This window comes from Ptychodera flava, chromosome 17 (genome assembly GCF_041260155.1).
Source record: "Ptychodera flava strain L36383 chromosome 17, AS_Pfla_20210202, whole genome shotgun sequence".
NCBI classification, from domain to species: Eukaryota; Metazoa; Hemichordata; class Enteropneusta; family Ptychoderidae; genus Ptychodera; species Ptychodera flava.
The window spans coordinates 28675305-28747393 of NC_091944.1; the positions used below are offsets into that span (position 1 = coordinate 28675305).

The 72089-nt window shown below is 37.1% G+C and overlaps 3 protein-coding genes and 2 long non-coding RNA genes across 5 annotated transcripts in view; 4 read left to right on the plus strand and 1 right to left on the minus strand.

Moving 5' to 3' along the window:
- The first annotated feature begins 2695 nt into the window (after positions 1 to 2695).
- LOC139115987 (uncharacterized) lies at positions 2696 to 7649 on the plus strand. Its single transcript, XR_011548211.1, has 4 exons — positions 2696 to 2777; positions 6213 to 6316; positions 6846 to 7000; positions 7447 to 7649. It is a non-coding gene; the product is annotated as an uncharacterized lncRNA (long non-coding RNA).
- Positions 7650 to 8985: 1336 nt separating this feature from the next.
- Positions 8986 to 9967, plus strand: LOC139116518 (uncharacterized). The gene is made up of 2 exons (XR_011548324.1): positions 8986 to 9174; positions 9705 to 9967. It is a non-coding gene; the product is annotated as an uncharacterized lncRNA (long non-coding RNA).
- An 8384-nt stretch (positions 9968 to 18351) lies between these two features.
- Positions 18352 to 28363, plus strand: LOC139115986 (beta-alanine transporter-like). The gene is made up of 10 exons (XM_070678466.1): positions 18352 to 18794; positions 20556 to 20659; positions 21736 to 21890; positions 22785 to 22956; positions 23277 to 23409; positions 25938 to 26035; positions 26320 to 26528; positions 27135 to 27243; positions 27392 to 27595; positions 28066 to 28363. The coding sequence occupies exons 1-10, from the start codon at positions 18393 to 18395 to the stop codon at positions 28145 to 28147; spliced, it is 1668 nt and encodes a 555-aa protein (XP_070534567.1). The 5' UTR covers positions 18352 to 18392; the 3' UTR covers positions 28148 to 28363.
- Positions 28364 to 38818: 10455 nt separating this feature from the next.
- Positions 38819 to 47175, plus strand: LOC139115988 (beta-alanine transporter-like). Its single transcript, XM_070678467.1, has 10 exons — positions 38819 to 39267; positions 40403 to 40506; positions 41049 to 41203; positions 41758 to 41929; positions 42472 to 42604; positions 43622 to 43713; positions 43998 to 44206; positions 45252 to 45360; positions 45493 to 45696; positions 47024 to 47175. Exons 1-10 carry the CDS (start codon positions 38866 to 38868, stop codon positions 47103 to 47105), a joined length of 1662 nt encoding a protein of 553 aa, XP_070534568.1. The 5' UTR covers positions 38819 to 38865; the 3' UTR covers positions 47106 to 47175.
- Positions 47176 to 61617: 14442 nt separating this feature from the next.
- The window catches only part of LOC139115990 (organic cation transporter protein-like), a 21916-nt gene continuing 11444 nt past the window's right edge, over positions 61618 to 72089 (minus strand). The window contains exons 6-10 of the mRNA XM_070678469.1: positions 67241 to 67338; positions 66724 to 66938; positions 63176 to 63284; positions 62859 to 63062; positions 61618 to 61788 (exon numbers count right to left, since the gene is read on the minus strand). Coding sequence (XP_070534570.1) covers positions 61707 to 61788; positions 62859 to 63062; positions 63176 to 63284; positions 66724 to 66938; positions 67241 to 67338 — 708 coding nt within the window. The 3' untranslated portion in view covers positions 61618 to 61706. The remainder of the gene's footprint in view (positions 61789 to 62858; positions 63063 to 63175; positions 63285 to 66723; positions 66939 to 67240; positions 67339 to 72089) is intronic.

Consider the following 72089-nt stretch of genomic DNA (forward strand, 5'->3'; position numbering starts at 1 on the left):
CTGCAAAGCTCCAGTCTCAAAGTTGTATCAGTCATTCGGATGAATGACCAGTCCTTTGGCTTGCAGGCTTGAAGTTGCACAAAGTTCACAGTATAAATCCAGCGTGGCAGTGAAGGTCTTGAAAAGTCTTGAAATTAATACTGCTTGAGTTTCCAAAGACTTGAAGTAACACGCAAGAGACACGTTCCCAAAACGTCTGACTGCAAGCTGTGCCGGTCCCATATTTATACTCAAGTGGTTATATAAGAGAATATATGAACAATCTAGAATTTCTATAGATGTGCTAATTACTACTCTAAAATTATCTCCCTTACACGACTAATGAAATTTCCAGAACATTCCAAACATGACTAATTGAATTCAAGGTCGTGAGTTCGTGAAGGACAGTGACCTTGAGAATGTTCTAGACTAATTACACTCAGCTAATGAGTAAGGGGCGAAATGACCTACATAACACCATCGACATCATCAAAATCCATGTACGGCACAGTGAACATCCAAATGGCAGCTTAGCTTCACTCACAGGGCCAATCTTTGATTTAGAATTTACCGTTAATAGATCGTGATCTTTAAGACGTGCGTTCGCTTGCTTTATCACTTCGCTGAGTTCTCTTTGCGCTTATTGTCCGATAGGTAGAGATCCTGAGTAACGAAGACAGCAGATTCCTCCAGGGCTTGTTTGGCTTTACGCAAAACTCGTGTTTTTCTGGTCACTTCATGAATTTTTCTATAAATGTGGCTCGGTTCACCTCCACTTCCTACTCTTTTGGTCGCTGTTGGCCATCTGGCGCGATTAGCATTCTCCAATACGCCGCTGCATCTTTCATTCTCAATTTCCGTGGATAACGTGGCAGTCGTACATTCTCCTCGGAAATTTCCTTAGTCTCGACCCCAGCATTATATCTATTGCCGTTTCAAGGTCTTCTATCCATTTCTCAGCCACCAAGTGGTTATTTCTCACATCTTCGATGCTTTTACAGAAGGCTTTACTACTTTTTTCAAAATCAGGCTACTTCTCATATATTTTGTTCCAATCCGTCTCTGAAGTGTCTTTGATCGCTAGGAGCATGATCATTTGTCTTCTCAATCCAGCCGAACGTGGCCTTTACCACCTCTTCTAATTCTTTGTTACCATAAATATTGTCCGCTGCTGGAGACTCTGTAACACTGTTACTGGCATTTTCTGGCTGTCGGTCACGTATGTTCCCATGGCTGCGTTTGCTTTTCAACTGAATGTGAGATTTGTTTTTGACTTTCTCGTTTCTTCCTTTCGATAGCATCTCTCGTTCTTGATCGGGTGAAGGATTTAAGCGCCTAATGAAAAAGCTTTCTTTCGAAAACCAGATCCTGAAAGAATTAACTTGCCTATTGGATACTGCAAAGTAACAACATAATAAATTTGAGTCTCCTATTCTTAGAACTGCTTCTGATTAGGGATCAAAATGCCAATCAGCTGTATTACCCTGAGAAAAGACCATTATCCAATCACACAAAAGCCTTTTAGTACCACCAACAAGTCAAACTTATCAGGAAGGTAGACATTTATCACTTGTAAAATGTAAGTACTTTTATGACATCTGGTAAATGTACATCCATATACAATGTTCAATGTATAGTGATACGAAAAACCTGACCTATCTATTATACATTCATCAAAAAACGATAAAAATGGTGTGTTACTCATACATTGATAAAAATAGATCTATGGCAAACGGAACAAACAAGTCTGTGCAGAGCCAATATCCTGTTTACTGTAACTGTATTTATTTCAGAATTCAAAGTTCTACGAAAGGGGTACATTTAATTTATCATAGTGCACTTATATTGTGCTGTTTTATGCACATTGGCGCCAATAATTCCTAAAGATTTCCTGACGCATAGTCGTTTACTTACGCATAAAAATATGAACGTCCTCTATGTTGTACTGTTGTTGCATAGAGAGAGGATTAGCCTGAGCTAGAGTAAACGTTGACGTTAAAGTATTGGAAGTACGAATGTGCTCGGACCATATTATCTTCTTACATGACGTTTTCTTTTTTCTCTTTTTGTAACTTGCCTTTGTTCCAATCTAAGCTAAGGAATGTAACTCGTCCTCACCATTCATCATGTCAAGGAAGATTGTGTTTGAAGTTAACGCCAAAATGATTAATGCTGATGCATTCCACAAGTCTTCGTCTACATCATATCTGTTATAATCATGTATATTTGACCTCAAAAAATTTCAGCCTTCGGTATTGATATACATATTTGTAATTAAGTAATGTTTTGCATACATGAATAATTGTTGTGCTTTAGCAATAACCATCACGCTACCGCTTCAGGTAATGACGGCAAGGAACTTGAAACATTCAGGGTACCGCATACGCCCCAGTAACAGTATTCTCTGCTATGTATTTCAGGGCAAACCTATTAAAATTGTAATTTATTACGAGGATTTAAACTAGTAATTCATGACGAAAACGCCCGTCTATAAAGCAAGTTATATATGCATTCCTTTTTGTTTATGTGAATAATTTATATGTGTTTGGAATTGGGCATCGAGAGTAAGATTTCATTTTTGTTTACATCAAGCAACGGACAATCTATATTTTGCATATGCAAGACCATAAAGCTATTTTAATGTCAGCAGCTTTCAATTCAGGTATGCCACTTATTACATGCCTCGACGTGAGTACAAATCATTGCATGGTTTGAATAGGAGCATCCGGGGAGCTTACAGGCCGTGTGAACTACCGGTTTCTAGAGTTACCGATCCGTTGGACGCCTTTGAAATCAAGGTAGACGCTTAACGCTAGATGTAAATTATCCATAGCTATTTTGAATTTCGTTAAAATCTTTTGAATTTGCCCTCCTGGCTTCGGGCAAACTGTCACCTGCACCAGGGCACATATAAACGCATGTATTCAGGCATTATCATATATTACGGCAGTTTGCTTTGATAAGCAAATCAATACCGTCGCATTTTTTGAAAGCATGAACTGGTAATAGTAAGGTAGTGTTTTGCTTCCCCTTCGCCGATCTTACATATAAGAAATACACATAGGGTAGAATTGGACCCATAGACAGATATTCCGTCTAGTCTTTTAAATACTTTTGGTCTACCACTTGCAGGGGCTGATTTTGAAGCTCCGAGATAAAAAAATACATTTTTACTGGCTTATTTTTGTGACTTGGAGCTAGTCAATAGAGGGATGGCGCAGCGGTTATTTTGAGTTTCAAATGTAGGTAAATTTAGGGTAATTTGATTATCTATTGTCAAGTTATGGTTGGCGAGTTTTTTTCTGTTTCTAGGGGCGAAATAACTGGCGATTAAACGTGCTGAAATTCATACAGCAACTTTTATTTTGTCTTCCTAACTCTTGTAGAGGATAAATTGTTTCATTACAGCACACATTAGACTTTACAGTTATATTGATAATCCGCTTTCCTATACAAGTGCATTGAAACGTCAAGGTAACACTTCTTAATCAGTTCCAATGATTGTTTTTAGAAAGGCAGTAAGGCTTAAAGCTTGTAAACAATGGCTCATATTTTTATAAGATTGAGATTTCGGCCGCAAACGTGCTGAGGGGAGTAGAAGAAGAAACTGCAGTCGATACACAGAACAAAACATACATGATTGGGCAAAAAGCACAGCTACCGTCCATTTTATATGTGAATATGTGATCGCCAAAAGGACAATAGCTGTAATGTGAACCTTAATTTATTGTTTGCTTGTAATTGCATAGAGAGCACCATTATCGTTTATCAAGAAACTTACTGCAGTAAAAAAGTCCATATTTAACAATATATATATATATATATATATATATATATATATATATATATATTTTATATATATATATATATATATATATATATATATATATATATATATATATATATATATATATATATATATACATATACATGCACTTGAAACCATCCCATTCTAATCAAGTACAATTATATCAATTATAAAAACATCTATAAATGCACAGATATTATCAATTTAATTTTGAAAAAAATATTGCCCATAGTTTCCTTATAGACTTTCATGTTTAGTGAATAAACATTATCAATGAAATCATTTTTGTATACACATGTACGTAAAGTACATTTATATGAATTATCATACATTGATGAATGTACAGGTGTAGCTTGTATATAAGGCGAAAATGTAAATAGTTTGCCAAACAGACTCCCATGTATATGATTTGACGTCTTTGAACGAAGCATTATATCTGCCTCATTTTGCTTTCTAATAAGTGCGCAAAAAGGGTAACCTTTTCAAATTGGCATTGTGAAATTTAATGACCCTTCAAGAATGCTTGCAGAAAAAAATGTGACCGGTCCGCAATTTCTGTCCAATCTCTTTGAGGGATTTCAAATATTAGCAAGTAGAAATGGGTGATTTGAACACTTTGAGAGTTTGACGTAGTCTCAGTATGTCTGTCGAGGATATACTACACACAATAGGCGATACTGGGAGGTACCAGCAACTCATGCTGGTCCTATTTAATTTTACCTTTGCATTTCAAATTTTGTTTGATCTAGTCTCAGTCTTCTTTTCCATGTCGAGCGACCATTACTGTCAGCTGTATTCAAACCAAACCTATGAGCTTGACTCGCCGTTAAAACGTGCCACCGTTCCCAGTACATATCATGAAAACCAGACCACATGGGATTCCTGTCACATGTACAAAGTGAATGAATCAATGATATTTGATAGTTATTTTGCCGATGGTACAGCATTTATTAGGTCGAGCTTGGCGGCCATGGATATTTGTCCGTGTGAACACGGCTGGGTTTTCGATAGATCATCAGTTTCGAACAGATTAGTGATTGAAGTAAGTTTATATATAATTAACCTGATCTCAATAGTATTCCAATCATTGTACCGATGAGCTACTGGCGTCAAACACCATCTTCCAAACAAATTTTTATGCACTAAATTGAACAACTAATTAAAGTTCAATTTAGTTCAATCAACAGTACTGTAAATATCGATCGTCAACAGTCAGTTATCGATACCGCATATTACCATGTGTCAACATTGATATTGTTGCGATAATGTGAGATATTTGACGAGAATATATCGCCTGTGGGAGAACCGGTGTCGCGAAAGATTGAAAACATGAACATTTTGGAAGACTGAACCTAGAAAAGTATTTTAAGTTGGTTTTTTTTGTTCTTGCCATTGCATGGGGTCACCTAACTTAATTGAGGGAGCCCACACAGTGGAATTGGTGCATGTACAGTTAAACAAGTGAGACAAAGTAATCGTGGAAGCTAAGTAGTAAACCAACTACCACTAGTATACGCGGAAATCTGTTGCAAACTGCAACAAAAGAATATGACCTAAGGCATTCCAGGAAGACAGTTGTTGATGCAAAATAGTAAACCGATTGCCTGCAGTGATAAGGATAATCTTTGAAGAAACTGCGGATAAGACGACTTTTTTCGATCTTTTTCAAGTGTTGATTCTTTTTCTGACGAGAGGCCATTCTGGGTTCACTTTCAAATCCACAGTAAAAAGGTTGAATTAGACAATCATGAATAAAAAAATCATTCACATTGATATTTGGCAATTTCCAATTTGAATATAAAGTATTAACTACTACAAAAATGGACTCTCCTTTACTAAGCAAATTAAATTGCACCGTGAGCCGGCGTTATAAGCCACGAGGTAAATAGCACGTCAGCTAAAGTTATGAAGATGAAGTGTAAACATGTGGTCAATAGTGTAAACATGTGATAACGCCGTCTACTTCACTATCCAAAAGTTTGTGTTGCAAAAGTGTTTGTTTCGTTTCTAATATGTGTAGAGAAAGTTTATGTGTAATATTTGTTGTTTTTTTGTGAGAAAGCTGATATATAGTCGGGCCTATAGTGTTTCAAAAGTTAAAAGGGTGGTTCTTTGTGGCTTCCGTTTTGAAACCAGCCGTGAAAAAACCTGGCAGGTTGAAAATCAAACCAAATAACACTGTTATGGCGGAATTGACTAATTTCTTTGATAAAAATGATAGTAGCAGCGTCCTTGTATAGGGGTTGCTTTTAAAGCAAACGCAGCTATTATGTCAATAATCTCTCAAACGGTTAAGAAGCTCACAGAGGAATTTGTGTGAGCAGGTACTTTAATTTACAAGAAAACTCTGCGAGAAATAATTATAAGATCATTAACTTCATGGTATCTTTACACTGCATTTTACACATATTTTGGATCTTTTCAGTTTCACTTAGTGTGCGACAGAGGTCGGTTACAACAGTTACCCCAGTCAACGTATGCATTCGCAGGCATTTTCGGGTCTTTACTTTTTGGTCCCCTCAGCGACGCGTAAGTATTTGCAACTATAATCTTGAAGCCCTTGTATCTGCAATGTTGTAATCAGAAAACAATGCACATTGAAACCATTTACTCAGGGAAAAAATGCTTAATATAACGAATAAGCCTGGAAAAATCTACGTTTAACTTTTTCATGCTGTACAAGCAAAATTCGGAGACTTGAAAAGACAAGATTAGCAAGTAATATGAAAATATAACATAGTTTCCTTTCCTTTGATAAAAACATCGACGGGCATTTTCTTGTTGACTTATCAAAATGATACAGACACTTCTGATCTATCGGTCCAGGACATTTAACATTGAGAAGGAAGAGCCAATGAGGTAGACATGATTTCCGTGTCTTTAATAGCTATTCTGACTGAATTCAACAGCCTGTCATCAATATTTAATAGAGCTAAAACATAGCTAAAGTTGAAGTAGATAACTCTATGGCGCCAATCTGTATAAAAACACACCGGTTCATTTGACCTTTCACTGATCTTGTAAACTTTGCCTGCATTTCTCTTTTCTTGTCTTGCAGATATGGTAGAAAACCAACGTATTATTTCACCTTAATTACCGCCTTGATCTTCAATCTATAAATGTATTTATCTACAAATATCACAATATTTCTCGTATGTCAGTTTATGGTTGGATTTATATCTCCAGCAATTTATAACATTGGTCATCTTATAGGTAGGATTAAAGTTTAGTTGGTGATTGCTATGCTCATGATATTTAATTCTTCGATTATGTAATTTACCCTTTGAAACGAGCTGAAACGTGGTCGACAAAATACGCATTATATCGTCGCCCACTGACTGCACATATGGAGAACTGAATATGCTGCCGTGTTATAAAGGATCACGCATTATTTCGATTTTCAACCAACTGTAGAAGTAGCCTCAGTAGCATCATTTTCCCATTTGATCAAAACTGATCCAAGATTGACATACATAATTTGAATATTGTGACATGAACAGATCCAAAAAAAATTATTATCCAATGGTTTAGAAATATGTAATACATCAATTTGAGTACATAACACGTTAATCCGTGTATAAACATGTCAGGTAGGTTTTATTGAATACAATAAAAGAACCAGGTGCGCGACTTCTCATGATTCTTGATCTCGCCAACAGGTTTTCAGTGGGAGTCTTCTACTATGGTATTGCCTACAACTTCAACTTTGTAACAGACAATGCCATTCTCACCCTTGGTTTAATCAGCATTGGTGACGTCATCGCTTACGTATTATGCTTGCCGATGCTGAAGTATCTCCCAAGGAGATGGCTTCTATTTTCATCCATGACGGTCAGCGCTCTATGTTTGATTGTTGCTGGAGTAGTAGGTGAGTTTGTGTCGCAGACTACTTAATCATGTAGTAATGAATTTTGAACCAATGTTATTTGCATTTTAGGGGGGTTTGGTTCTGATATACTCCAGTGTTGGATACGTCCTTCTCTAATTGTGTAATTTTAACAGTCACCGAATATGCAGTAACCATGTCTGTCATTATAGTCATCTTCTTCGATCGTCTGGCTCTCAACGATATGCCAGTGTTCCTTTATGATTTCGCTAAATCATTTTAAAGTCAACTCAATTTCGAGATACAAATATCATTTTATAAGAGAGATTTGCATATGTGATATTATAATTTCTGAACCTCATTAGAGACGCTTATTGTACCATGTTGTCCCTTAAATTGGCCGTTTTTTATTTTTTTAAAAGTAGCTCTGCCTTTCCGTGTTGCATTGTTCCCATTTTCCGGGACCTTTCAAATTTTACTTTGTGTCTTTTTCATTCTATGACATGAATCATTTATAATTTATCCGCAATAAGGATTGTAACAAAATATTGAAAAAAAAATACAATTTGACAATTATTTTTATCATTGCATATATGCAAAATACATAAGCTTCAATTATCATGTTATCGAAATACATGATATTGCCTTTGTTTTGTTTTTCTACTATGTTTAATTGTATCTTGCTTTTAGAGAGACAGAATTGGAAAGGAATAATGGAGGGATATAATGTCGTCACCCTTGAGGGACGGACCAATATTTAGAAAAAGTCGTTGATCAGATTAAAGATAGGGAACTCAATTCGATCATTTTTCTTATTGTTTCGTTATTTCATTCGTTTTATTATGTTATTTAATTTGTATTTTCACTTTAGACCATGAGAACATCTTGCATAAGGAGAAGGGGTTTAAGTTTTAACGATTTTCATTTACCTTAAAATGTCTTTTTTGACCAGCCCCTCAAAAGGTCTAACGTTTCAGAGCTTAGTTATCTGAACATGCTGAAGAGACTCTCTCCCTGAGGCAAGGTTCATTTTAGACTAAGCCTCAGGAACGGCAGAGAAAAAATAAAACCAAGCTAACGAGATTTGCATTTGTTTCAAACACGTGCAGATAACAAAGCTATGAAGCTTACACTTTGTATCGGAGCGAAGATGATCGCGTTGACTGTGTATGTTGCATTCTTTGGTTACACAGCAGAGCTGTTTCCGACTGAAGTAAGGTTCGTAGCATAGCTAAATCGGGATCTGTGCTTTCCCGACATTTGTAATGGAAACGTCAAAGTCTTATCGCCTTGCCATTACATCAAACCTTACAATTGAGAGACGCACTGTGTTTAAACTATTTCGACATTATTATTATCTTCCAGAAATGCTTCTATCGGGCTAGGTCAAACACTGACAAATATAGGGACGACGCTGGCACCGTATATATATTTTTATTGATGGACATCGACCCGCTTCTTCCTTTCATTATCCTAAGTTCCGTATTTGCATTTGCGTGCTCCTACTACCAGAGACGTTCAAGCGAGACCTGATGGACTCAATCGATGATATCACAGAGAGGTACTTATGTTAAATAATGAAAAAAACTGGTCTCAAATACTTAATTTAGGCTTCGCGCACAAATAGTAAGGAGGGGTCTGAGTACTTCACATGAATGACCAACTGATGTATTTTAAGCTCCTCTACCACATATTGAAATTTATTAGTATTATTCATAAGCGTTTCTGACTTCAGTAATTTCCATTCCTTAGTATTAACACAACTGTATGAATATGAAATGACTTGGTCCACTGAAACAAATTTTGACCAATCTAAAATGTTGTATTTTGTTGATACATAGTATACAGCAAGCATGATTGTGATAACACCATTAGGGCATAACTAAACAAAAAAGAAAATGCGCCTCTATTTTCTTTCTCCCTTTATTTTTAAGTGCAACCACATAATCATAGATATAACAACAAAGTATTAGAATTCTCTTGTGGATTGATTACATTTTTGTGGATAACTTTTGCACGAAATATGCAATTCAGACAACCTTGAAGTTTTCTGCCCTGGAAGACTGAGCTTATGATGTCTTCATTTCACAGGTCTGAACATAATTCAGCTTTGGAGAACAAAGGCACTGAGGTTAGCAGACTCATTCAAGGATGCCCACATTCGAATCAAGGAATTCAACGTTGAGCGACAGAGGATACCAAGCTATATCACCCTTGGATATTCTCTGAAATGGTCTACACAAGACGTTTGTTTCCTATGTAGTATGTGCAGCTAACTGTGCTCTTGTTTCGGAAAAATACATCATTTGCACGTTCTATACAGCACAATAAGGAATATATTTTGCTTTAATGAAGGTTTATATCGACTTTTCTCTGCCTAATTGTAAACTATTTGATTGCCGCAAAGATTTAGTGATATATATATATATATATATATATATATATATATATATATATATATATATATATATATATATATATATATATATATATATATATATGTTGATGTAGCAGCAATAATAAAACGTTATATGTTCAAAAAAGGAAGTTTTGAAAATGTGTATAATTCCAGTTACAATAAGGCAGCTTGCGTCCCAAACTCGTCCGTTTTAGTTAGAAAACGCTTCCATTCCTATGTTTTCTACAACACAGATTAGAGAGCAAGCATGTATAGAACGGGAAGCGCGATCTATTCGATGGTCTGAACGTTGATAAAATGTCAATTAAGTAATTACGGATATACCATGTTTCTATATTATCGTCGACCGCATCATCAAATCTTGGTCTTTTAGTTGTGCGTTGGCTTACTTCATCACTTCGCTGGGTTCACATGTGCGCTTATAATCCGATAGGTACAGATCCTTTGTTACGAAGACAACAAATCCAGCCAGGACTTGCTTTGCTTTGCGCAAAACTCGCCTGTCTCCGGTCGTTTAATGAATTTGACTATAAATATGACTCGGTTGACTTCCACCTCTTACTCTTTTGGTCGCACTAGCCCGTCTGGCGCGAAGTGCATTCTCCAATATGGCCACTGCATGCTCTATTCTCAAAATTTAGTTCCAGCAAATCTACCACAATCTGTGTACAAATCTTACCCTCGTCCTCTAGTAGTCTTAGGTGAAAGCTCCTTGAATGATGTAGCAGTCGAACATTCTACTGGAAAGTTTCCTTTTTGTCTCGACAGCATCATGTCTATTGCCTTCTCGAGGTCTTCTATTCATTTCTCAGCTGCCAAGTGTTTGTAAGTTCCAACGCAGCTCATGGTGCGGCAGGGTCTTATATATATAAACGTGTCGGTCTGTCCGTACATCCATCACAAGCGATTTCTCAATCATTTTGTGCAGCGAGGTTTGAAAAACTAAGCTTTTGTAGAGTAGCATATGGCCCCAGTGCAGACCACATGTAGTCACCAAAAATCAAATTTTGCCACCAAGGATCGACTATTTTTGGATATTTAGAGCCACATCCTCTGAATATGAATCCAAAATTAGGCTTAACAACTTGTCTGGTTTCAGGCTTGCATTCTCTGAATCCGAATCTGACATTTGTCCCAACATGAATGTGTAAAGACACTAGAATCATTTGTGACATTTAAATAAGTACCAACTCAAATTTGAGGACACTTGATACAGATGTTGATCTCAGTGTTTTAATACAATGCAATGGCATTTATCAACATCCTGTCTATTAATTGCTAATTGACTTATTTAAAACCCATCATAATTATGGTGGCATTTCAGATTGGCTGTGAATTTTCATCACCATGGTATTGACCCATTGTTTTGTGTACTAAAGTTGCGTCTCTAAACATGGAAAGAATGTTTCTAATTAGTGATCTATATCCTGAATTACTTATACACTACAAGATCCGAGGTGCAAACTTTTTATGGACTCCCCTTTCGTTACGGATCGAAGTGTTGCGAGTGTAGCGAAGGCTAGGAAGGGAAGTCTAATTACAGTGAAATATATCAATGCGCAGCGTGTTTAAGTTGGAACTATTTTCTAGCGCATTAAACTTTCTATTGTAGTGTTTATTTAGCTTCGCTTCACTTCGCAACACTTGTTCTCATTTGCATAGAATTTCGCACCTCAAAAATTGCAATAGATGGAATTACTGCTCTAAAGTCGATGACGCTTGCTGCAAATGTTTATCATACAAAGATTTCGCGGTCAAGAAAGGCACTTAGCAGTATCAATAGCTATTTTTTGTAAGTCTCCTCTGTAGTTAACAGAGGGGCATCATTGTTTCATAACTGGCGTTAATGTTTTTGAAGTTAAGAGCCATTAGTCAGACTTGCCTTTACCAGTTTCTTGCAGATTATTTGAATTTTGACATTTCAAGAACAGTATATTACATACTGTATTCTGTCCAGCTTTGTAATAGGACATAACCCTATGCCATTTATACTTATGTACGTGACTGTGTAACTTAAAAGGAAAAGCAGATGTTACGTTTGCAGATTATATAGACATTACTGCACCATCCAATAATCCTAAATTACTTCCGATCGTGTCATTTGTTCCAACCCGTCTCGGAAGCGTATCTGTTCACTGGCAGCCTGATCCATTGTCTTCTCCATCAGACTACAGAGTAACATAGACAGTGTAGCAACACTTGCATGCCTTTTGTTCCATGGTCGTCTCGGTAGACTATTGGCTTTTCATATTAAAATGAGCTCCAAAGGTGTTAAACTTTTTGGAGGCTTTGTTTGTGGTTGATGATTACACGAGATTATGCGAAAAATACGACGAGATGGCATCGTACTGCCAGTCGCGTAGCAACCATAGTTACTTTGTGAGCTCTCAGGCCAGAAACACTGCTTCACGCCAATCAAAACATAACACGCCAGCAGTTTCATAAACATGTCCTTCCTTGACGCACGTGTAAAAGAGGGTACGACTGACCGTAAACCATTGAGTAAAACCAGACAGTATCGATAAAAGACTTTAAAATTTGGTTCAAACACACTCATTATATATTCATAAAAATATGAGAGGAATTTTTAAAACGGTAAAACTCGTTTTTCTGAAGCTCAAAACACTCCCGTTTTCGCCAGCACGTCATGAATTTTGCGTAGGTCAGCGGAGCGGAAATTATTGCTCTGGCTCGCGAGAATGTTTGACTGTCGGTGACGTACGTTCCCATAGCTGCTTTTGAAGTGCCTCTCAGATTTATTTCTGACTTTCCCAATTTTTTCTTTCGATTGCATCCATCGTTCTTGTTTTGGTGGGGGTGTAAATGCCAAATGGAAAACACATTTTTTCGAAAACCCAGATTCTGAAAAGAATGACATACCTATTGGATACTAACTAACTAATAACAAATAAAATTTGAGTCTCTTTTTCTTTTTCTCGATTATGGATTGAAATGCCTATCAGCTGTCTTGCCCTAAGAAAATAGGCCTATCTAATCACACAAAAGTCTTTATCACCACAAGTGACATACTGATTTCAAGATTGTCAAAACTTGGCATTACAGGCATCCCATTACAGTGGTTCTCGTACCTACCTCAAGAACAGATATCAATCAATATACATACTTGGTAGCACTTCAGGACTTCAACACCTGAATTTTGGAGAACGGCAGGGCTCTGTGTTAGGACCACTGTTATTCTGCATCTATATTTCTCTAGGCTCATCAGACATCACAATCTGGAATTTCACCAATACGCCGATGACAACAGTGATACCAATTCTTCTCATGGGCCGACACATCATCAGCATTGAAGAAGATGGAAAAAGCCATAATTCAGGAAATTAAATCGTGGATGACTCAGAACAAACTTCAACTAAATGATGGTAAAACAGACGTCCTACTAATTCGATCACAATTTGCCCGAACACTTCATCCTATCGACTCTATCAACATAGGATCATCTGTCGTTCAGTGACTTTTGATGATCGACTCACCTTCAAGAAGCATATTGCCACCACATGCAAATCCATCTACTATAATCTCAGGAAAATTGGTCACATCCGTCAATATCTCACAAAAGAAACCTGTCAGATATTATGCATGCCGTTATCTCATCCAAATTAGACTACTGTAACGCTCTCCTGTTTGGACTACCTGCAAAGGACATCAAGCCACTCCAACATGCCCAAAACACCGTAGCTAGGATTGTGTCAAGGATAAGGAAATCTGACCACATCACCTCTACTCTTAAGGAACTTCATTGGTTACCTGTACAATACAGGATCTTCTGATTACATACGAGGCATTAAATGGCACTGCTCCTGTGTATTTATCAGATCTGCTTCACATCAAACCTTCACCTCGCTTACTTCGATCAAATGACAAAAGTCTTCTTCATGTGCCATGGTGTAACCTGCAAACGTATGGGAAATGCTCCTTCTCAAGATGTGCTCCTGATTTGTGGAACAGTCTTCCGTTGGAACTTCGCCAGTCGCCTACGTTGATCTTAAAAAGGGCTTGAAATCGCATCTCTTTGAGAGAGTTGAGAGAGCTTTTTGATTTTTGTGTTCTTGTTCAGCGCCTTAGAACATTAACTCGTAATGGATTTTGGCGCTATATAAATGCTTTTGATTGACTGATTGACTGATTGATTGATTGATTGATTGATTGATTGATTGAAGTGAAAACTTATCAGGAAAATAGTAATTTATCACTTCTAGAATTTAAATACTTCTATGAAATCTGGTTAATTATAGACTTAAATCTGCATCCACATACAATGTGCAATGTATAGCGATATAAATAAATCAGGCCTATATATCATACAATCATCGAAAAACGATAAAAATGGTGTGATACTCATACGTTAACAAAAACAAATCTACGGGTCGATGGAACAAACGCAAGTCTGTGAAGAGCCAACATCCTGTTTACAGTAGCTGTATGTATTTCAATATTCTTGGAAAGGGGTACATTATCATAGTGCATTTATATTGTTCTGTTTCATGTACAATAGCTCAAATAGCTCCTAAAGATTTCGCGGCGGATATTCTTTGAGTTCACGCAGTAAAACAGGATCGTCATCGATGTTGTACTGATGCTGTTTCTGAGCGATAATAAGCAATTTGACGTCAAGGTATTGAAATTACGAATTTTCTCAGATTATATCGTCTTTTTGCACAACATTTTCTTTTTTTCTTTTTTGCAACTTTCCTTTTGTTCAAATCTAAGATTTTGAGTCTTACATATTCGAATACCAGTATCATTAACTGATTAGACTGGCCTGGAATTGACTTACGGAAATAAGGACTGTAACTCTTCCTGACCATTCATAATGTCAAGGAACATTGTGTTTGAAGTTAACGCCAAAATAATTAATGCTGATATATTCAACAAGTCTTCGCCTACATCATGTCTGTTATAATCATATATATTTGACCTCGAAAAATTTCAGCCTTCGGTATTGATATACATATGTATGTAAATATGTAATGTTTTTGCTTACATCAATAATTGTTGTGCTTTAGCAATAACCATCACGCTGCCGCTTCAGGTAATGACGTCAAGGAACTTGAAACATACAGGGTACCGCATACGCCCCAGTAACAGTATTCTCTGCTATGTATTTCAGGTCAAACCTATTAAAATTGTAATTTATTACGAGGATTTGAACTAGCAATTATGACGAAAACGACCGCCTAAAAAAGTAAATTACATATAATACGATTGGAATTAATTTGTGATAATTGGATCTTTATATTTTTCAAATTTCTCAAAAGTGTTAGGTGATCTATAGCTTAATGTTGCAATAATACCAATTACTCATAAGAACAAGTGTGTAACTTAAAAAGAAAAGCAAGTGAGGTTATATTTGAAGATTAAATCAACATTACATCACCATCAAATTATCCCATATTGGTTCCAATCGTGTTATATGCATTCCTATTGTTTGTGTGAATAAGTTATATGTGTTTTGGAATTATTCGATATCCAAAGTAAGATTTCATTATCGTTTACATCGAACGACAAACAATCCATAGTTTGCATATGGAAGACCATGAAGCCATTTTAATGTCAGCAGCTTTCAATAACGGTAAGCATGCCACGACTTATTACATGCCTCGATGTGAGTACAACTCAATACACTTGTTTGAATAGGAACATCCGGGGAGCTTACGGGCCGTGTTAACGACTGGTTTCCATAGTTACCAATCCGTTGGACACCTTCACTATAGGAAAAAATTGCGAGACAGGAGCGAGAAAGTGACGCTTTGAAATTCTCGCAATTGGTGAGAATCTCTTGTCATTCACACTGCTGCTGGTGAGAATTCAAATATTCTCACCGGTGAGCAAGGAGAAATGCTTTCCTTGGTGAGATAATAGATTCTCACCGGCGAGAATGGAAATTCTCACCAAGCCCTGTGAGAATGGTAATTTTTACGGTGAGAATCAACCAGACTCATTGATCACTGGTGAGAATTAACCAGATTGATTCACACCAGTGAACAGCAAGTCTGGCTGATTCTCACCAATGAATGGTGAGTCTGGTTGATTCTCACCGTAAAAATCACCATTCTCACCGTGCTTGGCGAGAATTTCCATTCCCATCGGTAAGAATGTATTATCTCACTTAAGAGTTGATTTCTCACTGATCACCGGTGAGAATTCAAAAATTCTCACCAGTAGGAGTGAGAATGACAAGAGATTCTCACCAATTGCGAGAAAGCGTCACTTTCTCGCCCTAGTCTCGCAATTTTTCCCTATAGTGCTTTGACATCAAGGTAGACGCTTAACGCTGGATGTAAGTTATCCATGTAAATACCTATTTTGAATTTCGTTAAAATCTGTTGGAATTTGCCTTCCTGGCGTCAGGCAAATTGTCACCTGCGCTCGGGCACATAAACGCATGTTTTCAGGCAATAATCTATAATATATTACCATGCCCTGCCCGTCGCTTTTTGAGTGGTCGAGCTGAACTACGTGCCTGACCACAAATACACAGTAATGGTGTGTTTACATGAACGTGAATATGAATAATAAGTATCGTAACTTTACAGCTGAAACGTAAATTATGATCAATCATAAAATAAAGTGGAGCACTTGTGCACCAAGTTGAGATACCGTTTATGAAAACATCTTCGGCTTTGCCAAAATTTAACAGCGCGCGTGACAGCGCGTCGCGTATCGCTCAGCTCTTGGCCCAATTGTCGTTCGCAAATTTTGACGGTTTTCATGGGTTCGTTGATAATTTAATGGGAATAACAGACTCCGCCCTGACCATTAACGTCTATTTAAGGGCGCGGGCTCGAGTAAAGCCAAAATTAACGGGCTCGGCAAGCCTCGCCCGTTAATTTTTGTCTTTCCTCTCGCCCTTTCCAATAAATAAACGTCAATGGTCAGCGCGTCGCTCGTTATTTCTATGTGACTGCAGTGTGCTTTGATATGCAAAACAATACCGTCGCTTTTTTGAAGCATGAACTGGGAATACTAGGGTAGTGTTTTGCTGCCCCTTCGCTGATCTTACATATGAGTAATACGCATATAAGGTAGAATGGGCCCCATAGACAGACATTCGGACAAGTCTTTCAAATTGTAATTTGTCCAATCCCTTTGAGGGGATTTCAAAATTTTAGCATGTAGAAGGGGCAGATTTTAACTCACTGTGGGTTTGTTAGGGGAGCATTTCAAAACATCTGGGAACCCGTGCAGACGTTTTGGTGAATGCAGCCTCAGAGTCGATACATTCAAACATTCATAAATGTTACATAATGATTTATTTCACCAGAAAAAAAATGTGTCAACATTACTGGTGGGGACCAGGGAAGTAGTTCTAGTGGAACTAATCAAGTCCCTGGCCCTGAATTCATGCAATTATGATATCAAAGTAATATAGTTTGCTATCTTTTACAAGAAGTACATTTTAAATTTGAAGAGCGAGGTGACATTACATAAAAAACCCAAAAATACAGAGATTCTCTGTTCTGAGTTCAAAAGGAAATTTTTAAGTGAAGTGCTTTGCAATGGAATAATACATATTATTTTGAGTTAATCTTATATTTACCTTTGGCATAAAAAAATTGTTGCCTGTAGCTAAGCGTGTTTCATATGTATGTAAAATAACGATCTACTGAATGCCCATAATGACCAGTTTTTAAGTCGAAAGCAAATATACAGGTCTGAAATTTATAAACGTTTAGGAACATTGAGAATGCCACGTTGCTGAAACAATGGAGCACTGTGTGCAATGTGACTAGAAAAAGTTATCAGTCTGACCACTCTCTTTGGTAATCTCAAACTACGGTCTAGATATGTTTTATACGCATTTCCCCATATTTCAATACAATACATTTTATGAGGGAGAATAAGACAATTGTAAAATAACAATAAATTGATTTTGGAAGCTAATGACGTAAATATGATGCAAGAGAAGACCTACTTTTTGACTAACCTTTTTGGTAATTGTTTCAATGTGATATTTCCATGTTAAAGAAGAATCAAGAGTAACCCCAAGATAGATAGCAGAAAAATACATTTTGGATCACCAAATCACCAACAAATAAAGCACCCTGAAGGTTAAACTTTCTGTGAGCAGTTTTAAAGATAATGTAGTTTGTTTTGTCAACATTAACAGTGAGCTTGTGGGACTTGCACCAGGTATGTACTTTTGTTAACTCTGTATTTAAAATATCCAGGTCAATTCTATGTATGATAAATTATAATTTATAATCCATACAGTGATGTTTCATGCAAATTAGAGCCAATCAGATCGTTCCTAAAGGTTTCCTGTCGTACAATTGTTCACTACATCGCAACACTGGGTATACAGTGTGAAGTCAATACTATATTCACGTAGTTTCAGGATGTCTGTAGAGAATATACTACACACAATAGGCGATACTGGGAGGTACCAAAAACTCATGCTGGTCGTATTTAATTTTACTTTTGCTCTTCAAGTGTTGTTTGGTGTAGTCTCCGTCTTCTTTTCAATGTCAAGCGATCATTACTGTCGGGTGTATTCAAACCAAACCTATGAATCTGACTCTGCGTTAAAACGTGCAACCATTCCCAGAACGCATCATGAAAACCAGACCATCTGGGATTCCTGTCACATGTACAACGTGAACGAATCAATGATATTTGATAGTTATTTTGCCGATGGTACAACGTCTAATAGGTCGAGCTTCGCTGCGATGGATATTCGCCCATGTTATCACGGCTGGGTTTTCGATAGATCGTCAGTTTCGAACAGCTTGGTGATGGAAGTAAGTTGATATATCATTGATAAAATCATTGTATCGATACGCTGCTGTCGTCAAACACTATCTTCAAAGCAAACATATATGCACTAAATTTAAAACTACTAACCTTTCCTAAAATGGACCGGTACCAAAGTTCATTTTAGTTCAATCACCAGTACTGTAAATATCGATGACAAAGGAAAAAGGCAAAAAAATAGTCCACTGTCAGTTATCGATGCCGCATGATACCATGTGTCAGCATTGATATTGTTGCGATAATGTGAGATATTTGACATGAATGTATCACCTGAGGGAAACCTGATGGCGTGAAGGATGGAAAACAAATAATTGGGAAGACGGAACCTAGAAAATTATGTAGAATAGGTTTGTGTTGTTCCTGCCATTGCATGGGGTCACCTAACTTAATTGAGGGCGCCAACACAGTGGAATTGCTGCATGTAAAGTTAAACGAGTGAGACGATGTCATCGTGGAAGCAAAATAGTAAATCAATTACCACAACTACGTGGAATTCCATTGGACGAAAACTTCAACAAAGTGTCTGACGTAAGACATTCCAGGAAGACAGTTGTTGAGGGGAAAATAGTAAACTATTTGTCATCAGTGACAAGGGTAGTCTATGAGGGAACTGCGACTAAGATGAATATTTTTGATCTCTTTCAATCGTGGTTCTTTTTCTGACGAGTGGCCATTCTTGGTTCACTTTCAAATCCACAGTAAAAAGGTTTAATGAAACAATCATGAACAAACAAAAGAGTTTAAATTCATATTTTGCAATTTCCAATGTAAAATATCCACCAAAGTGAGATAACATCTCTGATGAAAATTCGCTGTGTTGCTCACGTGCTTTACTCTGGATTTAAAGTCATTTTCCTACAATCACTGTTTAAGGAAGGCTGATGAAATTTAAGTAGATACTGGACTTCTTCCCCCCCCAGAGATCGAGACGTGGCCAGATTTGACTAGCAGAGCCAAGAGTCACAACGTGGCCATGTCTACTGATATTTACAATTTTTACTTTACCTCTCTGATACCACACTAATGACACCCGAAAAGTCAAAGGTTGGCTTTTACATTATATTGGTAGCCCGAATACCTTTTAATTAACATTTGAAATCATTCTTAACTACAACAAAAATCGACCTTATAACTTACTAAGCAAATTAGATTGCATACTGAGCCGGTGTTTCAAGCAATGAGGTAAACAGAACGTCAGCAAAATTTATGACGATCAAGTTAAGCGTTACTGAAACTGAGAGCAATAGTGTAAAAAATGTGAAAGACGCCCCCACTTCACTTTCCAAAACTTAGTGCTGCAAAAGTGTTTGTTTCGTTCCCGGTATGTGTACAGAACCTTTAATGTGTAAGATTTGTGTTTTGTTTGTGTGAGAAAGCTTATGTTGAGATATAGTCGGACCTATAAGAGTTTCCAAAGTTAATAGGATGACCCTTTTTGCTTCCGTTTCGAAACCAGCCGTGGGGAAAACCCTTGCAAGTTGAAAATCAAAGCAAATAACAATGCTGTGGCGGAATTGACTAATTTCTTTGATATCAAAATAATAGTAGCAGAGTAATTGTATAGAGGTTTATTTTAAAGCAAACGCAGCTATTTTATCAATAATATCTCCAACAGGAAAGAAGCTCACAGAGAAATCTGTGTGCAGGAACTTTGGCTTACACCAAAACTCTGCGAGAAATAATTATCAGATCATTAATTTTATTGTATCGTTTCACTGCATTTTTATGTATGTTTCGAATCTTTTCAGTTTGACCTAGTGTGCGACAAAGGTTGGCTACAACAGTTACCAAAATCAACGTATGCATTGGCAGGCATTTTCGGGTCATTAGTTTTTGGTCCCCTCAGCGACGCGTAAGTATTTGCCACCATAACCTTGAAGCCCTTGTAACTACAATTCTTGACGCTTTCCTTTGTTTTCATAAAATAAATTAAAATTCTTACGGCATGTTGCAATAAGAAAATGCACATGGAAACCATTTAGACAGAAAAAAACAATGCTTAAAGCCCCAATAGCTGCAAATGTTAAATAAACCGATTTCAAAATATCCGTATAGTTTTCCAAGAGTTTTCTTCGAATAAGACCCATTAGAGACTGAAAAAGTGTATAACGCTGCCCTAAGTGTCAAAAGTGGCATGTAAATTCAAAGGTTTTAGATTTCCCGCCATTATCAAAAACTAATCATATGACAGAGAAAATAAAGATTACAAAATTAAATGTTGGCCATCCTGTGTTGTGCATTCAAGTAAATTGCATCATGCTTGTTTCTGGTATGGGGACGATGTGTACGTGCAGGAAATACTGTTTATTGTATTTTCCCGTGAGGGCGCCATTTTATGGGTGCGACCCCGTTTATTATAAATCCTGTTAACACGTGGAGGCATGGTCTAAATCAGCGAGCAGTGATACTTCAATACACGTCCTTCAGTTAGCACATTTACACGAACCAACTTTGGTTTGAAAATAAAATCATAAAAATAATGCATAAAATTAGCAGCTATTGGGGCTTTAATATATAGAATAAGCCTGGAAAAAACTACGTTTAACTTTATCATGCTCTACAAGCAAAATCCGGAGACTGTTGAAAAAGCAAGCTTAGCAAGTTATATGAAAATATTACATCGTTTGATAAAAACATCTACGGGCATTTTCTTGTTGACTTATCAAAATGATACAGACACTTCTGAGCTGTCGGTTCCAGGACATTTAACATTCAGAACGATGAGTCAATGAGTTAGACATAATTGTCGTGCTTCTAGTAGCTATTCTGACTACTGAATTCACCAGCTTGTCATCAAAATTAAATACAGCTATAAAAGAGCTAAGGGTGAGGCGGATAAACTGTACGGTGCCAACCTGTATAAAAACACACCAGTTCATTTGAAGATAATGTAAGCTTTGCCTGCATTTCCCTTTTCTTGTCTTGCAGATATGGTAGAAAACCAACGTATTATTTCACCTTAATTACCGCCTTCATCTTCAATCTATTAATGTATTTATCTTCAAATATCACTATATTTCTCGTATGTCAGTTTATGGTTGGATTTATATCTCCAGCAATTTATAACATTGGTCATCTCATAGGTAGGATTACAGTTTAGTGGGTGATTGCTATGCTCATAATATTTAATATATCGATTATGTAATTTACCCTTTGAAACGAGCTGAAACGTGGTCGACAAAATAAGCATTTGATCCTCGTTCAGTGACTGCACATATGGAGAACTGAATATGCTGCCGTTTTATAAAGGATCACGCGTTATTCCGCGTTATTTCGCTTTTTATCAAATGAAGAATTAGCCTCAGTAGCATCATTCTCTCATTTGATCAAAAATGATCCAAGATTGACATACATAATTTGAATATTGTGACAGGAAAAGATACAAAAAATATTTTAACCGAAAATGGAGACGACTGGCAAAAATGATATGCACATCCTGTCTTAATATTGACAAATCAGCATAAAATCACATAATTGTCACTCCCAGAAAAGAAAGTATATTTTGTGGAGTAACCATAGTAATCCGAAGTTACTTATTTCACAAATCCTAAGTAGCATGACAACTGCGTCTAGAGATAAAACTTTTTAAGGCAAGGCAAAATACTTTTCACCAAATGCCCTAATTTCACCACGTTTTCATCAGTACAGTCTTGATTCCTGCCATGGAAACAATGGTGTTGCATTTAAACTGCAATCTGTCGGTTAAGGGAATTGGCCAATAAACAAGATACACAACAAAGATGCCGAAGAGATAAAACTCCTCTCATCAATTCCAGCGCTACCATCTATTCATGTCCGTTATTCATTTATTTATTTATTTATTTATTTATTTATTTATTTATTATTTATTTATTTTCAAAACATTATCTTCGATATCCATGGTCTAAATTTATTGGCCTTACAGTGTTACATCTGAGCATTTTTGTCAGAGAATAAAATGTGGTGTTCAAAATTGAAATTCTACATCTTATTTTCAGTTGTAGAAATGGTAACCACGAACACCAGGCCAATGGTACTGGCAGTCTGTTCATTATCTCATCCGTTCTTTCAGCTCTTGCTAGCGGGTATAGCCTTTGCAGCCAGGAGTGATTGGAGAAAAATCCAGCTATTTGTCTTGTTAAGTTGTACCCTTTTCATTCCGTATTACTTGTAAGTACCTAAAAGACAATCGTAGTTTCAAAAGTCATGATTGATGTGTGCACGTTTATGTGTATTCTGATGATGAGTGTCTTTTGAACAGTCTTTTGTGTTATAGGCATTTTAGTTTTGATTCGTTCGCCATAGAGAATCAGAAACGGACATCAGTTTGATATTTGAAGACGACATATGCAAAACCTTGTGTATGAATTAACAGTACTGACATGTATTTTATCGCTTTTATGTACATCTTAGTCCAGTTTCTTTCATCATTTCGATGCTTCCTTATTTTGTTTTCCTTGTAAACTCTTACAACATTACATTTCTCATAGTATAATAGATGAGTCGCCAAGGTGGTTATTTCAACAAGGAAAGCTTGAAGCAACAGACAAACTGTTTGAGAAAATAGCGAAGTGGAATAAAACCACATATCTCAGACAAAGTCTAGAATCATCGAATACCGTGGTAAGTAAATCAAACATGTCGACATAACTTATCATGAAAAGTCGAACACTGACATATTAGTTCAATGACAAGATAATCCATGCAGTGATAAGGATTAATAAGAAACGTCTATCTGAGAGATTTTTGGCTTTTTTAGTCTAGCGTGTATTAAATATTTTGATTTTTTTCTGTGAAGTGTGAGTGGGTTTTTACACTAATTGACTCTAGGAAATGAATATAAAGACGATAAAGAATTCAGTGGTTCAGCAAAATTAAATATACAGATATGTGTACATACATGGCATGTGTATTATCACAGAAAAGTGCAATGAAAGCTGATGACAGAAAAATAAGAATAGACCGTATTTGAAAACACATTACACAGCTGAAAACAACTAATATAAGAACAAAAATGAAATCATCATACGTTGATCTGGTATGACTTTGAAAAAAGATTTATAGACAGATATGTGCGTCATTAGGTATTTTTGTGTGACTTTGTTCCAAACTGTTAAAGCTTAATCTTGTAACGTCTGTTTCATTTCTTTTTTACACTTACACTTCTAAGAATAATGTGTTATTATTTTATATTGCATTTTCCTGTTTTTAACCATAAATTTTCTTTGTTTATATTTTTTTTATCAGCAAAATATTTATTTTACTGTCTTTTTTCTATTCATGCACACTAATATATCTGATAATACTAGATTACTACCCGCATTCTATAAATTAAAGGCTATTTTTATTTATCACACGCACAAGCCAAGTTTGTCGTCTCCGAACAAAAAATACGGGATTTAATACGGGATTTATTCCCTGGTCGTTCTACGTCACGACAACCCGCGTCTGTGTCATCAATTTTGGTGCGTTCGGACCTTTTTTGCGTCGATCTTCGGTGTGTTCGTCGATGTAAACAAACAACATGGAGGTGGCGGCCGGTATTTTCCCACGATCAAAATGTGTCTGAAGTGAAAAATATCGTAAACATTAGTCATGATTATTAGAGTCTGATAAAATACATCAACTAGGCAAATTTTTGAGCCCTCGTATTTTAGTTTTGTCGCCAATATGTATGGGGGTTCGTATTCGTATAGACCCGCCGATGCCTGAACTTTCGACGCACTGTGTACTCTCATGCGGTATGTAGACATACGGTTTCCACTGCAACAAGGGGGTCAAGTGCGGTGTCCAGGCCTCCAAAAGTCATGTAATGAAATCGATATTTTCACATACTACGACAATAACAATCCGAACAATATAAATACAAGAGTGTACCGCCTGTATATTCCGAAGGAATTACTTGAATAAGTTGCGGAAACAACGAACTCGAAGCTGGTCGCGTTACCGTGAGTTCTGTAAGCATTGCAACCAGGGTCAGGAGCGATGTTTACAGTGTTCGTGTCGTCGAGATTCAGTCGATGTTTGTTCCCGAAAAATAGCATCTCTTCGTCTGAGGTAAATTTCTAGGCCTATGCTATCTTTGAAATATTGTATAACTTTGCGGTAGGTACGTGTAGACCGAGAGGTCGTCCATACACCAACGAACGTGAACGCCGTGTTCCTCGCTCAGGCGACGGACGACTGGAAATGATTGACAACTTGCGCACGGCGTATTGATATTATTCCTAAAGTAGTACAAAAGTTTGAACGCGGAATCGTCATGGAAAACTTCTTTTACTTAACAAAAAATAACAAATTCCTGGCTTGTGCATGTGATAAGTATATTATTCCCTAATATTTTTCTTCGATCAGCGAAGGAAAATACGATTGACGTTATGACCGTGTCACCACGAGTCGAAGACGAGTGGTGACACGGTCATTACGTCACTCGTATTTTCCTTCGCTGAACGACTCGTGGTGACACGGTCATTACGTCACTCGTATTTTCCTTCACTGGACGTAGAAACTATTAGGAAATAATATCTAATTATTTACATTTACAGCATGCGGCCAAATACTTGTTTCAAATACACGTATTCTGTGTGTTATTCAACCGATCTGTTTTATTTTGAAAAAAATAACTTACAGGCTATTTTTATATACAAATGATAAACATTTTCTAAAACCGTCCAAGCCCATACAACTGTCATAATGAATCCGCATAAAGTATATTTGACTTTTATTGAAACATAAAGAAAGAAGAAAGAAAGAGAAAAGGATAGATAGATAGATAGATAGATAGATAGATAGATAGATAGAGAGAGAGATAGATAGATAGATAGATAGATAGATAGATAGAGAGAGAGAGAGAGAGAGAGAGAGAGAGAGAGAGAGAGAGAGAGAGAGAGAGAGAGAGATAAATGAGCAGGCAGACAGGCAGGCAGGAGGGCAAGGAAAAATAAGGAGTGTAGGTACATGTATATAGGTAAGGTAATTGGTCGGTAGGTAGGTAGGTAGGTAAGTAGGTAGGTAGACAGGTAGTCGGGCAGGCAGGCAGGTAGGTAGCAAATTGTGTGAATGTTCGTATGTATCTGAGAGTCTATGAATGTACATGTAACTATGTGTATAGGGAGTATGTGGTTATTTATTTAAGCCTGTTTTCATTCAAGGAAGAATGTGATAAACGGGGTTCTGCTATTTCTGCTCTAACAAGCCTATTTGTACGAAAAGAACTAAGATATCGGACAATAAGTATATCTGTTGGTTGGTAAGTACTCCAATTAAAGTAAATATGGCAATTGTTACTATTTCAAACTGAACTGGACAAATTGTACAAAGTTTTACCGGAGAATGGCATTTTATCGAAACATTTTACGAATCGTCCACTGTATGTGATAGTGAAACTTCTGCCATCCCGATGGCCCTATAAAACCAGCTCCATGAATTGTACGTAGTACGTTAATCCGTGTATAAACATGTCGGGTAAGTTTTATTGAATACAATAAAAGAACCAGGTGCGCGCCTTCTCATGATTCTCGATCTCGCCAACAGGTTTTCAGTGGGAGTCTTCTACTATGGTATTGCCTACAACTTCAACTTTGTAACAGACAATGCCATTCTTACCCTTGGTTTAATCAGCATTGGTGACGTCATCGCTTACGTATTATGCTGGCCGATGCTGAAGTATCTCCCAAGGAGATGGCTTCTATTTTCATCCATGACGGTCAGCGGTGTATGTTTGATTGTTGCCGGAGTAGTAGGTGAGATTGTGTCGCAGTCTGCTAAACGTCATGTATAAAAATTTTGAATCAATGTTATTTACATTTTTGAGGGTTTGGTTCTGATATGCTCCAGTGTTGGATACGCCTTTCTCTAATTGTGTAATTTTAATAGTCACCGAATATGCAGTAGCCATATCTGCCATTATAGTCATCTTCTTTGATCGTCTGGTTCTAAATGATATGCTGGCGCTTCTTCATAATTTCGTTTATTCATTTTAAAGTGAACTCAATTTCGAAGGAAAGAATATCAACTGCAAATAAAAACAGACCTCAGCTACAAATATTCTGTTATAGGAGAGATTTGAATTGATTTCTGAACCCTATTGTCACTGGAGATGCTTATTGTAGCATATAGTCCCTTACACTAGCCGCAAAGGGGTGTAAGTTTTAAAAATTTTCGTTTACATTAAGATGTCATTTTTGACCAGCCCCCTCAAAAGGTCTAACGGTCCAGGCTTAGTTATCGGAACTTGCTGACGAACCTCTCTCCTGGAGACAAGGTTTATTTTAGGCTAAGCTCTAGGAATGACAGAGTAAAAACAAAACCAAACTAATGAAACTTGCATTTGTTTCCAACACGTGCAGATATAGAAGCTATGAAGCTTGTACTTTGCGTCGGAGCGAAGATGATCGCGTTGGCTGTGTATATCGCATTATTTGGTTACACAGCAGAGCTGTTTCCGACTGAAGTAAGGTGCGTAGCACAGTTAAATCAGGAACTGTACTTTTTCCAACATTTGTCATGGAAACGTCAAAATCCTATCGCCTTGCCAAGAGATCAAACCTTACAATTGAGGGACGCACTGTGTTTAAACTATTTCGACATTATTATTATCTCCCAGAAATGCTTCTATCGGGCTCGGTCAAACGCTGGCAAGTATAGGGATGACGCTGGCACCGTATATATTTTCATTGATGGACATCAACCCGCTTCTTCCTTTCATTATCCTAAGTTCCTTATTTGCATTCGGTGGTTTGATGGTGCTCCTACTTCCAGAGACTTTTAAGCGAGACCTGATGGACTCAATTGATGATATAACAGTGAGGTAATTATGTAATATAATGCCAAACCTGGTCGCATACAAGTAATTTAGGCATTGCTCACAAATAGTAAGGAGGGGTCTGAGCATTTCACATGACGGACAAACTGATGTATTTCAAGCTCCTCTGTCACACATTGGAATTATTTAGTATCAGTACTTCCATTCCTTAGTATAAACACCACTGCGTGAATATGAAATGACTTGGTCCAATGAAACAAGTTTTGGACCAATCTTAAATATTGTATTTTGTTGATGTATAATGTTCAAGCACTTGTGATATTGAGATACTGTAGAAAAGATGAATAACTCAAATATCTATCATGGAAAGAGCTAACTTCAAAAAAAGACGTAATCAATAATCACAAAATGTACAATAAGTGATCTCAACGAAGGTTGCTCTTGCAGTGTCTTTGGATTTTCTTGTATTTCCTTCTGCTCTCGGAGATTGAACTTGGGATATCTTTACGTTATAGATCTGAATATAATTCAACCGTAGAAAAGAAAGACTCTGAGGATAGAAGACTTATTGGAGGACGCCCACATTCAAATCAATAAATGAAACGTTTAGTGACAGAGTATACCCGGCTACAGCACCCTGGGATGTGCTTCGGAATGGTCTACAAAGATACGTAATTGTTTATCGTGAAAAAATCCACCTGCACATAGCACAAGCAAAAAATGCTTTAAAGTTTTTTTATCGACACAATCCTACCTGAGTGCAAACAGTATTTTATTGAGCGCTAGGATGCGGATGAAGGAATGTATTATTTATTTAAGGAATTATATATATATATATATATATATATATATATATATATATATATATATATATATATATATATATATATATATATATATATATATATATATATATATATATATTATATATATATAACCCTGGTTACGATTGTAAGCCATGTGATTAGATCTGCCGTATGTTGCAGAGTGTGATGACACATGTATGGAAGTTCATTGATAGCGTCTTCACCCACAATGCATTACAATGCTTTACTGATTTTCACTGCTGGAAGTGTCAGTTTCAGTATCTATTTAACAGGCAGGAAAATTTTCAAGACAACGTAGTTGGTCTTTTTACATGACTACATGTGCTTACAGGTGTGTGTATTTGAACGACTTTGGTATTTAGAGTAATGAACTTTTCAAAGTCTCAGAAGCCGAGACACACCCTCAAGTTTAAACGCGGGAGGACCATGTTTTTTCCCAATTGACGTGAAGAAGTTTCTAAGTGAGCCGTCATTATTTACGGAGTAGGGGTCGGAGGAATGTGAGGGGTCAGTAAAAATGGAAAACTTCGGGGTGCTCAATTTTTGAGCGAACTCCTAAATTGGAGCACCCCTCAGATTGCACCATTTCACACGTCAATTTCTCAACATTTTTTATGTGAGAGGTGGGACACCCCCTCTCGTGCTCTTTGGGGTGTTCTACAATTTTACTAGTAAGAAACAAAACAAAAGACACCTCTCAGATTGCACCAGACTTCACGATTGCACACATCAATTTTTTACAGGATCTAGGACAAAACTGAACTGATGTGAATTCTTCCTTTGGGCCTATTATCACACAAAACATATATTTTAATTGACTTTAGTTCAATGACCATTTTTACAATTATCCACACCGTATTCAGGCTTTCATTGAAAGCCGGTTGCTGTAGAAATGGCACGACTAGCGAAGTTGTAAACAAATAATGAATGGATTAAAAAATACTGACTCTGACTGATTGTCCTCTAACATTGTTTTGTAGAATTGTGAATTTTGAAAATGACACAAGAAGGCTGCAGATTTTTCATTTGGTCTTCAATCTCGGCAAACTGAGAACTCTTTTTTACAAAATGTACTGTCATCGTTTGGTTGTTGAATATTATGACTCAAACACTGATCATGCAAAAAATGTAACAAAATATCAGTGTTCAATGTCATTTTCAAACAGTTTTACGTTGTTCCTCTGGTGTTTTGCCTTTTCATCGTGACAACGTCCTCGGCTATAAGACATTTAAAGTAAGTGTAGATTATAAATGAGAAAATAAATTCTTTCTGTTGGAGAGAAGATATCAGGAAGCCAAAATTATAACTATGGAGGAGCCCCGTTTTTGTAAATAACGCCATCAAGCAAAACTCTGCAGGTGTGTTAGTCTTCAATTTCACAAAAAGTACGGTATCGTGGCACCTCCCATGGCTGGTGAAGACTACGTACGGTTGCTGTTGGAGCAATTCTTTAGTAAAACCAGTAATAAAACCCTCCAGCGAAGGTGAAGAGAGTTAAAACAATTTTATTGACTCGCTTTGGTAACTGTTGAGAACACTGAGTTTTCAGCCATTTCATTTTGTAAATAACGTCACGACAATTTCACTGTAGGCCTGGGCTATCACACCGAATAGCATCTACTTTTGGTTCCAAATACTCAGTAATTTTCTGCTCCAGTCAAAGTAATTGTATCGTTACCCCTCATTATCATTCTTGGTGGTAAAAAAAAGAAAGTAAAGTTTGTTATGTTGGTATCTAAACAAATTTGAAAGCCACTTTCTGTGCTACCTCAAAGCTTCGTTATGTTTCTAGTATTTCAAATACATTTTGAACAATAACCTTAAAACATTTCATTGTTATTCTCCACAATCAATAGGCTGCAAGGTAAAAAGTTCATGATGAGTGTTAAGTCATCGGTTTAGTGTCCGAAGTCAATGTCTCTGCCTGCTTCATGGCAGAATGTTTTCGTGAATCATATAATGTTACATTTAAATCCAATTATTGTGGCTTCTTCATTGTTTGTATAGCCGAAGCAGATATTTTGTTTCGACATTAAAATGTCAAAAGGTCACAATTTCGTTTAGCACACAGGAAATTGGGATTCAGCCGTTTTGAATTATGAAAAGTATAGTGTATGCTAACTTTTTTCGGAAAAACGCTTCCGGCGTTTTTATACGATTTGATTGATCTAATATAGGCCTATATAGTCATCAGAAACGATAAAAATGGTGTGTTACTCATATGTAAACAAAAGTAGACTTGTTGAAAATGGAACGAACGCAAGTCTGTACAAAACCAATATCCTGTTTACGGTAACTGTATTTAACTCAATATTCAAAGCTCTTAAAAGGGCTTCGACCCCGTGAACTTACGTTGTGACGTTTCATGCACATTAGCGCCAATCATTCCTGATTATTTCCCGATGCACAATCCTTTAATTACGCCGAAAAACAGGACATTCCTCGATTTTAAACTGTTGTTGTGAAAAATGATGATTTATTTACACTTGAACATTGGTTATGTGCAATAATAGGCAGTCTGTCAACATACTGACATTACGAACGTTCTTAGACCATATCGCCCTCTTACGTTTTCTTTTTCTCATTCTCTCATCTCCCTTCGTTCCAAGCTAGGTTGTGACTCTCAGACATTCGAATGCCACTTTATTTAACATTTCAGCATACAAGACTTGTTTTGAACCGTAGCAATAAGGTAACTAGCCCTCAGCACTTCAAAGAATTGTGTTTAATCCAAAACTTTTCCCGAACAATGATTAATGCTTGTGTATTCTATAACTCTTCACTCACATCATGTCTATTATTACTATAAGCATTATCTCGAATTAATTTCACTTTTCGGTTTTGATATACATATATATTTAAATAAGTAATGTTTTGCGAGCAAGAATAGTTTGTTGAGTCTCAGTCATGATACGCCAATATAGGGGCTATTATGGTCAAGACACGGTTTACCGTGTTCTGTCAAGATTATATTGACCTAGCATCATGATGTTTGTTAGTGATATACTACACACAATAGGCGATACTTAGAGGTACCAGCAACTCATACTGGTCTTACTCAGTTTAAACATTGTGCTTCAAACGCTGTTTGGTCTGGTCAACGTCTTCTTTACTACGACAAGTGACCCATTACTGTCGGGTGTACTTAAACCACACTTATGAACTCGACTCGTCCTTAAAACGGGCCACAATCCCCAAAACACATGATAACCAGACTTCCTGGGATTCCTGTCGCATGTACAACTTGAATGAATCCATGATATTTGAAAGTTATCTTGCCGACGGGACATCTTTTAAGAGATTGGCTTCACAGCCACAAGTGCTAACCCATGTGATCACGGCTTGGTTAAGTTTTCGATAGATCGTCAGATTCAAACACCTTGGTGATGGAGGTAAGTTGATATAATTTTCCATATTTTAATAGCATGCAGACAAGGTCACATCTCAAAACTGAGTGACCGTTATTTGGAATATATTTACGATACTCTATCGATATCAAACTTTTAACTTTTTAAGAAACTATAGACACCAATTTTATATATCTGTACAACAAAAAACTAAAATGCATGTGTACCAAATTTTATTACTTTTAGCGTGATCAGCAAAGATCTTGACATATCGACTTAAGAGAAAAAAAAGATTTTTGGCTGACTTGGTTTAACCATACCTACATGTAATGGTCCAAATCGTAGAATTTTTGTTCATAAAAGTTATAGTTAATTTAAATGTCTGGAACGTGCGCAGGGCTGAAGTTGTCGACCTTTTGCGCAGTCTGGTTAGGTTACCTGTCACCCGTTTCATCATGGGTCTTATGAACGCAGATGAACCTCCTTGCTACGTGATGGAAGTTCAGTTCAGCAGCAATTGGCTTTGTATCAACAGTCGCAAACGAAAGAACTGAGGGTAGCAGACTTCTTGAAGAGCGCCGCCAACCAAGTCAATAAATCCAGCATTGAATGTCAGGGGATATCCAGCACGATAGGTAGAGCTGAAAAGGGCGGCAAATCTTCGGAATGATTTTGAAAAAGACTTATGTTTTCTGTAAAGGGCGGGAAGCTGCAGACTTGTGCCATTAACAGCATGTGGAACTTATTTGAAGCTTATGTAAATAAAGCATATGTTATCATACGTTATACATATTCATTCTTCATCGAAACGAAGGCAATGTAAGTTTCTATGATAGACAAATATACATCGATCTAGCAAAAGAAGTAATGTATTATTTCGGGGAGTTTACTCAAGGCTGAGCGATACGTCGAGATCTTGGACAGAGTAGAGACTCATACAGTAGTTATGTCAATCAATGATGGTTTATTGCTGAAATGTAAAGTTTACACATCAGAGATGCCAAGCTGAATGCAATGAGTGATCATCCCCTTTTTGAAAGATATTGTAGCATCGTATGTAGATTAAATTAGTTATGTCTGCAATCACTAATCAACTAGTATTTCTTGATTGGCTAAACGTGATTAAAATATTCTTCCATTGGAAAATACCTTACTAAACTTCCTCTCATTTTGCATCGATGATATAGAATTGTACATAATCTGCATCTGTTAAATCATTTTTATATAATATTTTCCTTTATAATCATCCCAGGGTCCTATCTAGGATTTAGATGCTTATGATGCATATTCACTATATACTACCTTGACAGTTAGATGTAACTGACTCAAATTCCTTTGTATATCATTGAAGACGCATTTGATGTCCCTGACAACGAAGTTTTACCCAATGTGAACGAATATTCGTATCGTTCATTAACCTTTACACAGACTTGAAAGGTTCCGTCGTATCGTTCACTAACCTTTATACAAATTTCGAAATTACAAATTTGACAATATTAAAAATTCAAAGAAAATTTAGTCCTTACCAGAAGCAAATGTCGACATCTGCAACTAACATGACCTACCAAGTATCTATTGACGAGAACTGCACTAAGAGTTCATTCGTTGCAACTGCATCTGCGAGTGCTCCTCAGAAAAACTGCACACCGCTATCATCTGTCGTTTATCATCCTGTTTCCGATCAACAGCCCCAACTACTTATAAAGATTGATATCGTAAAACAGCTTATGGCTTTCTTTTCACAAGTGCTATGATCACCGGCGGAAATTTAATATCCCTTTGACACCAGCAGCAAATGCCGGAACGAGTACTCCTTTTGGATATTTAACAGCATTTTTCATATCGCAGATTCAAATGAAATTATTGAAATTTCATAACCGACAATATTTCAATTGAAATTATTTAATTTTCAAGTTGCTACTGTTCAAAGTATTTTCACAGCTGAAAAAAAGAGATTCGTAAAGTATTCCTGTGTGAGTTTTAAAGTTTTCGTAATTAACAGAAAAACAGTTCACTCATTTTTAGTTTTTCAAAACTTGTTCTTATATATTTTAGGCTATAGCATAAGAGAAAGAAAATATATGAATTACAGATTACGAATTATAGATTATTATGATTTAAACCATCCTTGATTTTTAATAATTTTTTGAATTAAATCATTAAAATTGTTAGTATTTATTTCATTAATTATTGAATTAAATATCGATTTTAGTACATTTGGGTTGTTTGACTGACTTATAATTTGCCAGCCCTCAGGCTGTTGCCCATGACCGTAATATTGATGCTGCTCGACCATAATTCTTTGGGCGGCCAACAAATTGTGATATTGCCCTCACTATCATGTGTTATTATTTAATTATTACACCTTACATCGTATCAAGTTATATTAGACTAACTAACGTGATAAAATCAAAAAGTTATAAAATATTGCCTTCGTGATGAAACCATGACGCGTACACTGATATAGCCCGCTAACGCGTCGCTGCAACCTCTATAAATGTAATAATCTCCATAAATGTAATATTAACCACAATTGTAATACAATCAACCATAAAGGTAATAAAACGGTCAACCTGCGATGTAACAACCCGGAACCATAAATGTAATGAAAAAATTAACCATAAATGTAATAAAACGCAACTATAAATGTACTAAACTTAAACTTAAAGGGACATTCACCAAGGATGATTTTTTCATATATGCTAGCTTTTTGGTCATTTACCCCGGAAAAGCTATTTTCGCCATTTGTAACTTGCGCGAGTTTTTACAAAAACCGATAAAAATAGTACAGGAAGTTGCCCAAGTAATTTGCATCATGTGAAAAAAGCTCCAGGCTTGGAGCTTGCATCATGTGATATGCAAGGGACCATCTTCGTACGGGTATGGCCCCGCATTGTCCACTCATAGCAACACAGTAGTAAAGAGCAACACAATATCTGACTGTGTACAGTTTATTATAAGTGATTCATTGTTTATGCAAGGATACTCAGTATTAACAAAAGTTATGTATATACGCACAGCCTGGTTTGAGCGTGGAAGAGAGGACAATGCCATGCCCACGGGTATGGCCCCATAAAGCCATCAATCTCTACCGGCGTGTTCGTCTTCAATTACACAAGTATTACGGTCCCGTGATACCTCTGGTAAGGACTGGACAACGTACGACTACTGTTCGCAATGGAGAGCTTGAGGCTATTCCCCAGTAAAACCCAGGGTGAAGCTGAACAGAGTTGCGACACTAGTAGGGGTAAAGGTGAACAGAGATCGTTAGTTGATTTTCTGCTATTTTTCTTTACTTAAATGCTACTTGGTATGTTAGACCCTGTCATGATCGAAGCATGGAGGTAGCCAACTCTACCTCCCTGATCCAACTAAATTTCTTTGCTTCCTTTTTTCGATATATTTATCATACCATAGTAACGATGGGCTAATTTCCAAATATGGACAGTTGTCGACGTCGTGGAAAGTTCGTTCTTGTCTTTGAGACGAAATGCTGACACGTATCGTTCTCGTCCCTATTACTCCTATTACTTCCTTCATTTGTGTCTGCATTGTTTTTAGTTGTTGTATGTCACGTTGATTTGTACTTATCTGATCAAATACATCTTTCATAAGACGCGTGTTGGATTTTAAACGTAGAAGGTCTTTCTGGCAACAATAATAATAATAATAATTTATTCATTTATAAAGCGACTAAATCCACACAAATAGTGTGATCAGAGACGCTGGGTAAAATACAATCAATTTTAAAAAGGTTACAAGAATTAAAAACAAAACAAAAACAAAAAAATACAATGAATGAGTTCAGTTAAAAGCAGAATTAAAAAGAAATGTTTTAAGACTTGATTTAAAACTTGTCAGGCTTGGGGAGCGACGAACCTCAATTGGAAGATTGTTCCATAAAAAGGGGGCGGCAATACTGAACGCACGATCCCCTATTTCTTTGTGCGCGACCTGCTTTGACACAGTTTAAATTGGTCAGCGGACCTTAGATTACGGGTTGGGACGTACAAATTAACCATGCTAGAAAGATAAGTTGGACCGAGTGAATGGATACATTTAAAGGTGAAGATAAGAATCTTAAAACAATACGTTGAGACACAGGCAGCCAATGCAACTGAAACAAAATCGGGGTGATATGCTCAGTGACTCTTGAGCGAGTTACAATTCTGGCAGCTACATTCTGGATACGTTGAAGGCGATCAATTGAATATTTCGGAAGACCATAAAGAAGCGAATTACATGAATCAATGCGTGATGTCACAAAAGCATGAATCAACTGTTCCGTGTCTGATCTAGAAAGATATTTGCGAATATTGCAATGCGTCGTAAGTGAAAAATAGCTGAGCGGCAGATATTGTTGACATGAGGGTACATTGTAAGACCAGAATCCAGGATAACTCCAAGACTTTTTGCCTGACTTTGAGCAGGAATCAGGGTGTCACCGACCCGTATCCCCTGTATTCTATCATCCGAAGCATTACTGGAAGATGCAGAGAAAGTTACAAATTCAGTTTTATCATCATTCAAACAAAGGAAATTAGCAGACATCCAGGACCTAACTTGTGAAATACAAAGTTCAAGATTGCTGGCTGTCGCAGAAGCTTCATTGATCTTAAAAGACATATATAATGATGAATCATCTGCATAAAAACTATACAGGCAACCATGACTTGCAACTAATTTCCCCAAGGAGATGTATATACATTAAATAGTATAGGGCCAAGAACGGACCCTTGTGGAACCCCGGTATCAATTTGACGGAAACATGATTTTGTGGAATCGATAATAACACACTGGCTACGGTTAGAAAGATATGAGCGGAACCAATTAAGCGCATTTCCTGAAACACCAAGAAGGTCTGACAGCCGACTTAATAAAATATTATGATTAACGGTATCGAACGCTGCAGAAAGATCAAGTAAAACCAAAAATACATCACGTTTTGCATCAAGTGCTAACAATATGTCATTAGTAACCTTTAAGAGAGCAGTCTCTGTGCTGTGACCAGCTTTGTACGCAGATTGTAACGGATCACTCAGGCAATGACTAGCAATATGATTGGTCAGCCTAGTAGCAACTATGCGTTCTAATACCTTTGATAGGAATGGTAGGTTAGAAACAGGCCGATAATTTTTGAGAATCTCATGATCAAGAGATGGTTTCTTGAGAAGAGGTTTAACAACAGCATGTTTAAAATCAGTGGGTACAATACCATCACGTAAAGAGTCATTGAAGAGTTCATTTATGTACGGTAGTAACACCTGTAGGATTTCTGGCTGCTTCAGGATCTTGGTAGGAATTGGATCTAGGCAACATGTGGACGAAGGAGATGACCGAATGGTACGCAAGACTTCCTCAGTGGTTGTTGGCATTAAAGATTCGAAGCGACACTCGGGTTTCAAATCGCAAATCGGTGACGAGCGTTGATGGTGAAGATCGTCGGATGACTGGCTCAAGTTCGAAACTAGAGACTTCACACGATGTAAAAAGAAATCTGCAAAGCGATTGGCGATTTTTTATGGGTTATCATACTTCGGAATATGAACAGATCTCGAGGTTGGCCGATTAACCGTTCAACGATATTAAACAACTGTTTCTGGTTGCCTTTGCTATTGTCAATCAAGTCTGAATAATAATGACGTTTGGCGTTTTCAACGAGGCGAACAACGTGAGTCCGCAACTCTCTGTAAATCTGTCGATGTACTTCTAGTTTAGATTTTCTCCAAATCCGTTCAGCTTTCATTCTTTGTGATCTTGCATTCGTAACAGACTTGGTGATCCATGGTGCAGGTTGTTGCGTGTTTAACCTTTTGTTGAGCATGAGCACGGAGGTATTTTTGCAACATCGCGTACCTGTTTCTCGTACATTACCTCCGGGACTGTGTAGCCCAATGAAAACGGCTTTTAGAATACGTTTGAACAATATAATTGAAAATTCAAGTTTTACTCTGTGTTCACTGAACTATTATTCATTTCCGCTATAAATCATCTGACCGCACCAATGCTGGTCGGCTAAAATATTTTTTCATGATCGTTTCGAAGTTTTCGTGACGCAATGGTCAGCTGAGATGGCGTTTCCCGAGAACAGATTCGACTTGCAGCCTTTCATTCAAGTCAACACTTTGTGCGAAATGTACTACCGCTTTGTTACCCGGAAATAAACCAGTTGGTCAATACCTTTTACACTTTTGATGGTCTTCCTGTGCTGTCAAAGGGTATCATTTTCACACGATCTCAAGATATTCTCCGATTATACGTAGCATAATTTTTCCCGTCGATGACTTTACCGCATTGTGAAGAAAAGTTACTTCCAAACTTTTTTTCGTTGGTAATTCTGACATCATGATTATCCGGATGAATTCCTAGATAACTGCTGTGATGTCAAAGGAAAGCGTGTTGTCTTCTTGGTCATAACATTTCTTAGGCTTTAATCCTTTATTGTAGATTGAAAATTTATTTCGTACACAAATAAATCAATTGAATCATGAAGTTTGAAGAAGAAATACGGGAATTTTCGGTCCATTTAAGTGTGGACGCAGTAACAAAGACATGTGCTGACCGGTAACAAACCACATGGACTTTTAAAAACGGCTGACCGCCACCTGTGAAGTATTGTCACTTTGCGCATTACAAGTCTATGGCTTTTGAGTGAAAGAGATTGAACTATGACCATTTGACTCCGATGACTGTACTTTTGGCCGTGAACGTTAACCCATTAGCAGACGGTCCTTCGCTAGCTCATTGCGTCACTTTTGCTATTTTGAAGGCCAAAATCCGCGCCCCAATGAGTGAAAGTGAAATAAAACACCAGTATTTCGCCTCATTTTCTACCACATTTTTTATTGGCTTCTCCTTACTTATAAGGTGTGTTCAACAAATTAACTAATGGTAAGTGTGAGAAACTGTGACACCGCTAAGTTCATTAATTATGTTCCCATTATCGCTTAACACAAACCGTTTCGATTCACCTATTATCCTGTGTATTAGGCCGTAAAAATTTCAATTATTGTTATTGATATGCGCGTGTACGAAAATAGGTATTTTCTGTTTATGACTAAGCTGTGAAAATGCGCCAGTGAAAGAGGCTATGACAGTTATGATAGGGCACATACATTATAGTATCGACTTGGTCTCAGGATGTCTGTAGAGGATATACTACACACAATAGGCGATACTGGGAGGTATCAGCAATTCATGCTAGTCTTAGCGAGTTTAACTTTTCTGCCTCAATCATGGTTTGGTCAAGTCACTACATTTTTTGCAATTTCGACCGACCATTACTGTCGGGTTTATTACAACCAAACCTATGAAGTTGACTCTTTACTAAAACGGGCCACCATTCCCAGAACACACCATGGAAACCAGACCACCTGGGATTCCTGTCACATGTACAACGTGAATGAGTCAATGATATTTGATAGTTATTTTGCCGATGGGACAGCGTCGAATAGGTCGAGCTTCTCGGCGATGAGTGTTCATCCATGTGATCATGGCTGGCTTTTCGATAGGTCGTCAGCTTCGAACACCTTGGTGATGGAGGTAAGTTGATACCTTTTCCCGATTTCAATAGATTTCGTTCTTGCCACACGTCAACGCCGTAACAGGCAAACGCAAAATTTAACAGTCTACTGACCGATTCAAACATGCATTTTAGCAATATCTATTTAAATGTATTCAATTGTTCCAAAATATCGATGACTGATGTAAAAACATAAAGGTCCCACACATGGGTACCTCTTATGATATCGTGTGTGCAAATTAATGTATTTAACGATAATAATATTATTTTGTTATGATAATACATCGCCTAAGATAAAACTCACCACCAGGAAGGAAGGAAGGGCATAAAACATGAACGCGGCAGCAGTAAACCAGATACTATAAGGAAGCCGGATTTTCTTGATAGGAAAACTTCCCCTTGGCAGCATATTTTAAATCCTCTGAATCATAAGTTATCTTCTTGTCGGAAACGTGTTACGAGGGAAATGATGAAAAGTGCGAATGAAGAGTGCGAATACAATATATAACAATTTTCGATAAAATATCAGAAAATTTTAGGTGTAATCGCCGGTCAAACGATAGAAGCAATACTCACAGTCTTAGTGTTGATTAAGAGCATTACTAGGAGTTCTTTGATCATGGAATGAGAAAACTTAGAAATTAATTTCAGAAGTGCATAATTCTTGAAGTAAGTTTTAGTAGTCTAGCGGCCTGAAGCAAAACCAGAAGAGAAGCCAAGTTGACAGGTACAACGATGCAGGTATTCCCAAAAGCCAACCAGATCATTTCATAGCAGAATTAAATTATTTCTTTGACGCCAAAACGTTACACATCAAAATAATAGTGCTACTATGATTGCCGAGGTTTGTGGCACGTTTGCTTGACTATTTCACCACCCGAGCCAAGGAAAATAAGAAGCTCGCCGAGGATTTTGTGTCATGGAACGACTATTTTATTCTCTGCGCTTTGCAAGTGTCGTATTTTCCGCTTGTCGGTCAGTATTTTACTGTATTTGTTTTATTTTGTTGCAGTTTTTATCCTCTGCCTTTTAACAAGTATTTTACCTCTCGCTGGTCGGCCAATTTGGTTACTATAAAAAACTCAGTCTTTACAAATAGTAATACAATTATATTTTCTTTGCATCAAGACACGGTGTTCTTTGATCTTTTAACAGTTTGGCTTAGTGTGTGACAAACGATGGTTGCAGCAGTTGTGCAAGTCAACGTATTCTTTTGCAGGTATATTTGGGTCCTTAATTTTTGGTCCTCTAAGTGATGCGTAAGTATTTTTTCTACGATGATCTTGCAACTCTTTGTAAGTGCAATGCTCGACGTTTTCCTTTGTAATTCAATCAGAACAGACTAAGATTCTCACAGCATTGTTGAAATAGGAATGCAATATTTTACACAGAAAGCTGTGCTTGATACACACAATAAACCTTCTGGGGACTAAATGAATGTTGAAAGGTGACAGTTTATATCAAGTTCCATATATCGTCTTCTTTACACAACATGATAGCTTAAAAGAACACTGGCTGGGTTACTTTCGGTGACTCAAGAATCATAGACATATACTTCTTATGTAGGGTTCAATGACTGTTCACATTCATAACGGCGACAATGAACGATGACCTCTTGAGCATAACAAGGCTATGTCTTTCACTGTTAAATTTACTGCTACATTTCATGAAATTGCATCGTCTATAAAAGTTAAGGGAAGGAGACCAAACTATATGGCGCCCAATCACTAAAACAGCAAAAACCAGTTTATACGCATTGTCTCCGATCATATAAACTATGTATGTCCTGCTTTACTTGCAGATATGGTAGGAAACCAACATACTATCTCACCTTAATTATCGCCTTGATCTTCAACGTATTAATGTACATATCTACAACGTTCTCTATGTTTATCATATGTCAGTTTCTGATGGGCATTGTTAGTCCAGCAATTTACAACATCGGTCATCTGATAGGTAGGCTTTGATGTTTTATTAAAGGAACAAAGGTAATATTATGCCTTCTTTGCATGACTTTGGAGGTCAGTTACACTTTTTTGTCCCTTGAAACAAATCCTCCCACCTAGCAACAGGACTTACAGAGTATGGAATATACTCCCGTGAATACGAGGGCGCAGGCAAACAGAAAAGCAGGCTAGATGGCCGAGGTCAAGCTATGATTTGCGTTTGACAACGACTGTAAATGAAGCTGTATTGCAGACCATTTCGTTGTACCTGAAAAGAAGCAGCCGATTTATAAGTTGAACGAAGGGCATTTCAGTTCTTCGTGCCTTTTATGATCATCCAAACCAACTTGGCAAACAGACAGCAAATTGTTTCGATTTAAATTGCCAAACCCCTACTCAGCCATACCTGAACCAATTCCTTTCGACTTTATCATAAACACATATATAACTGCACCTGCCCTTTACCTTAAATTATTTGTATTAAAGCTTCGCACCTCTGCACATTTAGACCATTTAATGTATGTTCTTTGTAGTCAATATTGAAATTCCTCCTGTCACGATCAGTTGTAGAAATGGTAACAACGAAAAGCAGGCCAATGGTACTAGTAGTCTGTACACTTGCTCATCCTTTCTGTGAGCTCTTGCTAGCGGGCATAGCTCATGCAGTCAGGAGTGATTGGGGTATACTGCAACTCGCTGGGTCGTTATATTGCGTCATTTTCATTCCCTATTACTGGTAAGTACAGTTACAATAGCAGGTTATATATATATATATATATATATATATATATATATATATATATATATATATATATATATATGTATGTATATATACACAAATATATATATATATATATATATATATATATATATTATATATATATATATATATATATATATATATATATATATATATATATATATATATATATATATGTCACTTTTGTAGGAACGTCTTGTGAGTCTATTTCATATCACACTTTAGCTTTATATGTCAATAATCTAATTTTAAACGTGTTTTTGCGTAGTAGTTAATATCAGCATGTATATTTTTAGAAGCAATTATGATGAGTAAGTCTTTTTGCATATATATACTATATAGAGCTGTAGCTGTATATGTTAACCCTCGACTTTTGAAAACAGTTTCTGAAGACGCCAGATATGGCAATATCATACATCTGAATTAGAGTACGGGCACATATATGTTCCATTTTATCTAACCTTGGTCGCGTTTGATTTCCAAACATTAAAGTGAAAAAGTGCATTTCATCAAAAAAGCATTTTAGACGAGTCGCCAAGATGGTTATTTAAACAAGGAAGGCTTGAAGAATTAGGAAGACTTTTTGAGAAAATAGCCAAGTGGAACAAAACAACGTATCAACGACAAAATCTAAAGTCATCAGATATTAAGGTGAGTACCCAAGGTTCCAAGACAAGAAACTGACCTTTCTAAGCTAGCAATTCTCTAGTAGTCAATAAGCTCAGAACCCCCGTAAACTATATATTTTCGGAAAGTCTAGATATAGTGTCACCATTGTTCACATAACTATCACGTGACAGGTAATTTGCGTAACCTTTCAGAAATCGGCTTTTCCTATGTTTTGTTTCAACGCTTTGAGATATGTGGCTGAAATTTGTGTGAGTGCAAGTTGTTCTAAGGATCTTCCAAAGTGTGTCTCAGAATTTTTTAAACCTTCCTAAACAATTTTTATGGCAGAAAAACTTCCAGAGCGTTGAATTTAACCTTAGTTGATTTCTTGAAAATCGTCCTCCAAAAAAAAAGCAAGATATAAAAAATCTGAGACACACTGTAGAAGTACGTTGTAACAGCTTGCATTCCAACAAGTTTGTGTCAAATATTTTGAAGTACTGAGACAAAACATAGGGAAAACCGATTTGTGAGAGGTTATGCAAATTACTTATCATGTGATAGATATGTAAACAATGGCAACACTGTTGTTACCAGAAAAATTCCCCTATTTCTTGTCCTGGTGTCTTCTTATTTAATTAAATTGTAAAATTACCTTAGTAGCTTTTCAACTTACTTCGTCGCTTGCATATCTCAAAGTAAACAAACTCGTGCCATACATTTAGCGTGATATGTGATGATAGACTCAAAAGCCATATATATATATATATATATATATATATATATATATATATATATATATATATATATATATATATATATATATATATATATATATATATATATATATATATATATATATATATATATATATATAACTGCCAGATATGAATCACAGACTACCAGGATCTGAAAATGATTTCCAATCAGACTTCCAAATAAAAGGTTTATTTCGAGCTCTGTTATATGTATGTATATCTCTGTCAATGTATGTATATATGTATGCAAGTAATTTTCTACATTATTTTACTAAAGACAGTTTTGCATTGCATTTCAAAGGAGAATGAAGGCATTTCTGCAATGTCTGCACTTACAAGCTTATTTGTGCGAAAAGAACTGAGATGTCAGACAATCAATATATCCATGGGTTGGTGAGTACACAAAACTAATTTGAATTGTTTAACAGTACTTGATTTTTTTATATTCTTTAAATGTACTTGAACATTTGCTGTTATCAAACGTTTTGGGGATGTTAATTAACTATGACAGTGAGAATTCTTACATTAGTTTTGTCTTCTCAAGGTTAGAGTTTTGCTGGAAAATATAATGCAATTTATCGGTTATTACATGAACATGTCAGCTAGATAGCAAGATTTTCTTCTATAGTTTAAAAGAAATAAGGCGGGCCTACTGATATTCTCCATTTCACTCACAGGTTTTCAATCGGGAGTCTCTATTATGGTATTACCTACAACTTCAACTTAGTGACAAACAACTCCAGTCTCACTCTTGCTTTGATTAGTGTTGGTGACGTCATCGCTTACCTGTTATGCTGGCTGACGTTGAGGTATCTTCCGAGGAGATGGCTTGTATTTTCATCGATGACGTTGAGCGGTTTGTGCTGGATTGTTGTCGGCGTAGTAGGTGAGCTATAAGGCAAAAAAATAAACTACCATTTCAGAATGTTTTATAAAAAGGAACACCGCAGGCAAAACTCAACTCGGATCAAATGCATCAGACTCGTAATTAATAAGTGCAACAGAAAGAATACTTTCCTGACGACAAAAGTTAACTTTGAGCACAAAATGAAATTCCTTTCTAAAAGCCAAGGCCTTTTGGATATTTTTTGCTAAAATTACAGAAAATACTAAAGAAATTGCAGCGATTCTTGTGACCGATTAACCAAAACAACATGAGTCTAATCGGATGAAAGTCATCTATGGCAGTACGAAGAAAGCAAACTGTTTATGTACTAACGTTTGTTTATTATGAAATATAAATATTAGCGGATAATGTTCCACATTGTAATTGTGATGGTCTTGAATCGCGATTGGAGTAAAAGTTTAAATTGAATTCAAAAAAATAGTATTTTTCGTCGTCAAAAATACGTTTTGCTGTGGTTACCAAAATGCGAAATGATGAAACGGACTGTTGCAGCGACATTTTGATTACATGTCAGCAGATAGCAATTCACAGCACTCAGTGCCATAAACGAGAGACCTGATCTACCGTTGTCAACTTTGGTTTATTATAAGTTAAGAATCTCTTCTGGTGTTTCCAAATACAGCAGCTTTGCCCTTTTTTAAGTTTATGGACTGTCCTGCATTATTATTTCCTGAGTACGCAGTAGCTTTAAATTTATTTTGTCATCATCGATTTTTTCGACTGTCGGCATACCCAGCAATTTCTTGTATTATTCCGTGCTTATGTTCTGACACTTTTCGATTTTGAAAACGTTTCGAATAAGGGGCAGGGATACATGTATTTAACAGATTTATTTTACATATTTTTCTTTGTAATCACCACCTACAAAGATCTAACTGTTTGGTGATTTGTTTGTTTGAATATGCTTCCTTGTGAAACTGTTTTTTGAAGTTGAGTCTCCTTGAAGACTAATGATAAGCTATTACAACTATAGAGCAACACTAAGTCGAAGTAACCTGATTTGCATTTGTTGCAAACATCTCAGATATCCAGGCCGTAAAGATTGCATTTTGTGTCGGAGCGAAGATGGCTGCATTGATTGCGAATATATCCTTCTTCGCCTACTCAGCAGAGCTGTATCCGACTGACGTAAGGTTCGTAACATGGCTCAATCAATAGACGCACTTTTAAACATCTTTAAGTGATAACCTCAAAGTCTTATCACCCTACAAATTATGTGTTTCGACTATTTTCAAATTATTATCTGTTTGTTATCTGTCTTTCAGAAATGCTGCCGTTGGGCTTGGTCAAACACTAGCACATTTAGGAGCGACGTTATCACAGTATATTTTTGTCTTGATGGACATCGACCCCCTTCTTCCTTTCATTATCCTAAGTTCCTTAGTTGCATTGGGTGGTGTGATGGCGCTGTTACTCCCGGAGACGCTCGATCTAGACCTGATCGATTCAATTGATGACATCAAGAAGAGGTAATTTTACGTAGTGTGACCGAAATTGACTGAAAATTAATTAAGGTGTGGTCACAAATATTTTGAGGAGTTAAAGTATGTTAGAACAAGATCAAATGGATTCATTGTCACATCCCTCTTCGATTTTCGGTTACAATTCAAAGTATCCACATTGTTAAACATTTTTTCAATGAGCATAACATCTCTTCAGAGCTATCTTTTAAGGGTCACAACAAAGTTCAGGTTCTGTGTACGATTCAACATCTTAATATCACATACATACTTCTGTACGTTTACTTTGAATCATACATGTAGAAAATTAATGCACGTTCAGTGGTTCAGGATGGTCCTACTTAAATTTGTAAATCACAAATGTCTCATGGACCTGATAATGTGATACCTTGAATGGAAATGTTTATTGGACCAGTTTAATATCATATTGTTTCAAGATATTGCTATCAAAGGGGAAATGAAAATGATTATCTATAAAATATATAATTTACACAATACAGGTAATATTTTTGATAGCTCATCACGTCTTATCATGCATGCGATGCTAGAGTGATTTTGTAATAATATATTTATCTTCACTTGCATTCACGTAAACTGTCAGTCAGACATTCTACTTAAATAATTTTAGCTTACTGAAGTTTGTTCCTCCGGAGGCGATCATGATTATTCTCTTTAAAAATGCTGTTGTAAGCTCATGTTACAGTATAGAAATTAAGATTTTCATGTGAAGTGGAATGAAAAGTTTCAAGTCACACAACTAACAGCTGGACGTCGTTTTTTTGAGTAGCATAACTTTATTTGGTGGAATTTATCACTGTTAAACGTTTTACATTGAGACCATCTAAAATTGAAACACTGCGGTTCTTTTAAGGCTGTCCCATGAACATTGATGAACAGGGTAACGAGATATAATTATTTCCAAAACGTCAAGTATTATGTTGAAATACATAAAAAATTGATATTCATTATCAAAAGCAGCGAAATACATATTAACCTCTGTATGGATGAACATTTGTAACATTTATCACCACAGGTGAAAATTGCTTCCATTCAATGCTGTATAGAACAATCATGTGAGAACTTTGACCAGCTATTTCGGTGTGATGAAATTGGAGATCAGAAAACAATGCGCGAACTAATTTGAATTGGCTTTTTGTTGAGCCTGAAAGGCATCGTGACAAAACACGCTTATGCTTGGAAAAATAACCTAATTGTGTATTCAAAACTTAGCCATGTTCAACTCTTTTAAACAATTGAATGATACTAATTAAAAAAATGTAACTTAATTGCCTTCCTCTCCGGGAGACTGAAATTTTGTTATTTCTATGCTTCATAGACGTGAACCTGATTCAGCTGTGGTCTACAAAAACAACGAAGATTCAAGACTTCTTGAAGGACGCCCGCATCCAGGTCAATAAATGTGCGCCATTAGCCTCCCCAGCAAAACGAAGGCTGTGGAGTTGCAATTATTAAAGATCACTGGTTGAAAAATCCCAAAAAAATGCATAATTCTGTCTCTTTATTGTGTTCTGTACAGATAGACGCGTACTTGAAAGGCTTGGCTTGCACTAGCAGACAACAATATATTTCATGCGCTTGGATTGGCATAAATAAGTATAATGCATGATGAAAAGAACTTGAGAACGTGAGAGCACGCTGGATTAAAGGAAGGGTCGAATTAAGGAAGAGGTCATACTTATATAGCTAAAGCAGATCCGGATACAGGGCTGTACTTGCCCCCTTGATTACAGAGACATATACTTGGCATACAAATATTTTGTATCCTCACACAGGAAGACGAATGCTATGAGTCTGAAAAGTAGGCCTATTCATGTTGTACGAAGACCGGCGGCGCATATAACAGACCTGGGTTACTTTAAAGTGAAAATAAAGACGGGCAGGGGCAAGACATGAAGATTTTTAGTGTGGAAAAATGAATATTTTGATAGGCTGGACTTGTTAGGTGGTCCGAGAGCTCTTTGTGTTTTTTTGTGTCCTCTGGGCGCAGGCGAATGTTATAGGCGACATTGTGGATACGGCGACAGCAAATGTGCATAATAAGCACTGTAAGCGTTTCAAGAATGCCTTTAACGCGAAGTAGAATTTGAAGAATATAAAACTATCAAAGATAGAGACAGGGCCGTATAAACAAGGGTTAAATCACATATAACCGTCAGACGGGTCTTCTATTTCCTACCTAGCAGGAATATCCATCAACACCGAGAGCGCACTGGGCTAGAGCAAGGAATCTATAAGTTCAGTGAGGATATGACATTGGGTTATGATGATATTAATACTTCTAGGCTTGAGAATCCACTTTTTTAAAAGGAAAGAACATCATCAAAAGTAGAAAATCTGTGGTTGCAGAGCTTGAACATTCAAAGTTGCAAGCAGCTCTGCAGCCGAGTCCCTCGTAGAGTGGGCAGCCCCTCTTCACCCCATCCCCCGCAGCCAACACTGGGCCTATCGGACGAGAATACAAAGACTGAATTATTAGCACCTGCCTTTCAAGCATTGCTAGACGTAGGCCTTGAACTTTTACAGGTAATTTTGAGTATATTATATTGGTTTAATATTGCAATACTCTTTTTTCTCCATGAGTAATTTTACTACATGAACTTCCACACGTATTTGTTATTTTTTACTGTAGAATACGAAGTATGGCGAGTTCAGTAACTTGTATTTTAAATTATGCTTAGGCCAATCGATTGGTAGGCCCCTCGTCTGTGAGGTGGGTCAAACAGATTATATCAGTGTAAATATTTAGGAAGCGGTAACTTTCTACTGTTGAGAGTGAAAATTCAAGGATTTGGAATATCTTTCACGGTAATTATACATCAGACAAAAGCAAAATTTGGAATGGAGAGCAACCCGATGGCTAAATTAATTCAAACTTTGCACTCATGATGGACAAAATGACGCATAGTGCTTTCAGACTTCGTCAGGAGGGAAGATGGTGTCATTCTCACTAGTGAATTACAAAACTAACAGGGCGTAAGGCTCGAGTGTGGACACCCATGGTTGCCTTGTGTAGTGCTGTCTCATTATTGCCATATTGGAATGAAATAAGGAAAACTGATCATACCAATATGGAAGATGGAACACCAAAGTTGGGCCAAGAATACGAGGCTGAATGAAAAATTTACTTCACCAAAGCAGGAACAATACTCGTGTCGAGAGCAGAAGATGTATGGTCTTTGGCGAATTACTTTTCATTTCTATGTTGTTTGTTTGACCGAAGTTGTTGACGATTTGTTTCAATCTTGGTATGGAGATTGTGTCGGTTAAATTTCCATATCAGTTTGTAGTATGTACATGTATCAATATGGCTACCGTAGGGTCAATATGTCAACGTTTTTTGCTATGCCTGAAGCCTTTACCCAACTAGATATTATCAACTGATTTAAACTTATTTAAACTTCAGCTAAAGGACAATGCTAAGCTGTGACATACATATCTATGGGCATTTTTTTCCTAGCGTTATTCAATATCGTCACCAGGCAACGATATTTCTAAGTTTCTTCGATAATCTAAGTCGTTGCTCAGGTAAGCATGATGTTAATTTGATTAAACATTGCAAGTGTACAACATACAATAGATAAGTAGTTAAACAAGTAGATAATATGAATATAAAGGAGCTTGTTCTCTGTACTTACTCGAGTTTCACCAATCAGGTTATCTAAAAAAGAACCTTTATTGGAACTTGTTCAATGAATACATCGCAAACCTATTTATTTATTGCTTTGTTTATTTTTTTAATTTGACAATTAGGCAGGCTCAAGGCCTAGTAAATGACCCCGACAACTAGACTATATAAAACAAGACAAATGTAAACAATCAAATACTGAATAAAATGAAAGTTCTAAAGATAACACAGAAACAAATGTTCTCTGTTTAACCACAAATCCCTTAAAAGGGGTATAAAAAGAACACATTACGTAGATATGCTAGAATCCACAATCATGATATGTATACTGGCTCTTCTTTGATTTTGTGAGATTCTAAACAGTTTACGATAATTATGTACTACGATCGTCGGCTCTGTTACTAAAGGTTTCTACATGATAAATGCATTGGTCTTACCAACAAAATAGGAATCAAACACACTTGTGTCAGTGTCGTCATAATTTGTCAGTGCTGTAACATAGGGAGGGCCTTTTGATTGACGAGCTCCTCAGAGGGGACAAAAACTAAATCATTTCACCAAATTGTATTTACATCGCTTTAAGCCCAAAATGCAGAAAACGGACGTCTGAGAGATCGAAATTCTGCGCCAGAGACCGAGCATTTTTATAAGTTTTGATTACGTACACGCACACAGTATCCTACGCTAAATACGTATTACGTTCAACATTGCATTTTATTCGCATGCAACACGAACACTATACTTGTCAAAAAATATATGCTGCAGACACAGAAAACGGGTCAAGAGCTCAAATCCAAAGAAAAAAGTTACAATTTTTTTTCGTTAATTTAAATAAGAACAATAGTCCTGGCTTTTTTGGCATACTAAAAATAGATTTGTCTCATTCTGTACCGCATACGCGTATACGGTATACGTCGACCGTCGCGACATTCAGATGTAGTAAAGTGAAGTTACAGGATCTATTTTTGATGGATAATTTTGACGTTAATTGTACAAGAAAACAAGCAGTTCTGAAATAATCAAGACGTGCGATGACTGCAACTGTGATAAACATTTGTACAGAGTGTGTTGCCGATGCAGCGAGAGCTGGACGCTGACAATGCTCGTTGCATTTGATTGCATTTGCATTTCGTCGCACTTGGTCATCCCATTATTGTTTTGAACGTCTTTGTCTACATCGTCAGGACACCCTGGTCTGTTACAGCCCATACTTTCGTAAAGAATATCTGACATACCGTTACTGTGAGGAAGTGTCAGTTTATTTGTGTATGAACGAATACTAGCTTCGTTTTTAAGAGCGGTAGGATATATCCCGGGGATATATCGCGTCTCGACTCCCGCCCTAATGCAATAATTTATGTGCATCACTCCCAAATGTGCTGCTCCAGAGATGTCTTTCATCATCGATCCCAACTTATTTCCACCAAAAGGTGAGTTACAGACCCACACTTTATCTGTTTATCAAACCTCGGTCTTCGGTCTTTGAAACAAAGCGGATTGTTTCAGTTTTTCTCGAGGGTCTACGGTTTGGATGTGTGCGTTCGAATGCACCGACAGGGCAATTTTTGAAAATACTGGTTTAGGAGCACGTTTTACCAGCGCTATCAATGCTAAAACAGTATTTTTTAGCATCGGCTGAATGAGCTCTCGTCCAATCAGAATGGGGCATGGTAGCATGATATTATATAATTACGTATACTGACGTATATGGAACACTTTATTAATTGTATACGTAACGTATATCTTTGTATATGGAACATTTCAATACGTTGATATGCTTTGCGTATATCTATGCAAATCAAGAGTATACTTAATGGTGATCTTTGCACATCAAGTGCACACTGTTCTTATGCATTTTACTAGTATACTTACGAGTATGCTTGACGTATTTGACACATACAGAATCAGTATATGTGTATACACGTTGTTGTATATCAAGTATTTTGCCCAGTGTTCTTTCTTTGTTTGTTTATTTGCTTGTTTGCTTTTTTGTTTTTTCGTTTATTCTGGCGAATCTGCATTACCACATGGTCCATAAAATCTTATTTTCTGTCTATCCGATACCTTAATTTCAAATCGGTCGACCATCAAAAAGAATGCTAACTTATTTATGTGATATACGAGGTCTAAGTATGTGCTGCCTAACGTTTGTAGAATTCAGGTTTATGTCTTTACTTACAAAACGGGGATTCCACGAGGGTTATAAACGATGTCTGATACCTTGCTTCCAACAGAAAGGATTTCTTTCGCCATTTATTTCTGGCGTTATCCGCACTTCCTTTGAAGGTCTTATTCATTGTGATTCAGCAAACTTATACAATGACGCCTGAGGATGTTGTCATGTTGAAACGTGATTCAAAATCACTGGGGAACAACATGTCGTACCAGGAACAAAACCACTAATTCACTTCAAGGTGACGAAGATAGTTCGGTCGAAAAATAGTGCAGACTGTTAAATTTAAACTTTAATGTAAACTTTAATTTTAACTTTAATTTGAAGTATTTTTGTAAAAGAATTTCCTGCTTGAATCAAAATGCGGACTGCTTTGGATGATGGCTGTAGCATTCTGTGGTATAATGATGTCAAGGTCCATGGAAATCATAGCAGTGATTCTGAATTTTGGGGAAAAAAACACTACTGAGGGCCCTTTTTCCATTCCTAACGCAAAATTTCCTTGGACTCTCCCCCCCCCTCCCCCATCACACACGCGCACAAAATTAATCACAAGTCAAGTCAAGTCAAGTTGGTATTGATCTAACACCTATTAAGAGGATTCTTGCCACTGAATGTTTTAAATTACGAAAATTGAACTCAACTCTACTCGGGTGACCTAAGGGAAATTAATTAGTGGTCTTGTGCCACCAGGCCGTGACAAAAGTGGTAGAATTGAAAAGTATTTGATGCATAATAATATGGCAATAAATGAAATGATGATGATGATGATGATTTCGATAGCTGGAGAGAGTGTTTTATAGATAGTCTACCTCATAATAAAGTCAGATTTGAAGTTCTTCGTTACAGTACTTTACGACTGGATTTCTCTGGATGCTTGTCTTAAGTTTTTACCTCAGTGTATTGTCATATCTACTTATTTTGCCTTACATTAATTTAATTTATGTCAGTGTTAGACGCATGGCTGTTATAGATGTACATTTTCATTGTTCTTCCATGCATAATTACAAAAATTTAATCGAATTTTTTACATATATCAAATGTTGTGAATTAATGATACACTGCAAATAGCCCTATTCTCCTGTAAAGTGGTTTCCATGAAAAGAATCACATTTGACGGATGTAGGGTAGTAAATTTGTTGATTTCATCGACAGCTTGAAGTCTATCAACCGAATCTCCATAAGAAAGGATGCTTCCCTACGTCATTCCTGTTCTACTCTCTCTTCTACATATTTACACTGCAGCCATTGAAGGTATACTGTCACCTGTTCCAATTTTGCCACAGTTACCATGGCAAAAGAAAATCTAACCAATCACAGATTTTAAGCGGGTGGCCGCTTTTTAAAAACAGCGCCCTCACATGGGCATTTTGAATACCAAGGATTGCCCCTTTGACCATATATGGGCATATTTATATTACAGGTGACTGTATACCTTTAAATCAACTAACGTTACTTTTATAAGACGATGATGTATTGTTGATATTCGTGTAAAAACCCAACCCTACTATATCAGTACTCCTTGCATATTCAGGAATAGTAACATCAAAGTTCCAAACTCTGCAAGGTAACTCATTCTGAAGGTCAAGGTCATCGGTTTGACGTTCAGAGTCAAGGTCTTGGTCCGTTTCACGATAGGATGTTTTGATGAATCATGTGCTGTTATATTAAAATCAATTATTGTGCCGAGTGTTCACAGTTTAAATAGCTGAAATGAAACAGCTATTGGTTTTAGCATACAAAAGATCGAAAGGTCAAAAGGTCATATGTGTGAATTTAGTTTGGCAAACTGCATATTATGATTCAGCATACTTGAGATATGAATCGGAAAGTGTATGCCAACTTTGCCTCAACTACTTCCTGTTTTAAAAGATTCTAACACTGAAAATCCGACTTGTCTATGTTCATCGCAAAACGATAAAAATAGTATATTACTCATATAATAGCGAAATGAAATCAATTGATCTTTCACGATGAATGCAGGCAAGTCAGTGCAGAGCCGATATCCTATTTATAGTCACCATGTTTATTTTCAAAATTCAAAGTTCGTGCGTGGAAAGTAATATATTATTATTCGTATTGTGACGTTCGTGCAAATTAGCGCCGATCACTCCTAAATATTTCCCTACACTGCGGCACAATTGTTTGCTTACGCCGAAAATTATGAACTTTCTCGATGGTGTACTGATGCCTTGTAACGAGTTTTTTTATGTGCAATAATAAACAACACGTCAACATATTGATATTACGAGTTTCCTCAAACCATATCGTCCTCTCACATAACGTTTTTTCTCTTTTTGTCACCTCCCAATATTTGAGTCGTAGACATCCGAATGCTACATTATTGAACCGGTCAGACTGACCTGGGTTGCGAAAATATCATGTCTATTATTACCATACATATATATGGTCTAGAATAAATTTCGGCCTACGGTATTGATATGCATATATATGTAAATAAGTAACGTTTTGCATACACGGATAGTTGTTGAGCCTAAGCCACAACATTTCTCCAAAGGAGGAGGCTATCGCAATCAAGAGACAGAGTGTAGCTTGTAAAGTCAAGATCGTATTGATGTGGTTTCAGGATGTCTGTAGAGGATATACTACATACAATAGGCGATACTGGGAGGTACCAGAAACTCATACTGGTCTTATCGAGTTATTCTTTCGTTCTTCAATCGTTGTTTGGTCTGGTCAATGTTTTCTTTACCATGCCCAGCGACCATTACTGTAGGGTGTACTCAAACCAAACCTATGAACTTGACTCGCCTTTAAAACGTGCAACTATTCCAAGAACGCATAATGAAAACCAGACCACCTGGGATTCCTGCGACATGTACAACGTGAATGAATCAATGATATTTGATAGTTATCTTGCCAATGGTACAGCGTCTAATAGGTCGAGCTTCGCGGCGATGGGTGTTCAGCCATGTGATCACGGATGGGTTTTCGATAAATCGTCAGTTTCCAACACCTTGGTCATGGAGGTAAGTTGATATACTTTCCCATATGTTAATAGTATTCAGACACGGTCACTCCACAAAACAATTTTTGTTTTGTAAATTTTACAAATACATATACACTGATATTCAACTTCTGTAAGTTGGAGCGTCATTCAAAATGTCCATGTATGAGAAGGAAGTTTTTCAAACTAATCGTGAATGGCTTACGGGTTTCATGAAATTTCTGAGTTTTAATGAAATTACTTCGAAATCTTTCTGCCGTAAATAACGACGGACCCCTAAATAGGTACCCAGAGGAAGTGCTTTTTTAATGGAAATTCCCCATAAATGAGTTTGCCTCCCAGTTTTATGTAATGCAACGCTAAGATAAAGGACACTAAACCTCAATTATCAATACAATAAATTATATTGATGGTGCCTCTAAGAGGACCTCGAAACGCCAAGCTGCAAATTAATAAAAAGGACGTAGTAACTATTTCGTGGAATTTAGTTGTTTCTCGGGCATCAAAACTTTCACATTCGGGAGAGTAACAATGTTCTTACCAAGGCTTCTTGCAATTTATGTTGAATATTTCTCTTTTCGGAGCATGTCAAAGATTTTATTAATGAACTGTATCAATACTGTTAAAATACGAAGAACACAACTGCAGCATTACACTGTTAACTTTTGTGTGTGCATGTTTTGGATCTTTCACAGTTTAACTTAGTGTGTGACAGAGTTTGGTTGCAACAATTGCCCAAGTCAACATATGCTCTTGCAGGTATATTCGGATCTTTAACCTTCGGCCCTCTCAGTGACGTGTAAGTATCTGCCGCCAGACTATTTATGCCCAAAAGAATAATGCTCGAAGTTTTGTTTTCTATTTACGTTAGAAAAAATAAATGTTTTTGCAGCATGTCGAAACTTGAAAGCAATAAAAAGGATGATGACAAGTTGACAAACAAAATAGAGATTGATACAGGGAATGACGCTATATATCAAGTGCATAATCTGCTCGCAACATCTATTGTTGTCTTGCAACAACTCGTCATATTGAGACGTTGTATAACGTTTTGATTATTGACAGCAAGGGATTTGTAGTTTACCTCACAGAGATCAGTGTAAAGTGATGTGGCTGATTCAACGTCGCGCCACTTCTGCTTCCCTATATACAGAACTAACTACCACACAAATAACTAGGTATTTTCACTATTGAATATTGCTTTTACAGTTATTGTTACTGTCACTCCATTCTTGGTATTGAGTAGCATGTCAAGGCAGTCAGGCCGGAGCGTGCAGACACGATCACGATGCCTGTAGGTGAAGAAATAAAGACACCGTTCAACTAGCTCTAAACCACGGAGATATGCTACACATTCAACCAGGCTATCTATAAACGCCGGCCTCGAAATTTACTTTCCTACGAGTAAGTCAAAGGGGTCAACATTCCCCCAAAGTCAGCCTTAGTCCTTATGAAACATCTGATAGTCCTCTTCTACCCCAAATGCATGGTTCATTTTAAATCATATGATTATATTTCTGAAAATCTGAAAAATAAATATTACACTGTAACATCAGCTTTCATGGTGTCTAATTTTATACAGTCCGCAGAGCAACACATTGACAGCATAGGGGGCTCAGGCTCCTTGTTTGTTTGTTTCTTTATGCGTGTTTATTTATTACTAATGTATGTATGTACGTTGTGAGTTCGAACCCGATTGAAACCATCGTATTCCTTATGAAATACAGAACCAATAAAGGAGTTTTATCCATGTTTGTCAATAAAAAACATTGTGTGTTTCTTTTTTTTGTATGTACGTTTATCAATAAGTTTCTAATACAATTAAGCATATATAGAATAAAGCATACACAGCTTTTGCCATGAGGAGTAGGCGCTCATGTGTGTCCACCACTCTACCTAAATACTCAGCCTTTGCGATAATTCACAAAGGGGTGCCTCTCTGTTCCCATCTCTGGGCAACCATGCTATTTCAAAGTCCAGCAAATAACAAAATAAATGCCTGATGAATGAAACATCGCTCGTGTGCAGAGAACATTACCTGTATTTGCTGTATCCACTCCTTAATTGGGTGTCATCATTTAGTAAGGTTAAAAATCCTGCCACACTTTCGAGGGTTAATATGTGAATTTAAAGATGCCTTCACAAACACCTCTGGATGGAGGGGCGGGAGAATTGACGCGGAGACTTGAAAATATCAAGGGTATGTTGGAGCACTTGAAAGGATTTCGGGACTTAAAGGGGACTCGAAACAAAACTGTTTCTGATTGATATGAAATGTGTGTTTGGTTGTCAGTTTAAGCTATACAGTTTGACTAATTTTTGGGTGGTTTTGTTATATGGATCCGCTGCAGTTTTTTGTTCTACTCCCTGAAGCGTGATGAAAAGTCGAGCACAACCATGAGTGTACAGTCAGTATTGTTATAGTTTAAAATTGAATTCAAGTCCTGACTAGAATTCATTTGTCATCAATAGCAATGATTGCGGTCTTTACACCTGCATATACAGAGTATTTACAACACAGAATTTTGTTATCCCAGCATGCTTTGGGGAAGGAAACAAGAAACCGTAGTCTATACACAGAACAAAACATATTTGATTGGTCAAAAGGTACAGCTAATATCCCTTTTATACAAATATATTTATTGTGTCAAGTTTTCCTGACAGGTGATGGAAGCTATCCTGTTTCCAAGCCTTTTCTATGTAATCGCAAAAGGGACATTAGCTGTAATGCTTATCTTCATCTATAGTTTGGCTTGTAATTGTACAGAGAGAACTGTTATTGTTAATCGAGAAACTTATTACAGCCTAAAAGTCAATTTTAACAACACTAATATATATGCTTACATATTACAAATATGGAATGTTTTGTCAGGGAAAATACTTAAAGGGTGGCTGTCGTCGGAACTGCGCGCTTGCGACTTTCTTGTTTACAAAAGTATTTATGCATGTTATCTAGATGTACATCACGTAAACATAGCTGCAAAATCTAAATTTTACGATATTTATTGTTAACAAACATGTTCTAACATTCATCAATCGCCAACGTATCCCATATATAGTGTTTATATCGGTCGTATGGGTCCCTGGCAGTCTTTGAGCAGCGTTCCAACGACAGCGTCCTTTTAATATTTTACATGTAGACTGCCATGAGAAGTGAAATAATAATTTTAGGTGAAATTCCAATGTAATATTTGTTGTCCACATATGAGCTTTCGAACACCCTATCTGAATCAAGCACATATGTGTAAACTGTCAAACACTTATAAAAGCAAAGATTTAGTTCAGTATTGTAAAAAAAATTCATTGTTTCCTCATACACTCCAATGTATGGTGAATCAACATCTTCGGCGGGATTCCCAAATTGAATTTCTTGTACACATATGAACCACCCTATGACAAGTGCAGTTATGTCAATTATCCAACGTCTATATATGTACAAGTATAGTAAGTTTTATATCGGGAAAAATATTCACAGTTTGGTTATAGACTCCCATGTATAGTGGATGAACATCTTCGGTGAAATTCCAAAATCAAATTTGTTATACGCATATGCAATTGTAACCATCCGATTCTAATCAAGTACAATTACATCAATTATCCAACGTCTATAAATGCACATATATTGATAGTATTATGATGGAAAAATATTCACAGTTTTGTCCAGGACTACTATATACAATGAATCAACATTTTTGTAGAAATTCCAAAATTGAATTTTTTATACACATGTGCATTTGTAACCACGCTATGCTAATCAAGTACAATTATATCAATTGTTAAACGTCTATAAATGTACAGATATTGCCGGTTTTATATTGGAAAAAAGCGTACATCGTTTTCCCATAGACTACCATGCTTAGTGAATCAACATTATCGATGAAATCTTAAAATCAATTTTTTTGTACACGATTCACTTTTTACCTGCCACTTCAAGCAAAGTACGTTGACAGGAAGTATCAAACACGTATTTGTTTTATTTATTTATTATTTATTCTTTATTTAAGACTGAAATGTCCATATAAGGAAAAAGGAAGCACCTGAAAAATTCTCTCAGTCCCTGGGATATATGCTTTTTGCTCAAAAGTTTACAATTTGAAAAAAAAATACACACTAGAGGAGAAAAAAATTACAAAAGATACAATTGCTTTCTCCAATGCTTAAAGAATATACTATTTGATACTCTATCTGATGAAAAGATCGCAGCAAGTAACACATTTGATGACTTTTCAAGCCTACACTTAAAACTGTACATATTACGCCTAATAACTTCACCTAGAGACATGACATAGTTTGTTGTAAACATAGCTGATGCACTACAAATGGAGGAAGACCGAGAAGTCTTCTCCAGACGTTGTTATACATAGTTTTAAAGTCGTCATCATTTTCACTTTAGAGTTCACCCAAAGATTGCAACAGTAAATATTGGTAGTATATATCACAAATAATGCTTTCTTTACATTCGGACTACATACTTTAAAATGGTCTGAGTAACATGTTTGCTCTTACACAAAAAGCACGTCTCTGTCTTGCGATATCCTCATTGTCACGCCCATCACAACATATTACATGTCCCAGATAGGTGTGCACAGAAACAAAGTTCAATTTGTTACCATTAAGTTTAACTGAGGGTATTCTTGGAATGTTCGTTCTCCTCCCATTGAAAAGCATGCACACAATCTTATTAGTATTATAAATTATATCATAATCCTTGCCATACACTCCACATATCCTGACAAGATGGCGTAAGCCCTTCACTCTTGGAATGAGTAAAGTCATGTCACCAGCGTAACCTAAAGTGTTAGCACTGACACCACACATAGTACAACATTGTATTTACAGAGCTCATGATGAGATCATCAATATAGACATTAAAAAGATACGGAGACAGTACTCCCCCTTGTCTTACACCGTTAGAAACAGAAAACCACTCTGATATAACATTGCTCCATTTTACAGAAAACAGTTGATTTCTGTACCAATAGTACAATATTCGTACAACATATAAAGGAACCTTCCTGTCGATGAGCTTTTTGACCAATTTAAAGTGATTAACTCTGTCAAAAGCTTTAGATGCATCAAGGAAGCAAGTAAACACAGGTCCTCCATTACTGGTGTAATAACTAACGATTTCTTTAAATGCAAATAAACACATGTCAGTGGAATGTTTTCGTTTAAAACCAAATTGTAAATAGTGTGAATTAATAAATTCCTCAAAACGTGACAGTAAAATGTGTTCAAAGACTTTCGAGAAAACAGTTGCTAATGCTATCGGACGGTAATTGCGGGCATTACTGGTGAGTTTAGTTTTGTCCTTGATAATGGGGACTAAGATTACCTTTATAATCTCACTTGGCAAATAACCATGGACAATCATCGCATTAATACAACGTGTCAGAACAGGTATAATAGAGGAATCTGAGAATTTCAAATGCTCAGCAGTAATTCTGTCAATACTAGATGTCTTGCTATCCGATAACTTTTGTATAGCATTAAGCACTTCCTCAGGAGAAACACACATATCAGAAGAAAAATTGACATATTTCGTTTTCTCATCAATTTCAGTTTTGTCAGACTGGGAGTGGACAGAATTCAGAATCTCACTGAAATGCTTTTCCCACATATTAACAATTTCACTCTCGCCTGTTACACCATCTACTGTATCTGAAAGTGGCGATTTTCTGCATACTTAGAACGAGCTCTGGAGGTTTTCATGACTTCAAAAAGGGGTCCTTGTTTAGGTTTACCCCCATTGACCCACAATAAAAACATGGAGCGGGCATAGTCGTGACACTCTTTTACAAAATCATTCCACCCAGTCACAACATGAATTTTCTGGTGACTTTTACACTCAATGGTTTCTTTTGCAGCACTATTCAACGCATCCACAATAGTATTGACGTAGAATTATAGCTTGTTATTATGGGGAAATGCAAATAGTTTGCCCAAAAGACTCAGCAAGGGTAACTGTTAGCCGCATAAGTGATGGTGCTCTTGACGGTAAAATTGATGACCTGAAGGCGAGGGTATCATCGATATTACTATCATGAACACAAGCCCGTGCTTGCTAAACTGTTCTCTAATTCAGCTGTATCACATACCCAGCCAATGCATGCAGCGATTCGGTATGCGGAGAAATGACGCGCAGTGTGCCAGAACGAAGTAGCGACAAGATAGCCTGCTCTATCAATGCACGTGACAGGGTCCATCCCGAAAGCCATCTCTTATCGTTTTTTGTTCTGTATCACGTGTGGCTCAGCAAATCATCCATAATTAGATAAGATGTGAGGTGTTATATTAACATAACAACACGTGGTAACGAGGGCAATGTCAGGATCAGTTTCAGCAGGTCCAAGGGACGGTTCTCGTGACCCAAATATTAATGATAGGTTCGGGTACCATATATGTTCCGGTCATGAGCAGCAGCAGGAGGGCAGGAAAACTAAATTTGTGATATTGGCCTAGCTATCATGTCTTATTAATTTTATTACAAAAAAGATTCACACTAAGGAAAGAAGTCACACTGACATAAATAAGTAAGAATAACTTTAATGAGAATAACTTGAATTACATTCAAAAGTTAAATTCGATAGGAAAACTCCGAAGATTGTTCAAAGTTTAATAATCTATGTCTTCTTTATACAATACAATATCCTAAATGTATGTGTTAACAATTTCCGACGAACTAAGGACAGTTCTGATGCAGTATCGACAGATGAACTCGGGATGCAGCCGTCGTCAGTAGACAGATGTCAACGTTTCTGCTACTTACATATTTTTCTGGATTGTCATATCCCTGACAAGACATCGGACTCTGCATTCGTGTCAATAACGGCTACATATAACACGATTGGAACTAATTTGGGATAATTGGATTGTGAAGTAATGCCGATTTAATCAACAAATGTAATCTCTTCTGCTTTTCTTTTTTACATTACACACTTGTTTTTATGAGTAATTTGTATTATTGCAACATTCAACTATCTGGAACCTAATACTTTTGAGAAATTTAAAAAATATGAAAATCCAATTATCCAAAATAAGTTCCAATCGTGTTAAATGTGCAACGTATGATAGAGCTATATATGCACCTAATGTTGTTCAAGATATATGCCTCATGTGCTTACAGTTTCACGTCCTTCACATGAGACTAAAAGTCTTTTCAAAATCATTCCGAAGACTGTCGCCCTGTACAGCTCTATCGATCGGACATCATCTGTCACTTCATTCTGAAGTCATTGACCTGGATGGCGGCGTTCTTCAAGAAGTCTGCTACCCTCAGTGCCTTTTTTCGTTATGACTGAATCATCTTCGCGTCTATGAAGTAATGAAAACACGAAAATTCATTTTCCCAAATAGAAAGCAACGCGATTATTCGCAATTCGTTATTTTATTACGAATCGTTTTCGCACAGAAAGTAAATAAATCTGAACTCATTCACGAAGCGGTGCAGGGTTTAGTTGTTTAGTTCGTGGAGATTTCACAATCCTTATTGAACTTAGAATGGGTAATGCCTTAATCATTGTATTTGTCTTACCGGTACAATAGTTTGAAATTGTAAAACGATCTAACGAAACCGGTAGAAGTGTTTGAAATGAGTAAAATAATCCCAAAGACATGTAAATTTTATTGTGTGTATTCAGATTTTTTCTACTTGTGTAAAAGTGACATTTTGCACATTAGATTTGAAGTGTTAAAATTCCCTCTACAAATCTGAATACCATTAATGCTTGAATATTGCCTTTATAAAATGAAGCCCTGAAATAAGGTAAAACTTTTATATTCATAGAGTGATATACTTTTAGATCTGACGTACTTTCAAAGTGTTTTTGAAATTCACTTTATTGAAAACGAAAAATATGTAAAATAATGATTGGCCAATTCCTGACTATCAGTCTACATCATTTTCGATGGGATATGTAGTATGAAATAGAGTGATTACCGCATCATACGGATACCAAACAAAACAAAATATGTAAGGGCCTTCGTTTGGTCGATGCTTTATGGAATAAGGTAAGATTTCCCGTGCGACACAACAATAGTTTATGGGTTTCTTCATTACGTGTATTACCTAGAAATTTCAATCTCACTTTTAATATCAGTGTCTTGAAGACAATTCAGATGCGTGTATTTCTACGTAGGTAAACCAAAGTTAGATTAAAGAGTTGAGAGCTACAAAGCTTCGCCGTACTCTAGATGTGGCCTAATACAAAACAGTCTTGAATGTTGGGATTTAAGAAGATGGCAGGTTTAAATAGTATGAGTAATATGGAGGGACTTTAAATACATCAATTGAGTTTTCATCACGGCTATTTAGATCCCTCGCCATTAATTTTGAACACAGTCTACTTATTTTCAGTAATTTTTGAAGGGTTCTGTGTAATTACCTTTTTGTGATGTCATCAATTGAGTCCATTAGCTCTTCATTGAACGTCTCTGGGAGTAAGAGCACCATTACACCACCAACAACAAGTAAGGAACTTATAATAATGAAAGGTAGAAGGGGGTTGATGTCCATCAATGCAAAAATATACGGTGCCACCGTCGCCCCTATATATGCAAGAGTTTGACCGAGCCCAATAGAAGCATTCCTAGAAGATAAATTATCATTTCGATTAAATGTAAAAGCTGACTCCCGGAACACTTAAATTGGTATCACGAAAGTCAGTGCAATTACGATTCTTGAGTGATCTGTGCTACGAACCTTACTTCAGTCGGATACAGCTCTGCAGAGTATGCAAAGAATGCTATATACTGAATCACTGCAAACATCTTAGCGACGACTACAAAGGAAATCTTTACGGCCTCGTTACCTGGATGTGTTGGAAACAAATACAAGTTTGGTTACTTGAGTAAAGCGGCACAACCCTGTTTCAATAGGACTTTTGCAGACGCTTGCAGGTAGTCCTTTTCTGACTGCACTTTTGCTCTATTTTGTAGCCTAGCCTAAAATAAGACAAAGCTTCGAGAGAAAATCTTTTTCACAAAGACATGTGTTCCTACACATTGGCTCTGGATAGTTAGATCTTTAAATAGCATGAAGGTATAGAATGCACCTGAAGGTAGTGTGCGCCTCGAAAGCGAAAGTTTTTAACTTTTGTTCAAACTTACTTAAAGGAATCTTTCAACTTACTATTAAAAATTGCTCTCACCCCTGTATTAACTATATGAAGAAAAATAAAATTTTCGAATTTCGAAAAACTAAGCCGGTGGAAAGTGTCCTTATACCAAGAGCTTTAAAATTAAACCCACTAGTGGTATAGCAGAAAAGAATTGTAAAAGTTTGAGACTCCCGAATATCTGTCCCCGAGGCCCGTTCTACCCGAAGAACAGATGTTAAGACCCTCAGTTTTTTTCAAATAATTTCCTTGTCTGCACTTTTAGGGTACATTTCTACGCCACTAGATTAAGAAAAGTTTCCGCCTTCTTATTTTGTAAAAAATGAAAATGTCATTTTTTCGCTGAGTTTCAATTTAAAATATCTGTAAGTGTTCAATAATTTGTTCCCCTTGTTCAAAAATTTCCAAGGCGATGTCTGATTTTTATTCTTGATTTGGCAAGAGTGTGGTTGAAAGTTTCCTAAAGGAAAGTTTGAGAAAAGTTTGAGTCTATCAGTTTTGAGTTGCATATTGCCTTATGGAAAAATTTGTCAGAAAATTGTTAAAATTTATGGCAATGGTGCTTGTGCGAAAATGTTACCGTGGTCAAAAATAATAGCAGATGTAATGAAAAACAGGCATGGTGTGCATACTCTTGATGGAATCAAATTGGACACATTCCTCATTCTTCAACGTATAGAGTATGAATAAGAAATCAATCAATCAATCAATTAATCAATCAGCAAAATATAGAACCATAATCCAAAAGAGTGTTTTGCTCGACGACGCCAAATGGCTAGACCACTCTGTATCGTCTGGAGAACATGTGGCATGTGCGTTTTCAGTTTTCTTCTGCAAGTTTCAAAGTTTGGGGATTCTCTTATGTCGAGTGACAGTACGTTCATAGAGATTGTGCAGCTTACGAAAACGCATGGCCACTATAGGTGATGGTTTAGTAGGTTGTAGATGTGAACAGTTTCATGGTGGATGAACAGAGTGTATGAGTTGGAATATAGGGCTGGAGTAGATCACAGATGTAGGCAGAAGTCTGATTGTGAATAGCCTTGAAAGTTAACAGTAAAATTTTGTAGTCAATCCTGAGAAGAACTGGTAACCAATTGAGATTGGCGAGAACTGGTGTGATCGGCTTAAATTTTCTGGTGCCTGTGATTATTCTTGCTGCAGCATTCCGAGTTTGTTGTAACAGGCCAATAGTTTTTATCTGGAAGTCCATATAGAAATGAATTACAATCAGTCAAGTTTGGATGTCAAAGTTGCAGGTAAAGGTTTTGCATTCTCCATTATTGTGGTGTAGATCCAATCAGGCGGAGATGGCTGTAGATTGATTTGCAAGTGCACTTAATGTGATGGCTGAACATGTGATTATTGTCAAAGACCATGGCGATATAGCGAACAGATGAGCCGGGTACGATGGAGGTAGAACTAATGTTGACACTGTTGACTGCAGCAGGCGCACAGTTGAACATGAAGCGAATCAGAAGGACTTCTGTTTTATTGTCGTTGAGCTGGAATTTATTGTGAGTCCTCGAACCTGTGATGTCACGAATACATGTTTCAGCTGAGGACAAGGCTACTTGAGAGTCATGATGGGATAATGAAAGATAAAGCTGGTTGTCGTCTGCATAGTGGTGGAAGTTAAGATCATGCTTGTGGATTAAATTCTCTAATGGAGCAATGTAGATGGTTAACAAAAGAGGAGAAGAGTCTTTTTGCACACCAAAATTGACTTCTGATGGTTCATTGACTGGTCCCTTTGCATGAAGTATTAGTTGAACCACTTGAGAGCAACGCCTGAGATACCAAGATAACTTGTGATCAACATTATCAAATGCACCAGAGAGACCGAGGACAATGAGTAGAACATAATTGCCAGAGTCCACGGATATACAAATTTCATTGTGTACTTTCAGAAGGGCAGTTTCTGAACTGTGAAATTTCCTTTACGCTGATTGAAATGATTGCCAGAGTGAGTTTCCTTTAAAGTAGTCGGTTATTTGAACAGCGATGAAATTCTTAAGTACTTTGGGAAAAAATGACGGATTGGAAAAAGGTCATTTTTAAAGTCCAGTGAAGGTTTTTTTTCAGAACTAGGGCTGTTAGTCAGAAAAATCGTGACAACTTAGCTCAGTTATTGAACCACTCTTTTTTTGAGAGGTGATTCGGCCGAGTTGTTTTGACTATAGCGTATTCGCTAGGTGACGATGAAGAACTGACTGAATCGTAATGTAAGATGGAAAATAGAAGTACGGGTTGGTAGAGTTGTTGGCTTATAAAAGAGTGAAGAGATGGCTCTGAACAGGATTCTCTGGATATCTGCATTGCCTTTTATTAGGTTGGTGTAATAACTACGTTTACCTTGACGAATTAGTGTGCTAATATGATCTTTGTAGATTTGCAGGTGAACCTCCAGGTAAGTAGTGCGCCATTTACGTTCTGCTGACTTTCGTTGTTGTTTTGCCTGACACATTTCAGTTGGTAACCATTGGTAAGATGGTTTCCATATGTTTCTTGAGGGGCACATGTTGATCAAGAAGATTGGAGAGATGTTTGTTATAGGTGTCTATAGCTGATGGAGGCTGATGAAATTCAGGTATGGCGATTGTATTACTGAAGAAAACATTTGGTTCAATGGACGAAATGGAGCGATACAGGACGTGACGTTTCCGAAGTGGTGGTGTCTTTAGTTTGTGATAAGAGAGAGTTGGATGATGAAAATCTATGAAATAGATGGCAGACTTAGAATTTGTAATGAATAAATCCATAGCCGCAGGGGTCAACAACATTAGTGAATTTCTTCGTGTCAGTATTCTGTTGGCCATAAATTTGCAGGTTAAAATCACTAACAATAAATATGTGGCTCTTATAGCTTGTAGATTGCACATCTTGTTTACATCCAGACTGGCGTTGGTAGATTCTCATCAGCGGGTGTAGCATCTAACTGGATTATTGCATAGTGGGTAACACAGTAATTAACAGCAGTGTCTTCACTAGCAGAATGTTAATAATTATCATACGATTTGCATCAGGAAAGAGTCACTTTGAGAACAGTGGCAGTGCATATTAATAACAACCAATAAAACAAAACCAAAATTTATGCTAGCGTCGTTATCGGCAGTTTGCGATATGAACTCACCCACCATTCCTGCAACCATCCAACACAAAGCAGTGATTATTATTGATGAAAATAAAAGCCATCTCCTGGGAAGATACTTCAACATCAACCAGCATAACAGGTAACCGATGACGTCAGAAATGCTGACTAAACCCAAAATAAGATTGGTAAAGGTGTTGTTGGTTATAAAGTTGAAGTTGTAGCCCACACCATAATAGAAAGTTCCGATTGACAACCTGTCAGTGAAAAGAAGAATAACGGCTGATTTTGTTATATTGCATCGAATAAATTCTGATAGATATATACATGTACAGATAGGTGTATTACTTATCAAAACTGTAACGGTACGTATTCTTTCACAAAAAAAGCCTGGGAGAGAAAGAGAACCAACAGAGTGCTCATTCATTCATATTAAATATATATATATATATATATATATATATATATATATATATATATATATATATATATATATATATATATATATATATATATAATTATCAATTTTCCATATATTAACGTCAATTTGTGTACTTACCAACCAACAGATATGCTAATGGTCCGACATCTCAGTTCTTTTCTTACAAATAGGTTCGTGAGAGCAGAAATCGGGGAAGTACGATTATCTTCTTCTTCCTTTGTATGCAAATACAAAATAGTAAAATAGGTACAAATACAAATATGTATAAATTATAGCATAAAAATTTTGACTACACTCATACATACATACATACATACATACATACATACATACATACATACATACATACATACATACATACATACATACATACATAAAAGATAGATAGAGTCTTTATCATTCCGCTCCGTGTATCTACCAAATTATGCCTCCCACTTTCACCGATAGATGGCGCTGTTCCCAAGTACTGAATATTCAGATTCAATAAACAGAGTCCCCTCATGCTGACCCTTCATTCCACTTTCATGCGCCGTTCGGCAGGTGTCGTCTTGCTGGCGCTCCGTTCTCTAGGCTTTCTTCAAAGATGAGCGAGTCTAAAGGCTCAAAGAGGAGAAGGCCAAAGTCCTCCAGTAGTGCAACGCGCACGGAGGCATTGCCAGAAACTGAAGTGAACGAAGAAGTAGCGGTCGCTACTGAAGAAGAAGAGGTCATGGCGTCCAATTTAAATATGGACGACAATGACATGGCACATCAGTCGGAAACCCCACAAGAACCTAACGCTACTATGTAGTCAAACTCAGGCAAGTAATGCGACTATAGCAGACTTTATTGCGTCGCAAACACCAGGTCAAGACATGGAAACACGTAGTACTGGTACGGGTCAAGGGTCACGCAAACGGAGTAAATCTCCTGCGTCGACTTCTTATCGACGAAAGTTTCCCCGATATTCTGACAGTGATGCAGGTAACGGTACAGAGCTAGACTACTTTGAGGATTCGGATGACCATTTGCAGGAAGAATTTCCTGAGTCGTCCCAAGCAGAGGTTCCAACGAACACGGCATGTGAGGGCGAGTTGGACGCCATCTTTGACGACGTACCCGACCATATCGCGGGTCCGGTCACTTGGCCGGTTGCTCAAACATCAGTTGATTGGTTGACTAAACGAATAGATAAACGGCTATCTCCGAAACAGTTAAAGGAATTGCAGCAGAATTATTTAGTGCCTGAAGACAAACTGCAGCCATTCGAAGTGCAAGAAATGCCGTCTTCACTTAGAAGTTTTATTCGTTCTAGTGCGCCTAATTATCGTAATTACGATAGGCCATATTATAAAACTCACATGGTTATGCACTCTGCCTTGCGACCTATTATCAGAGTACTTGAATTGGTGTGCTCATCCAAATTTCAAGCTGATAACACAGAGGTTAAGAAGCAAATTAAGTCAGGGCTTTCAGATGCTACCCATTTATTGACTACAGCAAGCTCTATGATGGCTGAATTACGTCAGGGAAGAATGAAGCCCCTTTTCAAAGAAGATTACAAAGATATTCTACAAACATCAAAACCCACAATGAAAGGTTTCTTTGGTGGAGATTTATTAAAGGCTATCAGTGAATCTAAAAAATCTGTCAATGCCTTTCGAAGTGTTGCAAGTAGCACAAAAGGGAGGTCACAGTCTTACGACAATAAAAAGAGATACAACTATAACAGAAGTTCATCAAGCTATGAAGGTAACAAAAGCAACTACCAGTACAAGTACAGAGATGATAGAAACTTCAACCAGAGGGCCAGCAAGGGCCGTGGTAGAGGAAAACAGGACAGACAGTCCAAACAGTGACATTTCTTCAGTAAACCTGCCTCATGCAGGCAGACTTCAGTTCTTTGTGGACAAATGGAAAGAAATCACAAAGAGCTCATGGATTCTCAAGGTAATTCAAGGATATCGACTTCAGCTAATCGACACTCCAACTCAGTTAGTTCAACCAGAGTCAGTCCCACAGTCACACAACGAATTTATAAAGATCCAGGAGGAAATAAATCTTTTGTTGTCCAAACAGGCAATAGAACCCGTACAGCCACAACCAGACCAATTTCTGTCCAGAATATTCGTAATCCCAAAACGATCAGGGGGAATGCGTGTCATCATAGACCTTCGCAAATTGAATTTATTCATAAAGAAGGTGAAGTTTCGAATGGAAGGACATCCATTCATTCAGGAAACTTTGGAACAGGACGACTACATGACATCAATAGATCTAACAGATGCGTATCACATGATTCCCATACATCCAGAACACAGAAAGTATCTGTGTTTCCAGTGGCAAAATCAACGTTACCAATACACATGTCTACCGTTCGGGCTGACATCAGCTCCTCGTATTTTCACCAAGATAATGAAGGTACCAATGGCACATGCTCGAAAACAGGGAATAGTTTGCAGCAGTTACATAGACGATGTGTTCAACAAAGCAGGGAAAAAGGAAATTTGTTACCAGAACTCTCACATACTTATGACACTGTTCCGTCAACTGGGCTTCATACCAAACGAAAAGAAGTCACAATTAATACCAACCAAAAAGTTGGTTCATTTAGGACGTCTATACGACACAGAGAAGATGGTAGTACTAGTACCAACCCAGAAGATGCAAGTAATAGCAAACATTGCTACAGCATTGCTTGCCAAGCACACTGTATCCCTCAGACAAGTAGCACAAGTGCTTGGTTTAATAGAGGATGCACGGGGAGCTATGAGAATAGCAGCAGCACATTATCGTGCACTCCAACAACAACTCAATCACAGTCTAGTACATCACTCATGGGATCACAAGATATCTTTGAATCAGGAAGCACAAACAGACCTGCTTTGGTGGATACATCAAGCTCCAGTTTTCAATGGTCGGCCTCTACAGGTACAGCCCTCCGACATGATCATTCAGTCAGATGCATCACAGGAGGGATGGGGAGGTGTTTGCGCCAACCACACAGTTCAGGGCAGATGGACTCAGGAGGAAAAGAGAAGACACATCAATGTTCTAGAAATTCAAGCAGCAAAGTTGGTACTCCAGTCTTTCCTTCACAATCAGAGCAATCTAACAGTCACCTTACAGTTAGACAACACTGTGGCTGTAGCCTATCTGAAGAACGAAGGGGGAGCAAAGTCTCCAGAACTGTGTACCATAGCACTACAGATATGGCAGTTGTGCGAAAACAAAAATATCCACCTCAAAGTGGAACATCTCCCAGGGACAATGAATGTATTAGCAGACAAGCAGTCCCGAGTGTTTCAAGATCATCACGATTATCAGTTGAACCCCAGAGTGTTTCAACAAATTTGTCTACAGTTCCACCAGCCAGAGATCGATATGTTTGCAAGTCGCACGACAAGACAACTCAACCAGTATGTGTCTTGGACAATAGACCCTCAAGCAACAGCAGTGAATGCATTCTCACTAACATGGACAGACAGAGATATGTACATGTTTCCTCCACCACCACTAATAACCAGATGCCTGCAGAAAATACGCAGAGACAAGGCCAAAGCAATCATGGTAACACCAGTATGGTCAAAGAGACCTTGGTATCCACTGTTACTTCAGATGTCCAGTCAGTGTCCACTTCTGTTGCCAAAGTGCAGAGAGTTACTTCTAGAACCACACACAGGGAAGCCACCCAAAATAAATCTTATACCACTAGCCGCTTGGATGCTATCAGGAGACATTACAGAGGTCAGGGAATTTCAGCAAAGGCAACAGAAATACTTGTCAAAGCTGTGCGACAAAGTACCTCTAAACAATATGACTTCAAATGGACAAGATTTGCAAGCTGGTGTAGTCAGCGGAACGTTGATCCAGTTTCATGTCCTGCAGCAATAATATTAGAATTTCTAACTGAACTGTTTCAGGACAAGAATCTAACATACAGTACATTAAATGGTTATCGAGCAGCTATCTCATCAGCCCACCTAAATGTGTATGGTAAGCCCATAGGTTCACATCCATTGGTAGTCAACTTATTCAGAGGATTTTTTCATATTCGACCACCAACACCAAGATATCCAGTCACATGGGATGTTACTGGAGTGTTGAATTATCTGAAGTCGTTACATCCTAGCTCAAGTTTGAGTCTAAAGCAGTTAACGCTAAAGACTGTCATGCTAATTGCTCTGACATCCTCGGATAGAGGTCAGACAATAGCAAATTTGGATATTAAGTTTTGTAATATAACCGATAATTTTGTTTTGTTTGTTGTTCCAAAACTGACCAAAACTTCGTCAGTCACAAAGCCATACAAAACTGTTAAATGTCTTAGTTTTCGAGACAAATCTCTCGATGTTAGACACTATGTGAGAAACTACATCTACAGAACCAGAAGATATAGAGATATGGTTGTCAGAGAAGGCAGGACCCGTCCTTCAAGACTGTTTATTTCCTTTAGAAGTCCTTATCATGAGGTAACTTCACAAACAATTGCAAGATGGGTACGAACAGTGATGAAGGAGGCAGGTATAGATACAACACATTACAAGGCTCACAGCGTCAGAGGTGCAGCGTGTTCAGCAGCACAAATACAGGGAGCAACTTTAACACAGATTCTGAAACTAGGAGATTGGTCCAACAGCACAACATTTACAAGGTTCTACCAAAGACACACAGAGTCCTCAGAAGCAGGTCGCCTTATCCTGATGGCTGGCCAAGGGCAGTAGAAGGTCAGTTTTAGGACCAATTTATACTCCGCCCAGCTTGGTATTCGGCATAATTTGGTAGATACACGGAGCGGAATGATAAAGACTTAAAAATTTGCCTAGACTTACCTTGAAGTGCAAATTATAAGTCTTTGAATGGAGCGTAGTGTATCTACGCTTCTCCCTCCCACCCGTCCCGGCTTCATATAAATTGGGAGGATTTTTGCCCATGTGCTTTAAAAAATTGCTGAAATAGCTTACAAAATACAGTTTGGAGAATATAT

What these genes read in the sequence shown, in the direction of transcription:
- LOC139115986 (XM_070678466.1), top strand. Translation starts at nt 18,393, where the DNA reads ATGTCTGTAGAGAATATACTACACACAATAGGCGATACTGGGAGGTAC. An exon ending in CGAACAGCTTGGTGATGGAA is followed by an intron (nt 18,795 to 20,555) that starts GTAAGTTGATAT and finishes GAATCTTTTCAG; the next exon opens with TTTGACCTAGTGTGCGACAA. An exon ending in TAGAATCATCGAATACCGTG is followed by an intron (nt 23,410 to 25,937) that starts GTAAGTAAATCA and finishes TTTTCATTCAAG; the next exon opens with GAAGAATGTGATAAACGGGG.
- LOC139115988 (XM_070678467.1), top strand. Translation starts at nt 38,866, where the DNA reads ATGTCTGTAGAGGATATACTACACACAATAGGCGATACTGGGAGGTAT. An exon ending in ATTTTCATTCCCTATTACTG is followed by an intron (nt 41,930 to 42,471) that starts GTAAGTACAGTT and finishes TCATCAAAAAAG; the next exon opens with CATTTTAGACGAGTCGCCAA. An exon ending in ATCAATATATCCATGGGTTG is followed by an intron (nt 43,714 to 43,997) that starts GTGAGTACACAA and finishes TTTCACTCACAG; the next exon opens with GTTTTCAATCGGGAGTCTCT.